Below are 72,089 nucleotides of genomic sequence, written 5' to 3'. Positions count from 1 at the left end.
ACCCCATTAACATATCTTTCTATTCCTTTCTCCCTCATGTACTTATCCAGCTTGCCCTTGAATGCTTTTCACCTCATCTACTCCATCTGATAGTGAGTTTCACATTCTCACCACTCTCTGGGTAAAGAAGTTTCTGCTGAATTCCTATTGGATTTATTAGTGACTATTTTATATCTATGTCCTTCAGTTTTGGTCTCACCCACAAATGGAAATATCTTCCCTGTTTCTACTTTATCATAAACCTTTTCATAGTCTTAAAGACCTCAATCAGGTCACCCCTCAGCCTTCCCTTCCCTAAAGCCTTCCCTAAAGAGCTGCAGCCTGTTCAATCTTTCCTGGCAGGTTTCTTTTATTCTTTCATGGGATATGAGCATCGCTGGCAAGACCAGCATTTATTGCCCATCCCTAATTGCTCTTGAAAAGGTATAACTGCTCAGTTCTGGTATTGCAGAATCTCATCACCCAGTGATCCACTTTTCAAGACCGAGGCAGATAGATTTTCGTTAGCTTAAAGGAATATGGTACAAGGGTGGGTAAGTGGAGGTGAGGTACAGATCAGCTGTAATCTAATTCAATAGCAAAATACGTTGTTGAATACGTCCCTCTGGTTATCTGTAGGTTTACCCATTAACAGTTCAGTTTACTGTGGTCATCCCTTCAAAGTTTCCTTACTTAAAAGCTGCTTTGTAACTCCTGCCTCTCCAGCCTAATATCAAATTCAACCCTATTATGCTTCTGAACTTGGAAACCCTGATATATATCTGCTTGTTGTCTTCATACCTTCACACTCCTCCCTTGGAGAGAACTGAGTGAAGTAATGGAAGGATTTACAGACTGTTTAACAGTCAGATAGGTTCCAGCCAGGCCAGTATCCCCACCCTCCTCAGTTTTTGAGCCACCATTTGTAATCAGACAGGTTGCAGCTTTAAAACCACCCACTCAGATCTGTTTTTTTATTTATACTGCGTACTGTTTCGATTTTATTTGTGTAGATGTAGGGGTTCCTATGTGTTTTATATATATTGCAATGTATGATGCAAGACAGTTTAAAGAGAGTAATGCTTGTCTAGACTCCTCAATCACGGTGATAATGGTGTTAAAGGTTGGCTCGTCTGGAGAAGTCATTAACACATTAACATTTTTAAAGCGGATGGACTCGCCAGTAAACCTGTGCCTTTAATGAGCATCATGCAAGTGGAATGAAGCATTGGACACATCAGCAGTAATGATTCTTGTTCCAAGGCATCGGGTGCTTGCACCAGTGAACATTTGAATTTAGATGACGGAGGAAATCCAGGGAGGGTGACGGAATAGAAAGTGTGAAAGACTTGCATTTTTATGCTCCCTTCACAACCTCAGGGAGTCCAAAAGTGCTTTACAGCCAATGAGATACTTTTGAAGTGTAATTACTATCATACTGGAGGAAAGGTGGCAGCCAATTTGTGCACAGCAAGCTCCCGCAAACAGCAATGTGATAATGACCAGATAATCTGTTTTTTAATGATGTTGGTTGAGGCATGAATATTGGCTAGGATACCAGGGGGAACTCTCCTCTTTTCTAAATAGTGGCTGTGGGATCCTTAACATTCATCTGAGAGGGCAGGCGAGCCTCGTGCAAACAGCTGATGGAAATATCAAGCAGTTTCATTCAGATGAAGGCGCCCACTACAGGTGTCAACCATGGCTCAGCAAACACCACTCGCGCATCTGAGGTCGTGGGCTCAAGTCCCATCCCAGAGCTCAAGCACAAAGTCTAGGCTGATACTCCCAGTGCAGTACTGAGGGAGTCTTTTGGACACTAAACTCAAGCCCCCAACTATCCTCTCAGGTGAACGTAAAGGATCCCATGACACTTGTCCAAACAAGAGCAGGGGAGTTCTCCTCGTGTCCTGGCCAATATTTATCCCTCAATTAAAATCAATAAAACAGACATATGGTCATTATTACATCAAAAACAAAATACTGCGGATGCTGTAAATCCGAATTCCGCCACCTCCAGCATGATGCCACCACCAAACCCATCTTCCCCACCCCGTTCAGCATTCCGAAGGAACCGTTCCCTCTGCGACACCCTGGCCCACTCCTCAGTCACCCCAACACCTCCCCACTACCACCTGCCCTTTTATCTCCTCCCTTCTCACCACCCAAAGCCCCAAACACTCCTTCCAAGCGAAATAGAGATTTACTTGTACTTCTTTACATTTAGTATACTGTATTCACTGCTCATGATGTGGGCACCTCTACACTGGGGAGGCCAAACGCAGACTGGGTGACTGTTTTGCGGAACACCTCTGTTCAGTTCACAAGTCATTTGGCGGAATGCCTCATCACCAGAACTTTCAAACAAGCATCAAGACGTAGCTTGGCTGGTGGTGAGAAGGGCCCTCCCCGTCAGATCCTTCCTGCACACCCGAAGTCTCACCCCCTCCGCACAATGCCACCGCGGTGGCTGTGGTGGGGAAGAGACGGTTGCCCACCTCCTTCTGGAAGGTGTGTTTGCAAAGCAGGTATGGAAAGAGATGCAGTGGTTTTTTTCGAGGTTCACCCCAAGCAGCTCTGTAACACAGGAGTCTGTGCTCTACGGGCTGTTCCCAGGGACGCACACCGAGACAAACATCAACTGCTGCTGGAGGACGATCAATTCGGTGAAAGACGCCCTTTGGTCTGCCCGAAACTTGCTGGTCTTCCAGCACAAAGAGTGGTCCACCACCGAATGTTGCAGACTGGCACATTCCAATGTCCAGGAATACGTGCTGAGGGATGCACTACAGCTTGGGGCAGCTGCAGCAAAGGCTCAATGGGGAAAGACCACAGTGTAAAGTCCCCCCACCAAGCTGAACTGAGGGGCTGGATCCATGGGAAACCCCTCGAACTGTATCGGGAAAATTTTCGTTTGCTGTAAAATGTAAAAATGTATATGGCATGACAAATGAAATGGAAGGGTTGTGAGGCAACTCATGATTGTATTGAAGGAAACTGATCACCCTTGCACTGTTAGTATTTTTTGACTCGGTGCTGTTTGAAACTGTTTGGTAATCTATTTTTTACAGATTTTTATGAATAAAGTATATTTTGGAAATAAAAAAAAAATGAAATATTTGGCAAATATATTTTAATTTAGCCAGGGCCCCTTTAGCAGCAATTGAGTAGTGAAGCTCTTTTTAAAAAATCAGAATGCGTCTAATCAAACATGGGCCCAAATCTATATTGAGTTATTTACATTTATAATCTGCATCCCAGATGGCAAAACACTGAGGTTAAAGAAGTGGTGAGTGTGATGGTAATGTTTGGTGTAGGGGTTTAGCTCCCTCTACTGTGTAAAGTGGGGATAACAGTTAGAGAAAGCAAGACTTGCATTTATATAGCGCCTTTCATGACAATCACATGTCTCAAAAGCACTTTACAGCTAATGTAGTACACTTGAAGCATAGTTACTGTTGTAATGTAGGAAATGCAGCATCCAATTTACACATAGCCAGTTCCCACAACAAGCAATATGATAATGACCAGATAATCTGTTATTTACAGGTGGCAGATCTCTCGGTGGGAGAGCATTTCGGTGATAGTGATCACAACTCCCTGACCTTTACTATAGTCATGGAGAGGGATAGGAGCAGACGGGATGGGAAAATATTTAATTGGGGGAGGGGGAATTACAATGCAGGAACTGGGGAGCTTAAATTGGGAACAGATGTTCTCAGGGAAATGCACGACAGAAATGTGGAGGTTGTTTAGGGAGCACTGGCTGCGATGGCTGGATAGGTTTGTCCCGATGATTCTCTAGCCAGCGGAAAAGCCCCTGGGAAGGACAGCATTACCCCTGAAATAGTCAAGAGTGCCAAGCCTGCTATACTCTCAGCACTACATGAACTGCTATGCCTGCGCTGGGACGAGGGAGCAGTACCTCAGGACATGCGCGATGCCAATATCATCACCCTCTATGGCGGCACAGTGGCGCAGTGGTTAGCACCGCAGCCTCACAGCTCCAGCAACCCAGGTTCAATTCTGGGTACTGCCTGTGTGGAGTTTGCAAGTTCTCCCTGTGTCTGCGTGGGTTTCCTCCGGGTGCTCCGGTTTCCTTCCACATGCCAAAGACTTGCAGGTTGATAGGTAAATTGGCCATTATAAATTGCCCCTAGTATAGGTAGGTGGTAGGGAAATATCGGGACAGGTGGGAATGTGGTAGGAATATGGAATTAGTGTAGGGTTAGTATAAATGGGTGGTTGATGGTCGGCACAGACTCGGTGGGCCGAAGAGCCTGTTTTAGTGCTGTATCTCGAAAACTAAAACTAAAAACATAAAAACAAAGGTGACCGCGGTGACTGCAACAACTACCGTGGAATCTCCCTGCTCAGCATAGTGGGGAAAGTCTTTGCTCGAGTCGCTCTAAACAGGCTCCAGAAGCTGGCCGAGCGCGTCTACCCTGAGGCACAGTGTGGCTTTCGTGCAGAGAGATCGACCGTTGACATGCTGTTCTCCCTTCGTCAGATACAGGAGAAATGCCGCGAACAACAGATGCCCCTCTACATTGCTTTCATTGATCTCACCAAAGCCTTTGACCTCGTCAGCAGACGTGGTCTCTTCAGACTACTAGAAAAGATTGGATGTCCACCAAAGCTACTAAGTATCATCACCTCATTCCATGACAATATGAAAGGCACAATTCAACATGGCGGCTCCTCATCAGACCCCTTTCCTATCCTGAGTGGCGTGAAACAGGGCTGTGTTCTCCCTGCTGCTTTCACATGCGTTCAAGTCTTCTGAAGAAGGAATTTTCCTCCACACAAGATCAGGGGGCAGGTTGTTCAACCTTGCCCGTCTAAGGGCGAAGTCCAAAGTACAGAAAGTCCTCATCAGGGAACTCCTCTTTGCTGACGATGCTGCTTTAACATCTCACACTGAAGAGTGCCTGCAGAGTCTCATCAACAGGTTTGGGGCTGCCTGCAATGAATTTGGCCTAACCATCAGCCTCAAGAAAACGAACATCATGGGGCAGGACGTAAGAAATGCTCCATCCATCAATATTGGCGACCACGCTCTGGAAGTGGTTCAAGAGTTCACCTACCTAGGCTCAACTATCGCCAGTAACCTGTCCCTAGATGCAGAAATCTAGAAAGTGCATGGGAAAGGCTTCCACTGCTATGTCCAGACTGGCCAAGAGGGTGTGGGAAAAGGGCACACTGACACGGAACACAAAAGTCCGAGTGTATCAAGCCTGTGTCCTCAGTACCTTACTCTATGGCAGTGACGCCTGGACAATGTATGTCAGCCAAGAGCGACGTCTCAATTCATTCCATCTTCGCTGCCTCCGGAGAATACTTGGCATCAGGTGGCAGGACCGTATCTCCAACACCGGTCCTCGAGGCGGCCAACATCCCCAGCTTATACACACTACTGAGTCAGCGGCGCTTGAGATGGCTTGGCCATCTGAGCCGCATGGAAGCTGGCAGGATCCCCAAAGACACATTGTACAGCGAGCTCGCCACTGGTATCAGACCCACTGGCCGTTCATGTCTCCGCTTTAAAGACGTCTGCAAACGCGACATGAAGTTCTGTGACATTGAACACAAGACGTGGGAGTCAGTTGCCGGCGTTCGCCAGAGTTGGCGGGCAGCCATAAAGGCGGGGCTAAAGTGTGGTGAGTCGAAGAGACTTGGCAGTTGGCAGGAAAAAAGACAAAAGCGCAAGGGGAGAGCCAACTGTGTAACAGCCCCGACAAACAAATTTTTCTGCAGCACCTGTGGAAGAGCCTGTCACTCTAGAATTGGCCTTTATAGCCACTCCAGGCGCTGCTCCACACACCACTGACCACCTCCAGACGCTTACCCATTGTCTCTCGAGATAAGGAGGCCAAAGAAGAGAGGCAGGAACTGGGGAGCTTAAATTGGGAACAGATGTTCTCAGGGAAATGCACGACAGAAATGTGGAGGTTGTTTAGGGAGCACTTGCTGCGACTGCTGGATAGGTTTGTCCCGATGAGGCAAGGAAGGGATGGTAGGGTGAAGGAACCTTGGATGACAAGAGATGTGGAACAGCTAGTCAAGAGGAAGAAGGAAGCTTCCTTAAGGTTGAGGAAGCAAGGATCAGACAGGGCTCTAGAGGGTTACAAGGTAGCCAGGAAGGAACTGAAGAATGGACCTAGGAGAGCTAGAAGGGGACATGAACAAGTCTTGGCGGGTAGGATTAAGGAAAATCCCAAGGCGTTCTACACTTATGTGAGGAACAAGAGGATGGCCAGAGTGAGGGTAGTGCCGATCAGGGATAGTGGAGGGAACTTGTGCCTGGAGTCAGAGGAGGTAGTGGGGGGGTCTTTAATGAATACTTTGCTTCAGTATTCACTAGTGAGAGGGACCTGGTCGTTTGTGAGGACAGCGTGAAACAGGCTGATATGCTCGAACAGGTTGATGTTAAGAAGGAGGATGTGCTGGAAATTTTGAAAGACATGAGGATAGATAAGTCTCCGGGGCCAGACGGGATATACCAAAAGTTATTACGGGAAGCGAGGGAAGAGATTGCTGTACCTTTGGCGATGATCTTTGCGTCCTCACTGTCCACTGGAGTAGTACCAGATGATTGGAGGGTGGCAAATGTTATTCCCTTGTTCAAGAAAGAGAATAGGGATAACCCTGGAAATTACAGACCAGTCAGTCTTACGTCGGTCTGGGCAAATTATTGGAGAGGATTCTGAGAGACAGGATTTATGATTATTTGGAAAAGCATAGTTTGATCAGAGATAGTCAGCATGGCTTTGTGAGGGGCAGGTCATGCCTCACAAGCCTTATTGAATTCTTTGAGGATGTCACAAAACACATTGATGAAGGAAGAGCAGTGGATGTGGTATATATGGATTTTAGCAAGGCGTTTGATAAGGTTCCCCATGGTAGGCTCATTCAGAAAGTAAGGAGGCATGGGATACAGGGAAATTTGGCTGTCTGGATACAGAATTGGCTGGCCCATAGAAGACAGAGGGTGGTAGTAGATGGAAAGTATTCAGCCTGGAGCTCGGTGACCAGTGGTGTTCCGCAGGGATCTGTTCTGGGACCTCTGCTCTTTGTGATTTTTATAAATTACTTGGATGAGGAAGTAAGTTTGCTGATGACACAAATGTTGCTGGAGTTGTGGATAGTGTGGATGGCTGCTGTAGGTTGCAACGGGACATTGACAGGATGCAGAGCTGGGCTGAGAAGTGGCAGATGCAGTTCAACCTGGAAAAGTGTGAAGTGATTCATTTTGGAAGGTCGAATTTGAATGCAGAATACAGGCTTAAAGACATGATTCTTGGTAGTGTAGAGGAACAGAGGGATCTTGGGATCCACATCCATAGATCCCTCAAAGTTGCCACCCAAGTTGATAGGGTTGTTAAGAAGGCGTATGGGGTGTTGGCTTTCATTAACAGGGGGATTGCGTTTAAGAGCTGCGAGGTTATGCTGCAGCTCTATAAAGCCCTGGTTAGACCACACTTGGAATATTGTGTTCAGTTCTGGTCGCCTCATTATAGGAAGGATGTGGAAGCTTTAGAGAGGGTGCAGAGGAGATTTACCAGGATGCTGCCTGGACTGGAGGGCATGTCTTATGAAGAAAGGTTGAGGGAGCTAGGGCTTTTCTCATTGGAGCGAAGAAGGATGAGAGGTGACTTGATAGAGGTGTACAAGATGATGAGAGGCATAGATAGAGTAGATAGCCAGAGACTTTTTCCCAGGGCGGAAAGGGCTATCACCAGGGGGCATAATTTTAAGGTGATTGGAGGAAGGTTTCGGGGAGATGTCAGCAGTAGGTTCTTTACACAGAGAGTAGTGGGTGCGTGGAATGCACTGCCAGCGGTGGTAGTAGAAGCAGATTCATTAGGGGCATTTATGCGACTCTTGGATAGGTACATGGATGATAGTAGAATGAAGGGTATGTAGGTAGTTTGATCTTAGAGTAGGTTAAAGGGTTGGCACAACATCGTGGGCCGAAGGGCCTGTACTGTGCTGTACTGTTCTATGTTCTATGTTCTATATGTTGACTGAGGAATAAATATTGGCTAGGACTCCCTTGCCTTTCTTCATGTCTCCTGTGACCTTTTACATGCACCTGAGAGGGTAAATAGGCCTCAATCTAACACTTGATCTGAAAGATGGTATCTCTAACAGTGCAGCACTCCCTCAATACTGCACTGGAATGCCAGTCTGGATTCTCTACTTTAAGTCCTAGTGTGAGACTACAACCTTCAAACTCAAAGGCAAGAGTGCTACCAAGCAAGCCACACCTGGTACACATAGGTAGCAATACAGATGAAAGTTACCATGTATGCAAATAAGAAGTTGAGATTGATGGATTAAAAAAAAAAATTCTCAGGATATGGCGTCTCTACCTGTTCTAGCATTTACTGCCCGTCCTTAGTTGCTCTTGAGAAGAAGGTGGTGGGTTGTCTTCTTGAACAGTCCATGTGGTGAAGATGCTCCCACAGCGCTGTTAGGGAGGAAGTACCAAGATTTTGGGTGATAAATGAATGGCGATATATATCCAAGTCAGGATAATGAGACATTTGGAGGGGAACTTGCAGGTGGTGGTGTTCCCAGGTTTCTGCTGCTCTTGTTATTTTAGGTAGTAGAAGTCACAGGTTTGGAAGGTGCTGTTGAAGAGGCCTTGGCAAGTTGCTGCAGTGTACCCACTGGGTAGTGTACAGCAGGTCCATCAATGCCTGATAGATTTACAGTCTGGGTTAAGAACTTTGAAGGATTTAAACCAAAATATTAACCTTTTTTTCTTTCTTGGTGTGAGAGGGGTATTGTGCCAACAATTGCTGTCTTTTAAAAATTTCAGATTGTTGGCATTTTCGAAGTTTTCCCTTCATATCATCGAGATTTAGGGGAAGTCTGACTCCAAGTCTGACTCCAAACCTATAACAAGGTTTAGACCTGTTCTTGTGCCTTACGGTTGTTACGACCGCGGTGGGAGCAATGCACTGTTAATTCAGTCCCATCGCTCCAAAGGTCACAGCATATTTCTTTAAGCTTTCCAAATCAGAAAAGCAGCCAAATTTAACACTTGAGTATCCCCCAAATGAAGCGGACCAAACCAGGTATCTTTAAACAACAACAAATTAATTATTTATTAAAAGAAACTAAAATCTTAAACACTACTAAGATAAAGCAATGTTTAAAGACCTTATAACTTCTTATTTAACAATTTAACTCCAACATTTGCATACATACACTCAAAACTAACAATGGTTCGGTTTTAGATCAGATGGCCATTGAGAATTTAAAAAAAAGTCTTTGCAAATTATGTTCCTGACGAATGGAGTCTTCCAATGTAGAAACAGTAAAAGGTCACTTGAAGTCTTCACAGTGGTCCGATGGGGGAAAAAAGGTCCTTCAAAGATAGAAATTCAGCAGTTTGGCTATTGTAGCATTAAACTGTCCCTTCAGTGATAAACACAGCAAATACCAATAACTTGTTAAGAAACAAAAGCTTTCAAAGTTACTCTGATCTGTCTTTCTTGGGTCAAAAGTGGATGACCTCATGCCTCCCCCATACTGACTGCCTTAATAAGGTAGATACAGTTAAAAAGTACTTCAGCAAAATGACTAACAGCATCTAAACTAACACTGGCACTGTCCAAAGACAAACTTAACAACCAGGATAGTCAAAAGGAAACAGTGCAGATGCTGGAAAACTGAAATAAAAACAGAACCATATTGGAAACTGGCAACAGCTCAGTCAGTATTGGCAGAGAGAAAAGACTGTGCCCCAATATTGACACAGGTGGGTGGGTTTTCCGAGAAGGACATTTGGTTGGGAAACCCGGAAGCTTAAGTTTCCCCACACGCTGCCAAGTTTTGACTCCGCAGCCTGCATTTTTTTTCCGACAGGATCCCTGTCCGGAAGTCAGCATAATTGACGGTCCCCTTGGCCACATGGTGAGTGAAACTAGTTCAGGAGATGACTCTGGCCCTGAGTAGTGCTGTGCAGTACTTGGCATTTATATCTCCCAGTGATCTCCCAGTTGGAAACAGGCCCAGCTCTCGCTGGAAGGATTTCAGCAAATTGGCATCCACTGTATAAACCGGCAGCCTGTTTCCGATGTAATACCACACCGCCATATTTATCACACTCCTATATATTATATTGCGGTAACTGATCTCTGTTGCTGTTGCTCATGCTGTGTCAGAGGTTCTGCTGCAGCAAGGCGGAGTGCCTGAGTGTGCAAGTGGGAGATGGGTGTCCATCTCTATTGATAGAATTTGGAAAGAAAAGTAATATATCCTCGTAGACATTGTGGTAAGTTTTGCTTTTCACTTGGCTCCTGGAAAATAAATAAATAGGACAAACTTTTCACTTTCACCCAATGGACAATAACCTGGAGGAATGGATTGGCCTGCTCGCTACAGAACCTGCTGGATTAACATTGCACTGAAATCAATGGACTGAAAATTTGGCAGGTTTTATAACAGGCGAACGATCGCTCCACTGACTATAGCTGTTGTATGATCGCTTTAAGAGTGATGTCCCTTTAAGAACTCAGTATGCTAATGAGCTAAATACTAGGATATAGTCATGTGACTAGAAGCCATAGTCTGTCTGCACTGTAACTCCCTAGACAAAGGTTCTGTGTATAGTTCGCTCTGTATTGTGTGTATTAGTTTAGCTGTAAATAGATCTTCAAGGAAATGGCTTCTAGAGATCTTCAAGGAAATGGAATCCACTTACCTCAATGTGCTGCTTAAGATAATGCAAAGCAACTCATGATATGGTAGCAGTGGTTGTGAAAAAACAAGATATAAGCTTGAAGACCAAGGGTAAAACAGCAAACAAAATTTAAAAGCAATACAAAAAACAAAAGAGAAGATTTGAAGCAACAAGTGAAGAACCTTTAACACAAGTTCCTGAAAAGAGTGGAAGAAAGCTAGATACCTTTGAAGGCTGGGAAAAGTTCCATAGAACAGAAGTGTGGCTGAAAAGCAAGTAATCGGGTGAGTCATTGTGCCGACAATCGAGAAATCCCAGTAAAAAAAAAGCCTTTGAAGAGTTAAAAAAAAATCATTTTCTAACGGCTCTGTGTGAGCGAGAGAAAAAAGGAGAAAAGCCTGAAAAGCACGCGAACTGTAAAATAAAAAGTCCGATAGTGGGAAAAAAGCACGGAAAACCCACGCGTCTCCATTCGCGCAGTCAAGCTGAAAAAAATCATTATACCAGTCAAGCTTGCAGAAGATAAATAAACTCCAGCAAAAAAAAACAAAGGAGAAAACCATTGAACTGCCAATTGAACAGCTGTGTAAACATGTAAGCCAAGTGCTGAAGAAGAAAAAAACAGAGAACACTGTCAAGCACCTGTTACACTCAGTCAAAGCAGCTAGCCTAATAAAAGAATTTTTGTAAGGGGGAACAATGCAGAATTAATAGAACAAGTTTTAAAATAGGCTTTAAGCCACAAATAGAAAGCACAGTGCTGAAGGCACACACAGAGCTGAACAAAGTTAAATATAGAGCAGAAAGCAAAAGAACAGCAGAAGGATGGATTTCACATTTCCCAGCATGAACTGGAAGGCCATTGATATCCTAGCCGAGTTCAAACTTTTTAAACAAAGAATGCAGATATGTGTCATAGACCAAGCGGTTTCAGAACTAGAGAAGCAGGCTGTGAAAATAATGATAGCAATTGGAAATGAAGGGTTATACAGAATCAATACCTCTGGCTTATCTGAAGAGGACCAGAAAGATCCTGCAAAGATATGGAAAGTGCTAGAAGATCAGCTTTGGGTAAGAGTGAATTATAGAATTCATCACCTGAAATTGATGTCCTACAGGCAACAGCAACAGGAATCAATAGATTAATTTGTCAGTAGATGCATAGTAAGGACAACAAATGTGATTTTCCAGAAACCAAGCTGTCGGAGCGTCTAATGGAGCTGGTGATTGTCTCAACACCCATTGAAGCATTTCAGAAAGACCTCTTGGGGAAAAAGAAAGGTCACAGCATTGATGCGCTGCTAGAAGATGGCAGGAAATACAAAGCCATTGTAGCTGGACAACCGCATCTGCAAGCACTAGGGGCAGCCAACAGTATCAGCATGGTAACTAGGTCACAAAAAGCAAGCAAGCTGTTTGGTAAGTGTGGTTTGTCCCACTCATAGAAAAGTTGTCCTGCATTTCAAGATCTGTGCAAGGCGTGCAGTGCAAAAAGACTCTAGGCCCGCCTATGCAGGAAATCTGGCTCCAAAGACACAGCCAGAAGTCACAATAGGACACAAACAAACAGAAGACAGGTGCAGCAACATGGCAATAGCAGCAAGGAGAGCACCGGAGACCTGCGTATACGCAGGCTGCTACATGAAGTCCACAGTGAAATAGACCCAAGAAAAAGCTTAGAATGGAGCGATTCTCAGCCAGAAGACGAGCAGGCGTTTCACATTGTGAACCTGACACATTGTGTTGATGAAGTCAAACAACTGGAAGCTTTTGCTTTTGCTACTATTACTATCGTGTGCCCAAAGAAATTTGGCCAGCACACACTCAGGACTAGAATTGAAACAGGAGCTATCCTACCAGTCCGAATCCTGAAGGACAAGTACAGGGCCATAGGAGATTTCAAAGGCGATGCTGTACTGCACCTCAGAGAGGATGCAATTTCATCAATCGACCCTCCCAGGATGTGCAGTGTGTACATACAAGAAAAGCTGAAGCGTGAGTTAGATCAAATGGAACGCAATGGCATCATCCATCGTGTGTATCGTCACACAGACTGGCGCAGCTCAATTACATGTGTAATAAAGAAGGATGGAGCAATCAGGGTATGTCTAGATCCGAGGCATCTAAACCTCTCCCTAAAGAGATGCCCCAAACGATTCCAATACTAGAGGAATTGAATCCTAAGTTCACAGGAGCCACATTCTTCTCCAAGTTGGATGCTAAACATGGATATTGGTCAGTACACCTTGCTAAGGAATCTTAGGAAATCAGCACCTTCAGAACACCATTTGGAAGATATTGCTTCCAGAGACGACCCTTCGGCTTATCTGTCAGTCAAGATCTGTTTCAGCAGCATATGGACAGAATTATAGAAAACATGCCTGGATGTATATACATTGCCAACAATATTGCAGTAATGGGAAAAACCAAAGATGAGCATGATCAAAATCTTCACTCACTGCTCATCGAGAAGGGTTCGTTTTTAAAGCAATAAGTGTCAGGTGAATGTAGGTCAGATCAATTTCTTTGGCTCCATCTATTCCAGCTACGGAATCCATCCTGACCTAGGCAAAGTCGAAGACGTAAGGCATATACCTACCCCACAAGATGTCCTAGATTTTTCAACTTCTTTGCACCATACGTTCCAAATTTTTCTGACAAAACATCTTCACTGAGAGCGCTCTTAAAGAAAGACGTACCATTTGTATGGCAGGAGGACCATCAGCATATGTTTGAGTCTCTCAAACAAGCATTGTCATCAGAAACCTGTACTCTGCAGTATTTTGAACACAATCCTGGAAGTCGACGCCTCACAGAAAGGGTTAGGAGTGTGCATCCTGCCGGATGACAAACCAATTGCGTTCGGATCCAAAAGTTTATCCCCAGCACAATCTAGTTACTCAAACATAGAGCGTGAAACATTTGCTCTGGTGTTTGGGATCACTAGGTTCTACACCTACCTGTTTGGCAAGCAGTGCACTGTGGAAACTAGCCACAAACCACTGGAGATGATCTGGCGCAAACCATTGACAAGCGCACCACCTCAACTACAGCGGCTCTTAGTGAAAGTACAGGGGTACGACTTCGACATCTGCTACAAACTGGGTACCAAAATGGTCACCTCGGATACACTGAGCAGATTGCCAAACCCGAGCAAGAATGAAGAAGTTCTACTGGATCTACAAATAGACAGCATGGACATCGAGGTAGAAGATGTGTTCAAAATCGATTTATTGCATTTTGGTCAGCACAAATGTGACCAACTACAATCAGAAACAGCCAATGACCCACAACTGAAGGACCTGTGGTAAGTCATCATAGAAGGATGGTTTGATATGATAAAAGAGGTACCAGAAACCCTCAGCTGCTTTTGGCTTTATAGAGATGAACTTGGTATCTAGAGAGGCGTAACCTTCAAAGGAAAACAAGCGATTGTGCCCAAAGCTATCCGACAGGACATCTTGTCACAACTTCACCAAGGCCATATGGGTATAGAGTGAATGAGATGACTGGCACGAGACACTGTTTATTGGCCAGGGATCAACAGTGATATTGACATGTTGGTGAGGGTGTACGAGGCATACCAGAGCCACCAGCCACAACAATGTAAAAAACATCTACACCCTCACGAGATTCCATCAGTCCCTTGATCCTAAATTGCCACTGATCTATTTTCTGTTAATGGAGATGGCTTTATCTTAGTCACTGATTGTCTCTCCAAATTTCCAATTGTCAGACAAGTAAAAGACACTTCAAGCGCGCTTGTTGCAGACACATTGAGTGCCATATTCAGTCTATTCGGTGCACCTGAAGAAATTATTTCTGACAATGGGCCATAGTACACGGGCAGATTTTTCAGGAATATGTGACGTCCACACCACGTTACCCTAGATCTAATGGTCTTGCCGAGCAAATGGGTCGCACAGTCAAATTGCTTACCCTTAAGTGTAGGACAATGAAAAAAGATTTTTGTGTTGCCATCGTACACCTCAGAGCTATACCTATAAATATGGGCTTACCATCATCAGCAGAGATCATGTTTGCCAGACGAGTGAGAACGATTCTGCCCAGCCATCATCTGTCCAAATTCTCTGAGATGCAGGCGACACTGCTCGAAAAACAAGGGAGAATGAAGATGGTGCATGACCGACATGCAGGGGCAGAACTACCTCAATTACACGTAGGACGAAAGGTCAGGGTCGTGCACCCCACAATGAGAACATGCTCACTCACAGAGTTATCCAAAGTATGCAGTGAGCCGAGGTCCTACGACGTTGCAACATCTAGCAGAGTGGTGTTGAGGAGGAACCGAAGCCAATTAAGAGACGTGTGCAGTACTCCTATTGCACACAGTGGACTCGAAAGAACACACTCGGACGATGAGGGTGTGATGCAACAAAATGAAAACAACCAACATATTAACAACACGTCTGCAAACCCAATGCAGCCAAGCGTGAAATCCGCATCCCCAGAAGGTTATACCGTAACAAAATCTGGAAGAGTTGTTAAACCATCGAAATGATATATGGACTCTTAAGCTTCTGCACTCGTAAATTTCACAATTCCTATCTTTATACTAGTAAGTTTTATAATCTCTATCCTTGTATAGCTAATTTTGATATTGTCCAATTTTGTGTGTTTTTACTTGTAGTGTACAAGACTTATCTTTGGAAAGAAAGGGAATGTTGTAGGATTGCTTTAAGAGTGATGTCTCTTTAACAACTCAGTGTGTTAATGAGCTAAATACCAGGATGTAGTCATGTGACTAGAAGCCATAGTCTCTCTGCACTGTAACTCCCTGGACAAAGGTTCTGTATATAGTTTGCTCTGTATTGTGTGTATTAGTTTAGCTGTAAATAAACCTTCTAGAGATCTTCAAGGAACTGGAATCCACATACCTCAGTGTGTCTTGAGATAACAATAGGGTGAAGAGGAAACTTTACCTCATAATGTTTTCATTTTCCACCACAGATGGTTTATGCTACTGACCGCTTAGACTTGATTCATTTAATTTCCTTAGTAGATCTTCACTTTTCCCTCATGTGATTCATATCTTTATAGTTGTGATTAGTAGCTGTTTCATGAATATAAAATTTGAGCCAATCAGCAGTAACAAATTTGCATACACACTTGCATTACACCAAAATGTTTTGCAAGAAGTGTTATGTGACAAATCAAAATACCACAAAACACATCTTCATATATTTATACAATATTTTACTGGTGTAACTGTTCCCTGTGTCAATTAGAAATCACAATTAATTTCACTATTAATTAGAGGGTAAGTAAGAGTGACAGATTTAAAAATAGTTAGATAATTCAATACTCAATGACTTATAAATGGGTGAGATGTCTATGTTGAGTTTTATGGTTTAAAGCAGGGTTCTCCAACATACGGCCAGTATCCAGCCCGTGGATGTATTTCAGAGATGAGAAATTTTCCACTGTCTTCTTCTTTCAGACTGGCTTTTTAAAACATCGCACTGTCAGTTTCACAGCTGACAGGTGCTGACATCAGTAGTTTCTGAACTTTGTACAGATTCGGGGTTTCCAACTTTTTTTAAAAGCCTGCTGGAAAATTCCTGAATCTGTCCGAAGTTGAGAAACCACTCTTCCCTCTTCCAGCATCTGTCAGCTGTGAAACTCACAGTGCAAATTTTTAAAACAAAATCTGACCAAACACAAAGCTGCTGTGCTGAATGCTCTCGCTCCCTGCAACTGTCAGACAGAGAGAGAGAGAGGGACAGAGAGAGAAAGAGGGAGGGGGGGACAGAATGGGGGAGGGCAGAGACAGAGAGAGAGAGGAGGGGCAGAGAGACTGAGAGAGATGGGGGACAGAGACAGAGGGGAAGGGGAAACAGAGACAGGGGCTGGAATTTTATGGCCCCCAAAACAAGAGGGCTGGTGGCTGGGGGGCCATAAAATTGAGTGGGAGGCGGGGTATCTATTCCCTGGTAAAACCAGGTAGCCTTCTTGCAGGCTGGGAGGGCTCTCCTAATCGGGCACTGTGCCCCATGGAAGGCCACTCCCAAAGCCCCAACCGCCCCCAATGCACAACACTTCCCCCGCAACCCAACCGACCCCTGCTTGCCTCACCGTGGCCTGACTGATTGTCCTCGGCAAGGCCCTAAAAACTTACCTTAATTCTGTGTTGTCCTTCCTCTTCCTCCGAAGGCTGGGTTTAGTGCTAGCAGTGGCCACTGCTCCCAGTGGCGCTGCTGGGACTAAGAGCTGCCAGCCCGCCGATTGGCTGGCAGCTCCATTAGGCGGGACTTCCTGCCTCAAGGGGGTGGAAGTCCTGCCCAAGACCAATTAAAGGGTTTAGTTTAGTTTAGAGATACAGCACTGAAACAGGCCCTTCGGCCCACCGAGTCTGTGCCGACCATCAACCACCCATTTATACTAATCCTACACTAATCCCATATTCCTATCACATCCCCACCTGTCCCTATATATTTCCCTACCACCTACCTATACTAGGGGCAATTTATAATGGCCAATTAACCTATCAACCTGCAAGTCTTTGGCATGTGGGAGGAAACCGGAGCACCCGGAGGAAACCCATGCAGACACAGGGAGAACTTGCAAACTCCACACAGGCAGTACCCAGAATCGAACCCAGGTCCCTGGAGCTGTGAGGCTGCGGTGCTAACCACTGCGCCACTGTGCCGCGGGTTGGGGAGTGTAAAATCCCAGTCTGGCTCCCCAGGCTCGGCAGAGGCGGGCTCGCCACCGACTTTTCAGCCGGTGGATGGCCCTCCCACCCAATTAAAAATTCCAGCCTGAGAGGTAGCAGAGAGAGGGAGGGGGCAGTGACAGAGAGAGGGGTGGGGGGACAGAGAGAGAGGGAGAGGGGGCAGTGACAGAGAGGGGGCCAGAGAGAGAGAGGGGTCCGAAAGAGGGGGCTCGGAGAGAGAGGGGCAGAGAGAGAGAGAAAGGGGGCAGAGAGAGAGAGGGGGCAGAGAGACAAAGAGAAAGGGAACGATCACTCCTGACAGATGGATATCTATTTGGAAAACTCTGCATCGCCACAAGTGTGCAGGCAAACATTGACTACTTGTGCAAGCAAAAAAATGCCAGGTATCTCAATAAATCAGTGTCCAACCTAGTGATGAGAAAGTAAGTCAATAAATTAATCTTCTCATTTAAAGCTTCTTCACAAAAATGTACATTTGTTATTGTTTTGATTAACAGTAAGATAAATTTTTAATGCCTTTATCTTTCCAAAATTGTCTCACTGGCCCCCTATGTAAGACAAAAATTGTAATGTGCCCCCCCCCCTCATGAAAAGGTTGGACACCCCTGGTTTAAAGTAAGGCTGAATTATGTTGCCAGTTAGATTTATGCCAATGTAACTGAGATACAAAAATGACATACTGCAGATGCTGGAAGTCTGAAATGCAAGCTGAAAACGCTGGAAATACTCAGCAGATGTGGCAGCATCTGTGGACAGAGAAACAGAGTTAACGTTTCAGGTCGATGATCCTTCATCAGAACTGGGAAAAATTAGAGATGTAACAAGTTTTAAGCAATTACAGAGGCAGGGAAAGGAGGGAGGGGAAGAACAAAAGGGAAAGGTATGTGATCGGGTGAAAGGTAGGAAAGTCAAAAGGGATGATCGTGCAAGGCAAAAAAGATGGTAATGAGATAAGTAAAGAAGCAAAAAATGGGTCTAGAGGAGCTGTAAATGACAAAAGCAAAATTGGTACCATTAGATACTTTCATAAAATGAAGGCAGCAATTTGATCTGAAATTGTTGAACTCAAGTGTTGAGTCCTGAAAACTATAAAATGCCTAATAGAAAGATGAAGTGCTGTTCCTTGAGCTTCCATTGAGCTTAACCGAGATGCAAGACAGTTATCCATCTCTGGAGGAGACTCAGAAGATCGATAGGAGAAGTGTTAGAGGACTGAGTTACAAAGAGAGGCAAGAGGAAGTGGGCTTTAGTAGGACGTGGATTTATTAGAGGTATATAAAATAATGAAGTGTTTTGTTAACAGTAAATTAGGAAAAACTGTTTCCACTGGCAGGTGTATCAGTAACCAGAGGGTACAGATTTAAGATAATTGGCAAAAGAAACAGGGAGGAGATGAAAAATGTTTTAAAAAGAGTACGAGTTGTTGTAATCTGGAATGCGTTGCCTGAAAGGGTGGTGGAAACTGATTCAATAGTAGCTTTCAAAAAGGAATTGGATATAGACTGTACTTAAAAAGGAAATATTTACAGGGCTATGGGGAAAGAGCAGGGGAGTGGGACTCATCGGATAGCTCTTTCAAAGAGCCAGCAGAGACACAATGGGCTGAATGGCCTCCTTTTTTACTCCGTGCTTCTATCAATAAAATAATACAGAACAGATAAATCTGGAACATATTAAACTGTGAAAGGAGGACAAGGGGAAACAGATGCAAACCAGGTAAAGAGGAATATTGGACTCGTATCAGAAGAGGAGTGATCAACATTCTCGCATTGGCAGGCTGTGACTAGTGGGGTACCGCAAGGATCGGTATTTGGGCCCCAGCTGTTCACAATATCTATCAATGATTTGGATGTGGGGACCAAATGTAATATTTCCAATTTCACAGATGACACACAAAACTAGGTGGGAATGTGTGATATGAGGAAGATGCAAAGCGGCTTCAAGGAGATTTGGACAGACAGTGAGTGGGCAAGAACATGGCAGCTGGAATATAATGTGGAAAAATGTGAAGTTATCCACTTTGGTAGGAGAACAGATGTGCAGAGTATTTCTTAAATGGTAAGAGATTAGAAAGTGTCGATGTACAAAGGGACCTGGGTGTCATCAATAAGTCACTGAAAGCTAACATGCAGGTGCAGCAAGCAATTAGGAAGACTAATAGTATGTTAGCCTTTATCACTAGAGGATATGAGTACAGGAGTAGTGAAATCTTGCTTCAATTGTATAGAACCTTGGTTAGATGGCACCTGGAGTACTGTGTGCAGTTTTGGTCCACTTACCTTAGGATGGATATTATTGCCATAGAGGGAGTGCAAGGAAGGTTCACCAGACTTGTTCCTGGGATGGCGGGACTGTCCTATAAAGAGAGATTCAAGAAACGGGGCCTGTATTCACTACAGAGTTTTGAAACTTACAAAATATTTAAAGGGATAGACAGGGTAGATGCAGCTAAGATGTTTCCCCTGGTTGGGGAGTCTAGAACCAGGGGACACAATTTCAAAATAAGGGGGAAGCCACTTAGGACCAAGATGAGAAGAAATTTCTTTATTCAGAGGGTTGCGATTCTTTGGAATTCTCTACCCCAGAGGACTGTGGAAGCTCAGTCATTGAGTATGTTTAAAGCAGAGATTGACAGATTTCTAAATACAAATGACATAAAGGGATATGAGGATAGTGTGGGAAAAAGTCATTGAAGTGGATGATCAGCCATGATCATAGTGAATGGTGGAGCAGGCTCAATGGGCTGAATGGCCTACTCCTGTTCCTAAGATCCTAACCGTGGAGGTGAGAAACTCAAGAATAATTTAAGAGACAGCTGGATGGTGTGTTTGGGACAAGGATTGCTGGGTTGTTCAGGATGGATGAGCTAGGATGTGGCAAATGGCCTTCCTCATCCATATTAATTTTGTGACCTTACACGTTAATTGTTGTTGCTAAGTTGATTTGGAAGTCTTGGACCAGGCGGTTAAAATTTATTTTTTACTCTGTGCTCCAGGGTGAACATTTCTGAAAGAGGCGGGAAAGATTCCGGAACTTCCTGAATGACCGGTACAGCATAATGACCCAATGACCATGAACTTTGACCCCTTGAGTTCGAGGTCACAAAGAAGAACTGGTTCATCCCAACGCACAAAACGGCATGAAAAAAAAACAAAGTACACACAAGGGCAGAGATATTTATATCCTTTATTCTCCATTTTGAAGTTTTGCAAAGAGGTTTGGTAACATTGTGCTTTCTACACTGACCCGAAACGTTAACTCTGCTTCTCTTTCCACAGATGCTGCCAGACCTGCTGAGTGGTTCCAGCATTTCTTGTTTTTATTTTATATTAGATGTGCTTTCTACAGTTGTGTGTTCAAATCCTGTTTTCTTTATAAGAATAAAATAGCATGGAAAATTCCGGAAATTGTGTACACCTTGTACACTATGGAGTGTACAATAAAAACTGAGTGCAAGTATAAATTGATGCAGCAGAATATACATTTTTGCTTTATATACAAAATTACTTTTTCTAAAACTAACTATAATGCCAGCTATGTGAGTTATATAAATAAAGAGAACAGGAAGGGAGAGAAGGGGATAGCAGCAAGTGAGAGAGAACAGGAGAGAGCAGGGATAACAACAACAGCAAGATAAAGAAGAGGAGAGAGGGAGGGATAGCAGAAAGAGAGCACGAATGGGGAGAGAGAATACCAGAGAGAGAGAATGGGGAATGGAGAGAGAAGAGCTGTAAGAGAGAGAGAAAATGGGGAATGGAGAGGGGAGATAGCAGGGAAACAGAGTGAGAGAACAGGGAATAGAGGAAAGGAATAGTAGAGAGAGAGAATGGGGAAGGAAAAGAGGAGAATAGCAGTGAGAGAGAGATTCAGATTCAGAAATCTAGACTGAATGCTTCTATTATTTTCGATCATATATTTTAAATAGTTTTTGAGTTTATATTCTATAAAATGATCCGTGGTCGTTACGTACAACGGGATATAGGACAATGTTCTTTAACGCAGGATCTGTGAGGGTTGCTGTTCGTACTTTCAGACATATTATGGATTAAGTTGCTACTTTTTGTGAATTCTTCATTGTAACAATTTACGAATACTAATTGCATGAGCGTTATTCTTGATCATGTTGCTGAGCCTTGTGTTTCAGGCATGTGTAGGAAAAAATTTGTTGTTTCCACATAGCCCTCCAGCCTTCTCATCACCGAGAGACTGTAGAACTCACCACCTTGGCCTGTGGGCCTCAATATACTGTAGGCGAGGTTTCCATGCCAAACCAAATCCTAGTCCAGGCCCCACTGTCAGTCAGACCTTTAAAACAGGAACTATTACTTGGTCATCATGGCGTCCATTAGTCCCATAGTGTTACATGGGCCCAAATAGGCTGCATGCAGTTGATTCTAACTCCCCTCCCATTCTGTCTTTCAGATGTTAAATCTGTCTGCCCTCTTAGGTGGACATAAAAGTTCCCATGGCACTATTTTGGAAAAAGAGCAGGGGAGTTGTTCACAGAATCCTGGACAATATTTATCCCTCAACCGACATCACAAAAAAACAGATTATCTGATCATTATTGGAGATTGGATGGGCATTTGAGGGAAATAAACATGCGGGGCTACGGGGATACAGCGGGGGAATAGGACTGGCCGGATTTTTTAACAGAGAGCCAGCATGGATTTGATGGGCTGAATGAACGCCTTCTGGCTGTACTCTATAAGTCTATTATCATGTTGCTGTTTGCAGGAGCTTGCTGTGAGTAAATTGACCGCATTTCCTATGTTACAACAGTGACTACACCTCAAAAAGTTCTTCATTGACCCGTGACATGCTTTGGGATATATGAGGTCATGAAAGGCGCTATATAAATGCAAGGTAATTATTTCCTTCTTCCACCTCCCCCCCACCACCCCAAGATCCCCCACCTAGGGTTGCCAACCCTACAGATTGCCCTAGAGTCTCCAGGAATTGAAGATTAATCTCCGGGAAACTGCTACGGGTAAAATCCAGGAGAAAAATCATAGGGCATTAAAAAAAGTGTTTTTTCTTTATCCTTTTCTTAATATACTTTCATTTATTAATTACAAAAATATTGGAGACAGTATTAAAGAATGGTTCTTTGACTGACAGGCAAGATTCATCCAATCAGGTAATGAAGAGCCTGTTTGCATTCTAATTGGTTTGGAAAGGTGCGGCATCGTGAGAACGGACAAGTTGGGCGACCAAAAGTGGGAGGTAGGAGGTCATGTGATGAAAGCTCCAGGAATGCATCCAACAGAGTTGGTAACCCTATCCTTACCTGGAGGAAACTAGTCTGGGTAAGGGGGGGAGGTGGGGGCAGTTACGATGGTGTGGGGGAATTACCCACACCTTTTCTGCCTGAACCTGGTGAGCTGCAATTTTAAATTGCAGGTGGCAAGGACACCAGCTAGGAAATTTAAAAAAATGTTTTTTTGTTTTTTGTGGGCCAGGAATAGCAGGAGTTCCTCCATTGGGCCCCACAAGGAAACCTCAGGTTTTCCTCACTCCGGTCTCTCCCTTGCCAGGTATCCCATCGTAGTGCACTTGTCTTGTGCCAGGGGCCATTTCCTTGGGATCCCAGCAGCAATTGATGGGGGAAGGCATTATGAGGGACACTATGTTGTGGTTGGTAGAGTACTATTATGGGATAGAGACTGTAATAATGCACAGGCAAAGCATTAAGGGGCACATATTACTAGGACTTTCCTAGACAGGCAGTGTGAGGTAAGCAATAATGAGACCAATAAGAAGTTGGAAAGAGGTTGGAATCCTTTGCATTCCAACAACAACAAGTTTATATAGCACCTTAAAACATCCTAAGGTGCTTCACAGGAGCATAATTAGACAGAAAATTGACACTGAGCTAACGAAGGAGACATTTGGACAGGTGACCAAACACTTGGTCAAAGAGGTAGGTTTTCAGGAGCATCTGAAAGGAGGACAGGTAGAGAGGCGGAGAAGTTTAAGGAGGGAATTCCAGAGCTTAGGGCTGAGACAGCTGAAGGCACGGCCGCCAATGGTGGAGCAAAGGGAATGGAGAATGCACAAGAGGCCAGATTGGAGGAGCACAGAGATCTTGGAGGGTCGTTGGGCTGGAGGAGGTTACAGAGTTAGGGAGGGGTGAGGCCATGGAGGGATTTGAACACAAGGATGCGAATTTTAAAATTGAGATGTGCCAATGTAGGTCAGGGAGCCCAAGTACAAATTATGTGTTTTTTAAAAAACTCAACCACATGTAACACACTGAACCTAATCAAATCAGTATGTATAAGCTCAGTTCAAAAAAAAAGGTTGGAAATAAAGGTTTGAAAGTAAATTTAAATGAAAAACTCTCAAAACTGGTTTTGCAGTGTGATCTACTGCATTACAAACCGATGGCACCAGCAGTTGAAATAGTGGTAATTTCCCACTAGAGGGCAGAGTAAACTGTAAAGTCAAAGAAGTTTCTGATGCAACTGAATTCATTTGGGATAATGAAGCGAAAGTGATTCCCACAGGGCAGGTACGCTCACCCACCGTCAGTGCTGGTTTAATGTACCCAGACAGTGTCAAGGATTCCACAGATGACCCTGCAACAGTAAAGGAGAAACTAAAATCAACCATGGTTCCTGTCCCAATTGCTAACCAGCAAATAGGTCCTGAGCTTGGCTGTGATGCTCCCTAAGGTCAAATAGCCTACCTTGGTTCACTGCACAGGTGCAGGCATGAAGAATGGACACCTGGGTGAGATTTTCTTTCATAAGGCAGCTGTCATACTCAAGTCAGTAACTTCAGGAAGTGTTTAAATTGATGAGGTTGGTAGTTTTCTTTTAGATAGCTGCAGCACCTGTGGAAGAGTCTGTCACTCTAGAATTGGCCTTTATAGCCACTCCAGGCGCTGCTCCACAAACCACTGACCACCTCCAGGCGCTTACCCATTGTCTCTCGAGACAAGGAGGCCAAAGAAGAAGAAGGGCATTATGGGCTTTAGAGACAAGGTGAATAGATGGCATTAAGATACAGAGCAGCCATAGAGTCATACATCACTGAAACAAGCCCTTTGGCCCACCGAGTCCATGCCAACCATCAACCACCCATTTATACTAATCCTACATCATAATCCCATTTCCCTCTCCCAGCCCCACCTTCCCTCAATTCTCCTACCACCTACCTACACTAGGGGTAATTTACAATGGCTAATTTACCTATCAACCTGCAAGTCTTTGGCATGTGGGAGGAAACCCACACGGTCACAGGGAGAACTTGCAAACTCCACACGGGCAGTGCCCAGAACTGAACCCGAGTTGCTGGAGCTGTGAGGCTATGATGCTAACCACTGCATCACTGTGCCACCATAATCTGATTAAATGGCAGCACAGGCTTGAGGGGCTGAATGGCCTCCTCCTGATCCTAAGAGGGAAGTAAATTGGAGGGAGGTGGAGAGGGCAAAAATTTAAATAGAACAAACCCACTAGTTTACACTGGAGAGATCAGCAAGAGGTTCGCAGTGTGAATGGATTCTTAATCCAGATTACCAAATGTACTGGTAATGCCTAGCTTTCGAAACGCAGAGAGAGTGAACAACTGTATATCCCCCGCTAAAACACCCGTGGACATGATGTGAGGCAAAAAGCACAACAGCAGCCTGACACAGATCCTGCGATCGAAGAAAAACTCCTTAACACTTTGTCCGTAGATGCTTGCTCCATCCCCTGCGAGGTCCCTGATTTCCATTGTTAAGTAATACTTCAGTCAATACCTGGATTCTCTTGTTAAAGATATAATAAACTAGAAGAGGGAGGAAAGCCATGCATCATTGAATTATTGCTGGAATACAGCGTAGTGCCTTATTTACAATATCGACATTCACTCAATTCCCCAAAATGTCTTTTCTCAAGTGACCCATGCACTGCAATAACAACAACAACAAAAAAAACCCCAATATGGTGCTTAAAAGAAAGTTCACAGCTGTCAGGAATTCAACACAAACTTCCGGCCCCTTTCACTGACATTCGCACCTCGTAAATATGTGGCATGAATAAATTAATAGTTAAATACATAAATAGTTAAATAAATAAATAATTGCCTAAACTTAAAAAAAAAGAATTTTTTTCTTCAAAGTGACAAGCGCTTTGGCAACACAAGGGTTAACAATCCATGGCTCAAAGATGATTGGCTTAATAAATGTAAAGGGGCACCATTTCATGGAAAGGGTATTTTGTTGGCACATTCACAGTGCAGTGTGGATGACACTAAAAAACACAGCAGTAAATCATTTCTGTGTGACATCAGCACCGGGGAAATTACACAAAGGTTTTCATCTTCAGAAATACTCTTCCATGAAAATAGCACCCCTTTATTATTAACAATAATAATAAATAATCATCGGAACAATACTTTACAATGTTTAGATACAGTAGAATCCAGTTATAGTGATTGATTTGGACAGTGAAGAAAGAAATTGCATTTCTGTAGCCCCTTTCACCTCCTCAGGCCATCCCAAAACACTTCACAGCCAATGAGTTACTTTCAAAGTGTAGTCAACGTTGGCATGTGAGTGAAGATGAACGCCAATTTGTAATGCTGAATGATATCCCCAAACCATCACTATAACCCATCAAGCAGATAGTCAAATCCATGTGGTTACTATAAGCTCAGCAGTTAGAATGCACCTGCGCAAGTTATATTCATCCTGACAATAAGAATTTTCCAGGTAGTTCAACAGAACTGATCAGAGAGACTGCTGCATAAATTGCAAGTTAATGCTGGGCAAACTGGAACCCTGAGCTGCTTCAGTATATTCCTTAAAAGATCTTCTCTTGTGACGTTAAGATAGGTACTGCAGAGTAGACTCATGACTTATCAGAGCATTTGGGGTCAGGAGACAAGTAACAGAACAGACAGCAAGCTGATTACAAAGCAGAAAACAAGAGAGTAAGGATTAAGGGTAGTTACTGGAAAAAGGTAGGAAGTGGTGTTCCACAGGGATCGGTGCTGGGACCTCTGCTTTTCATTTACGTAAATGATTGGGACTTGGGAATCAGAAATACAATTTCAAAATTCACCGATGATGCCAAATTTGGGGGGTATAGTTAACACTGAGGAAAACTGCAACAAAATACCAGAAGACATGGGTGGGCATTCAAATAACAAATGAATTTCAGTAGGTAAGTGGGAGGTGCTGCATTTTGGTAGAAAGGATAAAGGGACCACCTGTTCCTTGGATAAAGGTTCAAATGGAGCAAAGGAGTAAAGGGATTTAGGGGTAAAGGTACACATCACTAAAAGTAGCAATGCAAGTTAACAAGGCCAAAAAACAGAAAACAAAGCACTGGGGTTCATTTCTAGGGGAATAAAATTGAAAACAACAACTTATATTTATAAAGCGCCTTTAACATAATAAAACATCCCAAGGCACTTCCCAGGAGCATTATAAAACAAAATATGACACTGAGCTGCATAAGGAGATATTAGGTCAGATGACCAAAAGCTTGGTCAAAGAGGTAGGTTTTAAGGAGTATCTTAAATGAGGAAAGTGAGGGAGAGAGGTGGAGAGGTGTAGGGAGGCAATTCCAGAGCTTGGGGACTAGGCAGCTGAAAGCGCAGCTGCCAATGGTGGAGCAATTAAAATTGGGGACGCTCAAGAGGCCAGAATTAGGGGACCTCAAGTTTACAGAGGGTTGAATGTGGGAGACCAGCCAGGAGTGTATTGGAATAGTCAAGTCTAGAGGTAACAAAAAGCAAGGAAATTGTTAAATTTGTATAGAACCCTGGTTGGACCACATTTAAAGTATTGTTCACAGTTCTGGTCTCCATATTATGAAATGGATACAGAAGCACTGGATAAGGTGCAAAAAGGATTCATAGAGACAATACCAGAACTGAGAGGGTATAACTATCAGCAAAAGCTGGACAGACTGGGTCTTCCAAATTATGAAGAGATTTGATAGGTTTGTAGAGAAGATGTTTCTATTTGTGGAGGGGGCGGGGGGGGGGGGGGGGGGGGGAGGGGGGAGGTGTCCAAAACTAGGGGCCATAAATATAATAGTCACCAATAAATCTAAAAGGGAGTTCAGGAAAAAAAACTTCTTTATTCTGAAAGAGATTAGAATTAGAATTAAATTAGAATTGGAACATTACCACAAGGAGTAGTTGAGGCAAATGGCATAGATGCTTCGAGGGGAAGCTAGATACGTATATGAGAGAGAAAGGAATGAAAGGTTATACTGATATCATAATAATATTGAATTTTACATTCAGTTTGAGAGAGGGAAGAATGGGTCCAAGACTAGTATTTTATACTTAAATAAGGGGCATGAAAGCAGAGCTAGCTAAAGTGAACTGGCAAATTAGGTTAAGGGATAGGTCAATAGTGATGCAGTGGCAGACATTTAAGGGGATATTTCAGAATACACAGAATGGATACATTCCAATGAGTAAGAAAAGTTCCAAGGGGAGGACCTTGTGTAACCTTTAGTTGACCTGTGGTTAACTGAAAAAGTTAAAGATAGTATCAAACTTAAAGAAAAAGCATATAATTGTGCACAGATGGGAGGCAGGTCAGACAATTGGACAGAATATAAAGAACAGCAAAGAATGACTAAAATACCGATAAGGAGCAAAAGATTTGAGTATGAGAGAGGGCGAGCGAGAAATATAAAGACAGATAGTAGGAGTTTCTATAGATATTTAAAAAAGAGTTAACAAAGTGAGCATTGGTCCTATAGAAAGTGAGTCTGGGGAATTAATAAGGGAAAATAAGGAGATGGCAGATGAATTGAACAGGTATTTTGCATTGGTCTTCACCATAGAGGATACAAGTAACATCTCAGTATTAGCTGTAAATCAGAAAATGGAAGGGAGGAAGAAACTCAACAAAATTACAATCACCAGGGAAGTGGTACTAAGAAAATTGTTGGAGCTGCGGGCTGACAAGTCCCCGGGTCCTGACGGACTTCATCCTTGGGTCCTCAAAGAAGTGGCTCGTGAGATAGTTGATGCATTGGTTTTAATTTTCTAAAATTGCCTAGATTCGGAGAAGTTCCATTAGATTGGAAAATAGCGACTGTAACTCCTTTATTCAAAATGGGAGGGAGACATAAAGCAGGAAACTACAGGCCAGTTCACTTAACATATGTCTTAGGGAAAATGTTAGAAGCTTTTTTTTCATTCATTCATGGGATGTGGGCATCGCTGGCTAGGCCAGCATTTATTGCCCATCCCTAATTGCCCTTGAGAAGGTGGTGGTGAGCTGCCTTCTTGGACCGCTGCAGTCAATGTGAGGTAGGGAGTTCCAGGATTTTGACCCAGCGACAGTGAAGGAACGGAGATATGGTTCCAAGTCAGGATGGTGTGTGACTTGGAGGGGAACTTGCAGGTGGTGGTATTCCCATGCGTTTGCTGCCCTTGTCCTTCTAGTTGGTGGAGGTTGCGGGTTTGGAAGGTGCTGTCTAAGGAGCGTGATGCGTTGCTGCAGTGCATCTTGTAGATGATACACACTGCTGCCACTGTGCGTCGGTGGTGGAGGGAGTGAATGTTTATGGATGGGGTGCCAATCAAGTGTGCTGCTTTATCCTGGATGGTGTCGAGCTTTTTGAGTGTTGTTGGAGCTGCACCCATCCAGGCAAGTGGAGAGTATTCCATCACACTCCTGATTTGTGTCTTGTAGATGGTGGACAGGCTTTGGGGAGTTAGGAGATGAGTTACTCGTCACAGGATTCCTAGCCTCTGACCTGCTCTTGTAGCCACGGTATTTACATGGCTACTCCAGTTCAGTTTCTGGTCAATGGTAGCCCCTAGGATGTTGATAATGGGGGATTCAGCAATGGTAAGCTATTATTAAAGATGTTATAGCAGGGCATTTAAGAAAAATTCAAGGTAATCAGGCAGAGTCAACATGGTTTTGCGAAAGGGACATCATGTTTAACCAATTTATTGGAGTTCTTTGAGGGAGTTACATGTGGATAAAGGGGAACGGGTGGATGTACTGTACTTAGATTTCCAGAAGGCATTTGATAAGGTGCCACATCAAAGGTTATTGTGGAAAATAAAAGCTCATCATGTAGGGGGTAACATATTGGCATGGATAGAAGATTGGTTCGCTAACAGGAAAAAGAGAGAAGGCATAAGTGGGTCATTTTCTGGTTGGCAAGATGTAACGAGTGGTGTGCCACAGGCATCAGTGCTGGGGCCTCAACTTTTTACAAGTTATATAAATGACTTAGATGAAGGGACCAAAGGTATGGTTGCTAAATTTGCTGATGACACAAAAATAGGTAGGAAAGTAAGTTGTGAAGAGGACATAAAGAGGCTACAAAGGGATATAGATAGGATAAGTGAGTTGGCAAAGATCTGGCAAATGGAGTATAATGTGGGAAAATGTGAAATTGCCCATTTTGGCAGGAAGAATAAAAAAGAAGCATATTATCTAAATGGTGAGAAATTGCAGAGCTCTGAGATGCAGAGGGATCTGGGTGTCCTAGTGCATGAATCGCAAAAGGTCAGTATGCAGGTACAGTAATTAGGAAAGCTAATAGAATGTTATCATTTATTGCAAGGGGAATTAAATACAAAAGTAGGGATGTTATGCTTCAGTTATACAGGGCATTGGTGAGACCACATCTGGAGTACTGTGTACAGTATTGGTTTCCTTATTTAAGGATATAAATGGATTGGGTGGGTTACCTTATGAGGAAAGGTTGGACAGGCTAGTCTTGTATCTGCTGGAGTTTAAAAGAGTAAGAGGTGACTTGATTGAAACATATAAGATCCTGAGGGGTCTTGACAGGGTGGATGTGAAAAGGATGTTTCCTCTTGTGGGAGAATCTAGAACTAGGGGTCACTATTTAAAAATAAGGAGTTACCCATTTAAGACAGAGATGAGGAGAAATCTTTTCTCTCAGAGGGTCGTGAGTCTTTGGAACTCTCTTCCTCAAAAGGCAGTGGAAGCAGAGTCTTTGAATATTTTTAAGGCAGAGGTAGATAGATTCTTGATAAGCAAGGGGGTGAAAGGTTATCAGGGGTTAGATGGGAATGGGGAGTCGAGATTACAATCGGATCAGCCATGATCTTGTTGAATGGCGGAGCAGGCTTGAGGGGTCGAGTGGCCTACTCCTGCTCCTAGTTCGTATGTTTGTATGGACATATGTATGTTGATATGGTTGGGTGAAGTAGGGGTGGGAGGAAGCTCATGTGGAGCATAAACACTAGCATGGACCAGATAGGCCGAATGGCCTGTTTCCGTGCTGTAAATTCTATGTAATTCTATGTTCAGATGAATATATCTTGCAGAAATATGTCTTGTGTTTAGGAACTTGTATTCCATGCTGACCTGAAGGGCACTTTCACATCATGCCGCTGACTAACCAGCTGCTGGAAGTTGCTAGCTAGCTTTGAGCAGCACAGAATTCTAGCACAAACTGATCAGATTACATGGTCATAGGGGCTCAGATCAATTTTGGCAACCAATCCATGCAGTCACTGTAGGTGGATTCTACTGTAGATTAATTCAATAAAATGGCACAAATTGTATTTTCCTTTTGTTGAAAAGATGGTCAGCCTTAACACACAGACTGCTGACTGATGGGCCAGTCCTGGGAACACACTTGGAAACGTTGCATTGTCTTCAGATCAATGAAAAAAATTACCCTTTTTAAAAAGTCGAGTACAATTCAATCGCCTTGGAAGATGCAATAAATATATCCCGTCCAGTAGCAAAGAGCAGCATAAAAAATAGAGGTCATCTTTGCATGTGTATGCATGTGTGTGTGTGTGTGTGTGTGTGTGTGTGTGTATGCATGGCACATGTGTTGTTGGCATGTTCTGGGAGACTGACTAAACCTGTGCGTGCATATGTGTCCCTGTGCGTGTGTGCAGATGCATGTATGCGTACACACGTGCCTATTTGTAAATGTGCATGTATCTGCATGCACATGCATGTGTCTGCATGTTTGTGCACAGGTGCACAGTTGCACATGTGTTGTTGACATGATCTAGGAGATGGACTATACCTGTACGTGCATATCTGTCACTGGGCAGATGTGCACATATGCACACATGCCTATTTGCACACATACTGCGTGTTTATGCACATAGGCGTGCACCACAGTCACAATTATCCCAGTGCTTTTATTTTATTTCTTCTTTCTTCCATCCTTGGTCTAAGTACAGAAAGAGCAGTCCAAAAACAAAAATCCTGGAGCACGACAAAAGTAAAATCTTCATCTCATGCTACAACTTTGAAATGAGTTACTGTTTTTCTTTAAAAAAAAAATGAATCCAGCATATATTTTTTTTTTCTTAAAATGTTTGTAAGTAATCTCAGGAAGTATTGCTTTGAGGTGGAGAGAAGTTTTTTTCCCTTCGGAGGTTTGCATTTTTGCATTTTGTATGTCTCTCTCTCTCTTTCTTTCAGGACTCCCCCTCTTGGGGGCTCTTGAAGCAGGCCGACTCATAGTGCTTGTTCAAGTAGGACTTCAGGGCGAATGTCTTGTTGCACCGCTTACACCGGAAGTGCTTGAAGGCCGAGTGTGTCTGCATGTGGGCCCGAAGGTTGGAGCGGTCAGCAAAGGCCTTGCCGCAGTGGGCGCAGCCAAAGGGCTTCTCGCCCGTGTGCGAGCGCAGGTGGCCCTGCAGTAGCCAGGGCCGGCTGAAGGCCTTGCCACAGGTGCCGCACTTGTGCTTGAGGTCGTGGGTGAGGACGTGCATGGCCAGGGCCGGCATGGAGACGTAGACCTTGGCGCAGGTCGGGCACTTGCGGGCCAGCTGGCTGTCCAGGCTGCGGTGGGTCTGCTTGTGGCGGCTCAGGTTGGACGAGGTGGCATAAGTCTTGCCGCACTCCCCGCAGCGGTGGCGCTGGGCCGCCCGCCGGCTGCTCCCCCCGCTCCTCCTCGACCGGCCGTCCGTGATGAAGAAGGCGTCCATGCTGTAGCCCTCGCTGACCGCCGCCTCACCGCTGAAGTAGCCGCTGGCCAGCCCTGACTGCGGGCTGTCAGGCCCCAACACCTCTGGCTCCCCATATACCTCGCCGACTTTGGTATAGACAGGCTGGGGAGCTGTCAGACTCTCCCCTCCACTCTCATACACTGATGGGCTGATGTAACTGTGAATGTAACCTAGAGACAGATGGACAACAATATCAGTAATTCATGCCAAAGCAAAATACTGCAGCTGCTGGAAATCTGAAATTAAAACAGAAAATGCTAGAAAAACTCGGTTGGTCTGGCAGCATCTGTGGAGAGAGAAACAGAGTTAACGTTTCAGGTCTGTATAACCTTTTGTTAGAACTGCAGCACAGTGACACAGTGGTTAGCACTGCAGCCTCACAGCTCCAGCGACCCGGGTTCTATTCTGGGTACTGCCTGTACGGAGTTTGCAAGTTCTGCCTGTGTCTGCGTGGGTTTTTGCCGGGAGCTATGGTTTCCTCCCACAGACTTGCAGGTTGATAGGTATATTGGCCATTGTAAATTGCCCCTAGTGTAGGTAGGAGAATATAGGGACAGGTGGGGATGTGGTAGGGATATGGGATTAGTGTAGGATTAGTATAAATGGGTGGTTGATGGTCGGCACAGACTCGGTGGGCCGAAGGGCCTGTTTCAGTGCTGTATCTTAAAATAAAAAAATACTGGGAAAAGTTAGAAATGTTATAAGTTTTGAGCAAGTGAAAGGGGGGAGGGTGGGACGAAGAACAAAACGGAAAAGCTGTGATAGGGTGGAAGACAGGAGAGATTAAACAACAAAAGAGTTGATGGTGTAAGGCCAAAGGGAATGGTAATGGGACAAGTAAAGAAACAAAAGATGTGTCGAGGCATGAATACCAGAATAGCCAATGGCAGGATATTCCTTCCTTTTTGTTCTTCTTCACAACCTCCCCCCTTTCACTTGTTCAAAACATATTACATTTCTAACTTTTCTCAGTTCTGATGAAAGGTCACAGACCTGAAACGTTAACTCTGTTTCTCTCTCCACAGATACTGCCATACCTGCTGAGTATTTCCAGCATTTTCTGTTTTTATTTCAATAACTCATGCTAAGACATACATAAAGACTTGCATTTATACAGCAGCACTGGATCTTACAAAGTGCTTCACAACCAATGAAATACTTTTGAAGTGCAGTCACTGTAGGAATCACAGCAGCCGATTTGTGCACAGCAAGCTCCCAAAAACAGCAATGTGTTAATTACCAGATAATCTTTTTTGTGATGTTGGTTGAGGAATAAATATCAGCCGGGACACTGGGGAGAACTCTGCCCTTCATCGAAATAGTGCCATGGGATCTTTTACATCCAGCAGACAGGGCCTTGGTTTAATGCCTCATCCGACAAATAGCACCTCTGACAGTGCAGCACTCCCTCAGTACTGCACTGGGAGTGTCAGATTAGGTACTGAAGTCCTGGAGTGGAACTTGACCCCAGATGTTTTTGACTTAGAGGTAAGAGTGCTACCCATTAGGCAGACGCCATGACCCGGTTTCCTCCGGGGGCTCCGGTTTCCTCCCACATGCCAAAGACTTGCAGGTTGATAGGTAAATTGGCCATTATAAATTGCCCCTAGTATAGGTAGGTGGTAGGGAAATACAGGGACAGGTGGGGATGTGGTAGGAATATAGAATAAGTGTAGGATTAGTATAAATGGGTGGTTGATGGTCGGCACAGACTCGGTGGGCCGAAGGGCCTGTTTCAGTGCTGTATCTCTAAATAAATAAAATAAATAAATCCTAGCATGGTAGAACACAGAAGGAGGCCATTTGGTCCATCATGCCTGTGCTGGCTCTTTGAAAGAACTATCCAATAAGTCCCACTCCCCTGCTCTTTCCCTATATCTGTGCAAATTTTGCCTTTTCAAATATATATTCAATGCTGTATTAAACGTTACTATTGAATCTACTTCCACTACCCTTTCAGGCAGTGCGTTCCAGATTATAACAACTCGTTGTGTTAAAAAAAAGTCTAACCTCTTCCCTCTATATTTTTGCCCAATTATCTTAAATCTGTTTTTTCTGCTTACCAAACCTCCTGTCATTGGAAACAGTTTCTCCTTATACCCTCTCAACCCTTTATCATTTTGAACATACCTATCAAATCACCCCTTAACCTTTGCTGCTCTAAAGAGAACAATCCTAGTTTCTCTAGTCAGTAATGTCAACACGCCATTTGAGTATGGCGTATTGTAGTTTTTATTTTGTCACTTTTTCCCAATCTTTCCCAACTCTCCCTCTTCATGTTCACAGCAAGGTGCAGTTTCAATCGGCAGACTCATATCTTCTGTGATCCTAAACGTGCGGTCTAAAGTGCTGTGAATGGGATTTGTGTTATTCTTTTACTGCAGTATCCTGTACCTAGAATTGCATGGACTATCACTAATGAGCTCTTGCCTGTGCCAGAAGATGGAAAACAGCCAGATCACATCAATCAAGCTAAAACTATTCATCAAATTTATTTATACCTATTTAATCATAGAATCTTACAGCACAGAAGGAGGCCAATCAGCCCATCATGCCTGTGCCAGCTCTTTGAAAGAGCTATCCAATTAGGCCCACCCCCTTTTGCTCTTTCCTCATAGCCCTCAAACATTTCCTTTCAAGTATGTATCTAATTCCCACTGGAATCTGCTTACAGGCAGTGCATCATCATAACTCACTGCGTAAAAAGAATTCTCCTCAGCTCCCTCCTGGTTCTTTTGCTAATTATCTTAAATCTCCGTCTTCTAGTTGCAACAATAACCGCAAAATCTTGCAATTGTATAGCCCCCTTCATGTAGCAAAACATCCCAAGGTACTTCACAGAAGCATTATCAAACATATTGGACACTGAGCCATATTAGGACCCTATTAAGCCAGGTGACAAAAAGCTTGTTTAAAGAGGTTGGTTGTAAGGACTGTCTTGAAGAAGGAGAGAGGTAAAGAGGTTGAGGACATTTTCCGAGCTTAGGGCCCAGGCAGCTGAAGGTATGGCCAACAATGGTGGAGCGATTAAAATTAGGGATGTGCAAGAGGCCAGGATTGGAGAATTGTATAGACCGTGGAAGATTAGAGGAGGTGACAGATAGGGAGGGGTGAGGACATGCAGGGATTTAAAAACAAGGATGAGAATTTTAAAATCAAGGCAGGTCACACTGAGTCCTCTGGTTGTTTGATTCATCTGACACATGACTTGCACATGAAGTATATTGCCTTTAGATAAGTTCACATTAACATGAGATTGCTCCCTCACGTGCATTAATATGTCATTGATATGAAAGATTTCTGATGCGATTAGTTAGAGAAAAGAAAGACTTCCACTATATAGAGCCTTTCATGACCTCAGGATGTCCCAAAGCACTTCACAGACAATGAAGTACATTTTTGAAGTGCAGTCACTGTTGTAATGTAGGAAGCGTGGCAGCCAATTTGTGCACAGCAAGCTCCCACAAACAGCAAAGTGATAAACCTGTTTTTTTACTGATGTTGATTGAAGGATAAATATCAACTCGGGCACTGGGGATAACTCCCCCGCTCTTCTTCGAAATAGTGCCATGGTATTTTTTATGTCCACCTGAGAGGGTAGATGCAGCCTTGGTTCAACATCTCATCCGAAAGAAAGTAAGTTTCGACAATTGACTGCATAATTGGCCAGTGGGTGTTTATTTTCTTCCACAACCTCCTAATCAGCACAGGATAGATTTGTGAGTCATTTGCCCCAAGCAAAGACAAAAAAGTGTTCACTTTAAATTCACAATATTCTAAAATTTCATCCAGAAAGATATTTAATTTTTCAAGGTAAGACAAGATCTCTACGTTTCCGACATTACAACAGTAACTACACTTTAAAAGTAGCTTATTGGCTGTAAAGCGCTTTGAGATTTCTGGTGGTCATGGCAGGCGCTATAGAAATGCAAGCCTTTCTTCTTCTCCATCGCAGCAACTATTCTAATGTTATCACTTGGCATTTTGATACTGAAACACAATGTGAAAAATCACTTGAGCGCATAAGCTTTAGTGCTGGTCTTGAGTGATGTTTCTGATGCATCAGCTCCAATGGCTCCCACTGTTATCATCATCACCAACTGAGTACGATACAACTCCAAATGCTTTCTCCCCATGACCCAACCTTGGATGGACAGAATCAATCAATTGTCATCCACCACTTTATCAATAGGCGAATCAATCAATATTCTGGCACTGATAGAAACCTGGCTTACAGGCAACAACTATTACTCCCTCACAAAAGCCATCTTGCCTTGTTATAATTTCCAATGTTTGTCCTGAATAAACCACTACACCAGTGGCTTAGCTCTAATCACCAAATGCTAAAATGCCCAACTCCCTCCTACTCCACTGGCATCTTCATTTGCGCATCTCATCCTCTTCTGTTCCTTCTGCTCTCCCGTCTGACCAACATCACCAGAACAGATTATCTGGCCATTTATCTCAGGGTTGTTTATGGGAGCTTGCTGTGCGCAAATTGGCTGCCGCATTTCCTACAACAATGACTATACTTAATTCACTGTGAGTTGCTTTGGGATGTCCTGAGGTCATGAAAGGTGCTATATAAATGCAAGCCTTTCTTTGTTTCCTTCTTGAGTTTAACTTGTTACCATTGTCTGCCCTCCCACGATTTTTACCACGATCCTTCAGCCTCTGCACTGAATGACCCCGTATCCTTGGTAACTTCAACTTAAACCTAAAATCCCCCAGTCCTTTTTCCCCTGACCTTTCTGTTCTCTCACTGAATCTCACCCTCTACATAAGCTCTCCCACTCATACCCATGAACACCCTCACAACCTCAAAAACGTGCATAACTTCTTAACTTCCGAGGTCATGATCACTGAGTAGGCTACATCTGTCCAACTCCTTACCACACACACTATCCTCCCTTGAACCACCCTCATAATTTGCTTGAGAGAGAAAAAATATGTAATGCCTAGTTGCCTTTCTGAAATCACCATCAAACTCTCACTCCTTCTTCTCAGCCCTGGCACCTCTGCTACCGTTGACCTGCTAAATGGCTTCGTTGTCTCTGCTTTGGGCACTCTGGCTCCCTCTAATAGCTCACTGCCTCCCAACCCTGCTACTTGCTTCAGACGTTCCCATTCTCGCTCCCTTAATTCTGAGGACTGGCCCAGTTATGTATCGTCAGACTTGGCTTAAAAAAGAAAGACTTAGGCCAATCATGACCTCAGGAGCTCCATAAACTTGAGCTCATCCAAAACTCTGCTCTCCATACACTAACTCGGACCAAATCCTGTTCACCCATCACGACTGCTTGCTGACCTGCATCGGCTCCCAGTCCACCAATGCCTCAGGTTTAACATTCTCCATCAACTGTCTTACCCCCGCCCTACATCTGTAATCTCCTCCAGCCCTCCAGCCCTCCGAGAACTCTGCATTCTTCCAATTCTGACCTCTGAGGCATTCCCGATTATAATCACTTTACCATTGGCAGCCATACCTTCAGCTGCCTAGGCCATAAACTCTGGAATTCCCTTCATAAACTTCTCCACCTCTCTACCACACTCTTCTCCTTTAAGAGGCTCTTTAAAACTTACCTCTTTGACCAAGCTTTTGGTCATCTGCCCTAATAACTCCTTATATGGCTCGGTGTCAAATTTTGATTGATAATACTCCTGTCCTGTGAAGCATCTTGGGACATTTTACTACATTAAAGGAGCTACATAATTGCATGTTGCTGTTGCTATTATTGTACCAAAGTGCTTTACAGCCAATGCAGTGTGTTTGAAGTGTAGTCACTGTTGTAACCTAGGAAGCAAAGTATTTGATAGGATTAGATGAAGAAGGGTAAGAGGAGACTCGTGCAGAATAAACACCAGCATGGACCAGTTGGGCCGAATGGCCTGTTTCTGTGCTGTAAATTCTATATAATTCTATTTCGTACTTGTCTCTCTTTCTCCCTAACACCTTTCTTGTAACTCCATGTTATCAATACGACAGCCTGTGCTTCTCTGAACTTTGTCCTCCAGAGATTTAATCGAGATGTTTTAATAGAGTGACTAAGGAGAAACTGTTCCCAGTGACAGGAGGGTTGAAAACCAGAGGACACAGATTTAAGATAATTGGCCAATGAACCAGACGAGTTATGAGAATTATTTTTACACAGCGAGTTATTGCGATTTGGAATGCGTTGCCTCAAAGGGCAGTGGATGCAGATTCAATAGTAACTTGCAAAAAAGAATTGGATGAATACTTGAAAAGGAAAAAAGAAATTGCAGGATTGTGGGAAGGAGTGGAATCAATTGGATCAAAGAGCCAGCACGGGCATGATGGGATGAATGGCCTCCTTCTGTGTTTTATGATTCTATTCTATGTTTCTAAGCTTCAAGTATGTCATTCTCCGTGTTCTTCGTCTGCTCTATCCTCACTGTGTTCAAATCACTGCATTGCTTCCCGCTCGTAAATCGGAGCAGATTCAATATTACCAACAGTAACCAGGAAATAACCGAGGGTGAGCAGTCTTGTGTCTAAGCCACTGCTTAAGTTGTGAAACCAACTTTTTCTTCTGCCATTCCCAGGAAAGTCCCGTGTTACGCTGACATTGACACACGCCCACGGGCGGGACATATGGCTGCCTGCACCAGACAGTAGAGGCGGGCAGTTACCTCAACCAGTGGTGGCACGGTTTTAACTGGACGAGTGATGTGGACATGACCTCTTGCAGTGCTTCTCCACCCCCTTGGGTGGCGCCACTGCTTGGAACTTGTCACAAAATAGCAAAAGGCTTCGTCCGCACTGGACAGGTGTCATTTGGATGTGAGTTATACCAGCAGGGTTGCATTTATTGCCCATCTGTAGTCACTGTTGAATTTATAACTGAGCCCACTTCAGAAGGCATGAAGAGTAAACCAAGCCGCATGGGACCAATGTCACAGAGAGGTCAGACCAGGTAAGGGAGGTGTGACAAACTGCCCTCCCTGCAGGGGGATTAGTCAACCAGTTGGATTTTTATGACACTTTGATAGCTACAATGGTCATTTTTAAAATCATAATTGACCATTAGCTGCTGTGACAGGATTTGAATTTGTGATCATCTGCGTTGTCAGACACTACCAAGAGAATTGGTTTCTGCTTGGACCATGGAATGTGCTGATAGTGAATTGGCAGCAGAATTTTATCCAGTGCCTGATTGCCATTTACCTGGCAGTCACTGTGGCACAGAGTAAAGCGGGCTGTCAACCCACTAATGACCTGTTTCATGGCACTGGTGTAGACCATGTTCACCCCTTCTCTGGGATAAGCAGTCACACTGTGCAATGTCAGTAATGATTGGGTTTAATGCATCTGCATTATGTGCGGCCATGTGAGCCGCATGGAAGATGGCAGGATCCCCAAAGACACATTGTACAGCGAGCTCGCCACTGGTATCAGACCCACCGGCCGTCCATGTCTCCGTTATAAAGACGTCTGCAAACGCGACATGAAATCGTGTGACATTGATCACAAGTCGTGGGAGTCAGTTGCCAGCATTCGCCAGAGCTGGCGGGCAGCCATAAAGACAGGGCTAAATTGTGGCGAGTCGAAGAGACTTAGTAGTTGGCAGGAAAAAAGACAGAGGCGCAAGGGGAGAGCCAACTGTGCAACAGCCCCAACAAACAAATTTCTCTGCAGCACCTGTGGAAGAGCCTGTTACTCCAGAATTGGCCTTTATAGCCACTCCAGGCGCTGCTTCACAAACCACTGACCACCTCCAGGCGCGTATCCATTGTCTCTCGAGATAAGGAGGCCCAAAAGAAAAGAAAATGGTGATCCTGTGTTCGATATTTTTAAAAGGCATTAACCCATTTCATAAAAAGAGAGGCTTGTGTTTATATAGCACATTATCAAAGCATTTAATACACAGTGAATTGCTTTCAAGTGCAGTGACTGATGTTATGCAGGATTGTGTTATTCAGCTGTGAAAACAGCAAACGAATTTCATAAAAGCATAATAACGCACTTGTTACTAATATCATACAGTGTGATTTCAGCCCATTAGATAGCAAACTATCAACGTGGAAGCTGGAATACGTCTGACATTATGATTGATTATTTTTATTTTTAGCTCCTTATGACGCATGCTGTGACAAGCTGCAAGTTCCCTCCTGTTCTCTCCTGAAGCATTGCCTTTCAGTTATCTGCTGGAGAGTGGGTAGTCTAGTGCTTACAATACTAGTAACCCAGAGAATGTGAATTCCAATCCCATCGCACCAGTTCGGGAATTTGAATTCGGATTTAAAAAAGCTAGTGTCAGTAAAAGTGACCGTAAAGCTGTCAGATTGTTGTATAAAACCAACTGGCTTGCTAATGTTCTTTAGAGAGGGCAATGTTGTCCTTACCTGGTCTGGGCTTATATGTGAGTCCTGTCCCATGCCAAGGTGATTGACTCTTAACTGTCCTCTGACGTGACCTAGCAAGTCACTCAGTTCAGAGCAGATAGGGATCGGCAATGAATGCCAGCCTTACCAGTGATGTCTACATCCCAAGAATGACTTATTTTAAAACTATCAACTGTACTCTAATAGATAGGTAGACATACTGCAACAACAACACAACTTGCATTTATATAGCACCTTCAATGTAGAAAAACATCATATGGCATTTCACCGGTGCCTTATCAGACAAAATTTGACACTGAGCCACAGAAAGAGATTATAGGACAGGTGACTAAAAGCTTAGTCAAAGAGATAGGTTTTTAAGGGGCATCTTAAAGGAGATAGAGAAACAGAGAGGTTTAGGGAGGGAATTCCAGAGTTTAGGGACTAGGCAGTTGAAGACACAGCCATCAATGGTGCAGCAAAGAGATAGGAGGTGGGAGATGGGAGAATCACAAGAAGAGAGAATTTGCGGTGGGGCTTGTGCATTGGTTAAGACTGGTGGAGATTACGTTGATAGAGAGGGGCAAGGGTATGAAGGAATTTAAACATAAGGGGAAAAATGTTATATTTGAGGTGTTATTGGACGGGGAGACAATGTAGGTCAATGAGGACTGGGTAATGGGTGGGGAGGATAAGATACGGATCGAAGAATTTGGGGCTTTGTGATGCAAAGGAGAGTGTATGTGAAGTGACTATAACAATACAACTCTACAATCTTCCGAGATCTCTGCACTCCTGCAATTCTGGCCTCTCATGCATCCCTGATTTTCATCCCTCCACCACTGGTAGCCATGCCTTCAGCCATTTCCTAAGCTCCCCCACAACTCCCCCCTCCACCCCCCCCACCACCCCCCCACCACGCCCCCACCCCACTGTAAGCCTCTCTGCCTCCTTTCTTTCTTGTCAGCTGTGGCTCTGTTAGTACCACTCCTGCCTCTGAGTCAGAAGATTATAGGTTTAAGTCTGACATGAGCACAACAGTTAAGGTTGACATTCCAGTGTAGTACTAAGGGAATGTTGCACTGTTTGAGGTACTGTCGTTTGAGAGAGATGTTTAAACTGAGGCCTCAACTGCCCTCTGGTGGATAGAAAGGATCCTATGGCACTCAGAGTAGGGGAGTTATCCCTAGTGTCTTGACCAATATTTATTCCTCAAACAGCATTACTAAAAAATACATTATCTGGTCGTTATCACATTGCTGTTTGTGGGAGCTTGCTGTGCGCAAATTGGCTGCTACATTTCCTACATTACAAGTGCCAAGACTTCAAAAGTACTTCATTGGTTGTAAAGCACTCTGAGACACGCTGCAGTCATGAAAGGTGCTACATAACTACAAGTTTTTTTAAGACGGTCCTTAAAACCTACCTCCTTGACATAACTTTTGTTCATCTGTCTTTTATCTTCTTATGTGGCTCGGTGTTAAATTTTGTTTGATAATGCTTCTGTGAAGCGCCTTTGGGATGTTTCATTATGTGAAATGTGCTATATAAATGCAAACTGTTGTTGTGAAAACTAATTCTATGTTCCTAAAGATACAGGGAGGTGTTTAAATACATCTAGTACATCTAGTGATATGGCCGGAGGAATTTTTCAGTGAAAGGGGCTTCGATTGATTTTGCCCCCCCAGAAACTCACATTACTTGGGGTGGGGGGTGGAGGGGTGGGGAGGATGGTTCATGAGTTACATCATCTAATGGATACAGCTGATTATCATACTGCATCCTATTTTGTACGTATATAAGCATTTGGATGGGTTTGCGATCTCTCTCACTTCTTTTGTCCTATGTTGTTCAGTTTGCAAGTCCAGAGATTCTGACAAGGTCACTGGCAGAGCGCGAGAATCATTGGCTTTGATTCAAAATTAAGATCACATTTTTAATGTTTGCGCAGAAAAACATTTTGTAATCCACGAGCCGTGTATTTAAAAAGCTGATGCAGCAGCAGATCCAACTGGGAGTAAGAAATTCATCAGAGATCAACTTGAGGAACAAAAGACGTTTTGATTCTGTGAGGAATGATTGTGGAGTTCTGTGGAGTTATATTAAAATACTTAAAACAGAGGAGCAGAGCTTTTTTCTACACAAATATTATTCTTTTGTAATATCTTTAAAAAATTAGTGAAGGACCAGGTATGGGAAAGGAGAAGAGGAGAGGACAAGCAGCAGTGACGAGAGCTGGACAGAAGGCCAATGGTGGCCACCAGAGGAAAAAGGCCTGCATTTATATCGAGCCTTTCACGCCCTCAGCTAATGAAGTACTTTTGAATTGTTGTAATGTAGGAAACACAGCAGCCAATTTGTGCACAGCAAGCTCCCACAAAGCTGATGAACTGACCAGATGATCTTTTTTTTTTAGTGATGTTGATTGAGGGATAAATGCTGGTCTGCTTCACCCGGGGGAGGAGTTCCCTGCTCTGCAAAATTGTGCTTTTGGATCTTTTACGTCCACCTGAGAGGGCACATCGGATCTGGGTTGAATGTCTCATCCGAAAGACGGCACCTCCGATAATGCAGAACGCCCTCAGTACTGCATTAGGGGTGTAAGCCTGGGTTATGCGCTCAAGTCCCTGGAGTGGTTGGAGAAGACAGATGGCAGTCAGGTGGAGGCCCCTTAAATTAGGTCTTCGGTAGTGAATCAAGCTCTTATCAGCTGATAATGACAGTTCACTTTCTATTTCTTAGCAAACAATTTTAAAGAACTGCCTCATCTTTCACAATATAATCTTCGGAGGGTCAAATGGGTAGGCAGGAATAATTCAACATGGAGAGATCATTACGTCCACTATCATCTTTGTATAACACTGTTTCAGTACAATTTATGTAAATTACCTCTTAAAACTGAGTGAGGAAATTCACTGCAATTATTACAATGGGACATGGCTACTGTTGTCAGGTTGAATATTCCCAATTTGGTCTCTAATTTTTTTTTGCCTTGCAAGACGATATATCCTTGTCAAGTGCCAAACTCTAACTGCCAAAATGTCGCCGGTGTTCTGTGGCTGGGGATCTGCAGTGTATATTTAAAACATGTATATTTAAAACTGTAACATTCCGCAGTTTGGTGCAGTAGTGAATAAGTTTGCAAAAAAATTATTGTCACTAAAATGCTGGGCTGTCAGTATAAACTTGGGAACTACTGGAGTATCACTGGATGTTGATTTTCATGATGTAATTGCAGATAAAAGACAGAACTTGCATTTATATATCACCGTTCACCACCTCAGGACATCCTAAAGCGCTTTGCAGCCAATAAAGTATATTTTGAAGTATAGCACTGTTGTAATATTGTAATATAAGGTAGGCAAGAGCTGCACAATGATTGTTTCAATAAGGTTTAAAGTGGATTACAGAGACTACACACTAATTGCTTATGTCAAGGACCACAATCCTGAGCACTGATCTGATTTCTCTTTCAGACCCATCATCATGTGCTTACATTTTTAAAATATCCTTATTAAGTGACAACCACTAACTGCTAAAATGTCGCAGATGTTTCGCTGTTGGGGAGCAGCAGTGTATATTTAATACTGTACTGTACTGTACCGCAGTCTGGTGCAGCAGTAGATAAAAGGTTATAGTCACAAAAAATGCTGGGCTGCGAGATTAATTAACCTGTGAACTCAAATTTAGATTCTTTCTCAACAACTTTTTTTTTTATTAGTCTTTCTCACCATCATTCTCCCTCCCTACCCTGAATCATGGTTGTCCCGATGTCTCAGTGCTGGCATGCTGTCAGATGGAGTACAGAAATATGTGGAGCTGAGATCAGGGAGAGAGAGGAGGAGAGACAGAGAGAAAGAGAGAAAAATGGGCTTTTGACAATATTAGGCATATTACTGCACTGAAGATAGAACATTGGAACAAGGGGAGGATTGAGAGAGACCTGGAAGCATGTAGACATCCTTTGTGTTATTACTGCCTTAATGAAAGAGTTTTGGGGCATTTTTATATAGCATTACACAGAATTTACAGCACAGAAACAGGCCATTCAGCCCAATTGGTCCATGCTATTGTTTATGCTCCACATGAGCCTCCCTCCACTCCTCTTTATCCAACCATTCATCATACACTTCTATTCCTTTCTCTCTTGTGTTTATCTAATTCCTCTTATTGGCATCTATTCTATTCACCTCAACAACTCCCTGTGGTGGCAAGTTCCACGTTCAAACCATTCTCTGGGTAAAGAAGTTCCTACTGAATTCCTTGGATTTATGAGTAACTATTTAATATTTCTGGCCTCTAGCTCTGGCCTCGTGTGCAGATGGAAATATTTTCTATACGTAAATGCTATCAAACCCTTTGATAATCTTAATGATCTCTGTTAGGTGGCAATCACCACCCCACTCACCCCACATCCCACCTCCACTGCTCCCCCTCCCCACCACCGCTTTCTCTTTTCTAAGAAATTCCCCAGCTTGTTCAATCTTTGCTGACAGGTATAGCCTCTCAGTTCTGATATCACACTTCTAACTCTCTTTTGCACCTTCTCCAATGCCGCGATCTCCTGTTAATAATATGGAGACCAGAACTGTTCTTAGTCCTCTAAATGTCTGTCACTGTATCCCAAAAACTTAGTCAAAATGTTTTGATATTGGCCAGTAGGGAAATTTCCAACTGTTACTGTGCAGAGTGATTTTGCTATTAATGGGTTAGAACTTTTTAAAAACTGTACAATGCTCATGATCAGGAGTTCTGGCTATTTTATTTTTCTTCACTAGTCCAGGGCACTGAGACCAAATGTAGCATTTCTACTGCTGTGCCAGGTGCGAAAACAATATGCCCAATAATTAATGAGTAGGATTGACTTTGAACCTTTGTAAAGCATCGCTCACTGAGGCTGTAACTGAAGGCAGTGAACCCCTGAACAATGCACCCATGATGTAGGCGTTAACCTGGCCACCCAGAGAGTGGTGAACCTGCGGAATTCTCTATCACAGAAAGCAGTTGAGGTCAAATCATTAAATATATTCAAGAAAGAGTTAGATATAGTTCTTAGGGCTAAAGGAATCAAGGGATACAGGGAGAAAGCGGGAACAGGGTACTGAGTTTGGACGATCAGCCATGATCGTATTGAATGGTGGTGCAGGCTCGAAGGGCCGAGTGGCCTACCCCTGCTCCTATTTTCTATGTTTCTATGCACAGAGGTAAAGAGCGGCAACCGGTCATGAAGGATCAGATGTAGCAGAAAAGCTCCTCAATCGAGGAGCACAGATGGAGAGATAAATGTTCTGCAGCTCGGCCAAAGCTGTAAGTAAATCACCCCGGGGTGTGTGTGAAGTACAATCTGCCCTCGGATGACCTTTGCCCCCTTCCTGATAGGAGATTTTGTTTTACACAGATCTGTCAAAGCCAAGATGCTTCACTGGTTGTGCTGCACACTGCTGGATTTTTCTACAATAGTAAATAGGGAGAGTCAGTAACCAGAGGGCAGAAATTGTTGTGATCTGGAATGCACTGCCTGAAAGGGCAGTGGAAACAGATTCAGAAGTAACTTTCAAAAGGGATTTGGGTAAATACTTGAAGGGGAGAAAATTGCAGGGCTGTAGGGAAACACTAACTGGATAGTTCCTTCAAAAAACAGGCACAAGCACGATGGACCGAATGACCTCCTCCTGTGCTGTAAAATCCTATGGAGCATCCTAGTATTTGCAGGGCCAGTTATGTCTTTCTGTGAAGGGACAGATGGTCAAATGTAATCCAAGAAAAATATAACTGAATGAGATTCACTTATGTCCCTCTCATTCCTTTCTCCAACCTGTGTACTCTGGCACCTCTTTGTGGCTGTATCAAAAACAGCACTGCCAGTGGCTCAATCAGATCTAGCCTCTTGCGTCGTGAAAATATATTTTTTAAAGAGGATTTAAAAAAAATTAATTTAAGTTATTTTGTATCAAGTTACTAAGGTCTGCTCACAACTGTGCTAGTTCCACTACTGGAGACTATGCAACGTTATTCGATGTCTCAGATTAGGTTAATAAGGCATCAGAGAGTATTGGCCATCCTAATGTTGTGAAAGGTGCTATATAAATGCAAGTCTTTCTTTATCTTTAATGAAAAGTTCACCTCAAGGTTTCCTCATACTTAGAGCTTTCATAGAGTCATAGTCATTTATAGTATAAAGGGAGGCCATTTGGCCAATCGAGTCCATGCCAGCTCTCCGCAGCGCTATCCGGTCAGTCCCACTCCCCCGCTCGATCCCCGTCACCCTGCTAGTTTATTTCAAATGCCCATCCAATTTCCTTTTGAAATCATCAATTGTCTCCAATTCCACCACCCTCTTGGCAGCGAGTTCCAGCTCATTACCACTCGCTGTGCAAAAAATGTTCTTCCTCACATTCCCCCTGCATCTCTTGCCCAAAACCTTCAATCTGTGTCCCCTAGTCCTTGTACCATCAGTTAATGGGAACAGTTTTTTCCTTGTCTACCTTATCTAAGCCTGTCATAATCTTGCACACCTCCATCAAACCTCCCCTAAATCTCTTCCATTCCTGGATTAAAGATTAATTTTTAAATGTAGCCCTATTTAAATTGGAACTTCCTGGGAAAAGTCAGCTATTTTAAAAAATTGAAACACCCAGATGATGAGTCAAGGTCCAGAATGTAAGATACGACCAAGGTGGCAAATAGTAGATGAGAATGTGAAGTCAATCAAAATAAAAGAGATTAAGAACATGGGAATTTCTTGATAAGAGAAAAAAGCATGACCCATCTAGCTTTTTTATATTCATTTTTTGGGATGTGAGCACCACTGGCTAGGCCAGTATTTATTGTCCATCCCTAATTGCCCTTGAGAAGGTGCTGGCAAGCTGCCTTCTTGCACTGTTGCAGTCCATCTGGTGTAGGTACACCCACAAAGCTTCTTTTTTCCTGTAGCAACTCAATGGCCTGCTAGGCCATGTCAGAGGGCAGTTAAAAGCCAACCACATTGCTGTAGGTCGACACTCAGATGTAGGCCAGATCAGGTAAGGAAGGCGGATTTCCTCCCCTAAAGAAACTTAGTAAACCAGATGGGTTTTTAAAACAATCTTGTAGTTTCATAATCATTATTAATAAGATTAACATTTTATTTCAGATTTATTGATTAACTGAATTTAAATTCCACTAGCTGCTATGAGAGGATTTGAACTCACAGCTCCAGAGCATTAGTCTGGGTCTCTGGATTACTAACCCACTAACATTACCACTATGCTACCATTCTGGGAGTAGCACAGTTGACTAATCAGCAATCTCTATCAATTAGTCTACAACAGAATATGGGATGAGGACAACCCCAATGGTGGAGAACCTTGGGAACTACAGGTCCAAAGTCACCCGTCCTTCCCAAGCACACAACACGCATCAAAAGTCATGTCTCAAATTACTCATTCACCATATCCCAAAATATTATTTTCTTACAGAAATCTTCTAATTTTCATTTGTGTGGATCAACGCTGTCTGCTTCCACCATCTCCCTAGGGAACCTGTCGCATTGATTGATCACTCGCTCACTGAAATAAGGTAAATTGACACCAAGCTTGGGTTTTGAAAATTTTCCGGTCCAGGAGGAAGAAAAGACTAACGGAAGCGAATGGCTCGTTACATATGATAAGTGAGCTCAATTAAAGTATGCGCATGTTGTTTTGAGGGGGAGACGGGCAGAGCCAGGAGGGACTTTCCCTTTAAATGCAGAAAGAGGAGAGCTTTTCATCAGTTTCATGTCACAGAGTCAAATAAGAAACAAACATTCAGTGTCAATGACAACTGCTAAGTGCAGTGAGAAAATTGATAAAACATTGACTATTTGTTAATGCTGCTTCATTGTGGAATGATCAATAACCCACTGAAACATCATATGTTGTTTGAGGTGTGGATGGAACCTTTGCCACTGGATACTGTTAACTGAATCCAGTTTATGATTGCTGTGTCAACCTGGATGGAATTGCACTAATGCTGCATCTTGTATTCTTGCTGAGTCTGTGAGCAGTACCACAATTTTTGGTGTATAAGACTTGACTTGGCCTAATTTCTAACTTCACAATGATGCAGCTCCTTATACTGGATTTTATGGTAATCCAAGTCCAAATACAGCCAGGATAATTGATGGCTGGCAGTGAGTTACTTGGGAGTAATTAAAACACTAGAATGAAGCTCGAGCAATTTGTGATATCTAGAGAGCCTTGACATTGAATCACACTGCTCACTGCAGAGACTTGTCTTCATATTATGTATCTTGTAGTTCATTTTAAAGAAATACTGCCTATTCTGTCTTGCCAGTAGGAAGCGTGTGTAGTAGAGGCTGTTTAATATAGGTTAAAGGATTATGAAGAACAAATGAAACAACTTGTTTTCATGACTTCAAGATGTTCCAAAGTACTCTACAGCCAATGAAGTACTTTTGTAAAGTGTCCTCACTGCTGTAATGTAGGAAACATGGCAGCCAATGTGCACACAGACAACCTGTGTTTTTTGTGATTTTGGTTGAGGGATAAATATTGACCAGGTCACTGGGGAAAACTCCTTTGTTCCTCTCACTACTGCCATAGGATCTTTTACATCCACCTGAGAGGGCAGTCTGGGCCTTGGTTTAATACCTCATCTGAAAGATGGGATTTTGATAATTCAAAGAGAATACTACAGTAATATCAGAATAACAACTTGTACTTACATAGTGCTTTTAATGCAATGAGAGTAGACTGATAGGGCAGTAATTGGCTGGGTTGCATTTGTCCTGCTTTTTGTGTACAGGACATACTTGGGCAATTTTCCAAATTGCCAGGTAGATGCCAGTGTAGTAGTTGTACTGGAACAGCTTGGCTCTATCAGTCTACTCTCGATCATCAGCAAAGTAATGGAAGGGATCATCGACAGTGCTGTCAAGCGGCACTTGCTCAGCAATAACCTTCTCACTGACACTCAGTTTGGGTTCTGCCAGGGCCACTCAGCTCCTGACCTCATTACAGCCTAGGTCCAAACATGGACAAAAGAGCTGAACTCCAGAGGTGAGGTGAGAGTGACTGTCCTTGATATCAAGGCAGCATTTGACCGAGTATGGCATCAAGGAGCCCTAACAAAACTGGTCAATGGGAATCAGGGGAAAAACTCTCCACTGGTTGGAGTCATACCTAGCACAAAGGAAGATGGTTGTGGTTGTTGGAGGTCAATTATCTCAGTCCCAGGACATCGTTGCATGAGTTCCTCAGGGTAGTGTCCGAGACCCAACCATCTTCAGCTGTTTCATCAATGACCTTCTTTCCATCATAAGGTCAGAAGTGGGGATGCTCGCTGATGATTGCATAATGTTCAGTACCATCCACGCCTCCTCAGATACTGAAGCAGCCCATGTCCAGATGGAGCAAGACCTGGACAACATCCAGGCTTGGGATGATGAATGGCAAGTAACATTCATGCCACACAAGTGCCAGGTAATGACCATCTCCAACAAGAGAAAATCTAACAATCTACCCTTGATGTTCAATGGCATTACCATCACTGAATCCCCCACTATCAACATCCTGGGGTCACCATTGACCAGAAATTGAACTGGACCAGCCACATAAATACTGTGGCTACAAGAGCAGATCAGAGGCTGGGAATACTGCGTTGAGTAACTCACCTCCTGGCTCCCCAATACCTGTCCACCATCTACAAGGCACAAGTCAGGAGTGTGATGGAATACTCTCCACTTGCCTGGATGGGTGCAGCTCCAATAACACTCAAGAAGCTCAGCATCATCCAGGCAAAGCAGCCCGCTTGATTGGCACCCGATCTACCACCTTCACTCCCTTCACTACCATGCACAGCGGCAGCAGTGTGTACCATCTACAAGATGCACTGCAGCAACTCACCAAGGTTCCTTCGACAGCATCTTTTAAGACCACGGCCTCTACCACTAGAAGGACAAGGGCTGCAGATGAATGGGAACATCACCAACTGCATGTTCCCCACCAAGCCACACACCATCCTAACTTGGAACTATATCGCCGTTCCTTCACTGTCACTGGGTCAAAATCCTGGAACTCCCTTCCTAACAACACTGTGGGTGTACCTACACCACATGGACTGCAGTGGTTCAAGAAAGCAGCTTGCCACCACCTTCTCAAAAATTAGGAGAACCTCACGGAAATTCCAGGCACAAGTGCTTCCGGATGAAGTGAGATTTGGGGATGTTTGATTATTCGAGCAAGGCATGCAGACTGTAAACCGTGGCCCAATGGGTCACACTCTCATCTCTCAGTTAAAAAGTTGTGGGTTCAAGTCCCACTTCAAAGACTTGAGCATAACATCCGGGCTGACGCTCCAGTGCAGTACTGAGGGAAATGCTGCATTGTCAGAAGTGCCATCTTTCAGATGAGAGGGTAAATGGAGGCGCAATTTTCCATCTCAAGTGGGCATAAACGATCCAATGTCACTATTGCAGAGCAGGGAAGTTGGTCAATATTTATCCCTCAACCAACATCATTAAAAATCTGACTATCTGATCACTACCACAAAGCTGTGGGAGCTTGCTGTGCACAAATTGGCTGCCATGTTATCTATCTTACAACAGTGACTACACATCAAAAAGTACTTTGTTGGCTGTGAAAGGTATTAAATAAAATGCAAGACTATCTTTCTTAATAAATTGTACAATATATAATGCATTAAACACCATATATAGTCATTGTTCGATGAACTCTACATCATGTACAGTATGCAATATTTAATATATTGCAGACCACAAGATATATTCAATACTTAGCAAGTACTTTAAAGCATATTACATACTATACTATACACTGTGAGGGTCTTTTTCTGTACACATGTTGGTGACTGGCCAGCATACCATAAAATTCCAGATGGCTTTTTCGATATATGCTGGCATTGGCCAAATTTTTCTGCTGCTACTCCACACTTGCAAACTTCTCATTGTTATTTGATATAATATTGTGCTGGATGCAAATAATAAACAGCTCTCTTTCTTTTAACTGTAGAACCAATAATTCATTATTTCTATACAATCTGAGAGGAGCAAATCCCTTCAAAGGAATTCCCCCATATGATAAATACTTTATTACAAAAGCACATCAAGTTATGAAAATGCTATGTGTATCTTTAACAGAACAGCTTTAGGACATGCCAGCTCAAGTTGGATTGTTATATATTAGATAACAAGCTGGAAAATAAAAGGAACAATTTGCAGATTACTGTTTAAGAGGTGCAAACAAGGGAAGGGAGCATTGAAGGTGGGCGTGTGGGGGGAGAGGGAGTTTAATACTGCTCTCCTTATGCATGGTCTATGCAAATCCAAGGGTATGGTGGCACAGCGATTGTTATTGGACGATTGGTCTAGAGGCCTGGACTAATGATATGGTGGCAAGAGTTCAGATCGGACCATAGCAGCTGTGAATTTAAATTCAATTAATTAAATATAAAATCTGGAATTAAAAAGCTAGCATCACTAATTATGACCACGAAACTATTGAATTGATATTAAAACACAGCTGATCCATTCATGTCCTTTTGGAAAGGAAATCTGCTGTCCTTACTGGGTCTGGCCTGTGTGCGACTCCAGATCCATAACAATGTGGTTGGTTCTTGACTACCCTCTGAAATGGCCTAGCAAGCCACTCAATTGTATTCAAAAAGGTGGCTCACCAAAACGCAATTAGGGATGGCAATACATGATGGCCTTATCAGCAATGCCCACATCCTGTGAATGAATTTTAAAAAAAGACTGCTCTGTTTAATGAACTGAATAGGCAGGGGAAGGATGAAGTGATTTAAAAAAAAAATCCTGAGAGTTTAATGGAGTTTGTGTTGAACAGATATAAAGGTAAGTAGAACATCACAATGAAAAATAAGTGAAGGCAGCGAGCTGAATAAAAAGCACAACAGGTATGACAAACACCAGCTAAAACTGGAAAACACTGCACCCACCCGTGTTTTACAAACTTTATATTCCAAAGGAAAGAAACTCCCCCTTACAGTATAATTATATATTATCATCTAAAGCAACTATCTATAGCACACTCTTTTGTCACTATTCTTAGTCTCCTCTGGGCTACGGGTTACCTCAAGCAGTCTGTAAAGGACCATGCTTTTCTTTTTCAAATCAGCAGGAATGAATCAGAAGTTGAAAGCTCGGTATTTTTAGATCCAGTTCTCCTCTCTTTGTTCTCTGCTGAAAGCAGTGATTTATTTTTTCTTTGGATACGGTTCCACGGGTGCAGAAAACCCTCTGATACACCATGCTCACTTCTGAACCTGCCTAGTGAGAAGTGAAAGTGGTCTTCGCCAGTCGCTCAGAGTGAATTGTCAGCCCCGTTTTACAACGCGCCCAATTTTCTGTTCCATTGACTTTACTGCTGTGAAACCGGTCTGTCCATTCGCTATGAGCCCGTTTGGACCTATCGCCGAAAGCCAGTTTCACCCAGTGTACGGCGGTAACCACAGGGCACATCACAGTCAAGCTCACTGCATACCTCACCCAGATTGTCTACACATACATTTCCCATCAGGGGTCACTGGATAGTGATCAGCAGCAGGAACTCTGGATTGTTATTTTTTTCCACCTCCCTTCGCGGAGATGAACTGAAGCCAACTGTTGCAGCTGTACTGCCTGTCCAGCTAACTCAGCAGACTGGGGTTTAATTAACTCTGGGACCTTCTGCCTCTGTGTTACAACTTGCATTCATATAGCGTCTCAAGGCGCTTCACAGGAGCAATTCTCAAATGAAATTTGACACTGAGTTGACACTAAGGCGACATAAAGCTTGGTTCAAGCAATAGGTCTTAAGGAGCATCTTCAAGGAGGAGGCAGGACAACACCTTTGCTAACTTAGCTGGGGGGCTCTGGGCCGTATGTTCTCAAGCTGCCATTCCAGGGTGCCCCAGCCCCTACAATGTCTTGCTTCTTAGAGTAACAAGGTACACATAGTTTCTTCAAGGAGTAAGTACCAATCTCACCCAGACTGTTTAGACAAGCAAGATATCAGAGAACAGGACAGAGTTGCTTTGCAGGGGGAGGGGGGATTGAAGTGGGGAGGGGAGAAGGAGAAAGTTAGAGAAAAATCCAAAGATGTGTCGAATGCATACCAAATTTATTTAGCTTCCTATCAGTCAATGTTAGGGTCTTGGGGATAGTTACACTCCTATAGTATCGGTTAAGGAATGGAACAGACTGCAGAGGTTAGCCTAGGGGAAGCCAAGGGATTGGGAGAATATTGCAGTAAAAAAGAAATGATAAATAAATGAAAAGGATTATTGAGCTGTTTAAACCAAGAACTTGTTCTCAAAATCGGATTCGGGTAATCAAATGCGAGCTCGAATCGAAAGGCAAATTAGCACATGTCACAGGCACAGTGACAGGATACCAATGTTTGAAAGTAACTTGATTGTCAGATTAGGCAAACATGATGATAGTTATACTGAGAAAGGTGGGAGACGAGGGAAGATTGAACTGCCTTTACGTTTCAAATAAAACTTTTTAAAACGATTATTCATATCTAGAGACATTAGCAAGTTTGAAATTTAATCATTCAGCCTGAGCACTTTTAATATATATAGATATAATTAAATTTGTTTTCAGAACACAGGTGTTATTTCTGGATTGTCACTTCATTTTTGTTTTTAAAAAAGACGTATCAAATGCTGAGTCCGCAAACTCGATGTCCTGTTTGAAGGGATAGTCTCACCTAAATTTAAAGGAAAGCACTGCTCTTTGTCTAGCTGGCGTAATGAGACAACTCGTGGCGTTTTGTATGGGTCATTGTTGACAATCTCACACTGACAGATCAACAAGTCTTTTTTTCCCCCCAGCAACTGATAATCTCAATAAAACACAGTCCTCCCCCACAACCTTTATCCTGTGGCTACAAAACAACGGAAAAAAAAAATCCAGCACGGTGACCTCCCTCGTCCCTCGCCACCTAGAAATTCTTTGCTCCAGAAGTTTCACTGTATCTTTTTTTGGACAAGGGAGTGTTATTCTATATCTAAGCGGTGCTCTCGATAGGCGTGTAGATTGGCATTATGTAAGGTGCAGAGAGTACAACGAGAGCAGACTGGTGCACACGAGTGCATAAAGAGATTTTATTCACACAAGGCAGAAGCACAGGGGAATTAAGGAAACACCGTTTCTCTTTAAACATTTAGGGTAGGTTATTTACACTATATATATATCAAACAGATCTGTGAACTCACCGTTCTCAGTGACCCGGACCCCTAAGCTCCCAACGGTGTCTGTGTTAGACCTGGTTATTGCATACGAGTTATCTAGGTGCTGTTCAGAAGCTGAGACTGCAGCAGAGGAAGAGTGGAAAGCATCCAATTTCACCTTCTTAACGAGGAACGATCGAGGCATGTTTTTAAAACAAAACAAAAAGAAAACCAAAAACAAAATGATAAAAAAGCCACAGTGTTATTCCTTGATCTTTTTATTGTTCTGAATTTTCAGCACTAGGACAGCTCCAGAGTGATGTTGCACAGCCCTGTATGAAGGGGAGGAGGGAGGGAGGAGGAGGAGGGATTGGCAAGAGAAGCTGAGGTCAGCAAGCAAATAGCATTTATATGGAGCGCAGCCTCTGAGATCAGGTGGTGCGTGGAAATGGAACTGCTTAACTTCAATCCATCAAATGTCTCTGGAGACACACATCAAATTACAGCTGAACAGTCTGTGCATACGCGTACACACACATAAACACACACAATACAAGTGCGCCTGAGAAAAATAGTCCTTCTTGTTAAGAACACACAACACACGAGCTGCTGGGAAAATCCCATGTCCCAGAATTGTAAAATGTGCATCGCCAGCGTTGTGAATAGAAGATTTCCCCTCCCCCTGTGTGTGATCAACACTACCTGCTACACATATCAGTTGAACTTCCACGTCTATTTCTTCAGAGAGTAATAATTGAACATAGGATGCATGGGTTTTCCGGATAATGTTTAAGGATTTGCAAATTAAACATTTTGAAATGTCGCAGATAAAGAAGTCTCAACGTGCATTTTGAAAGCCCTAAACATAATTAATAATCACAATTAATTATTAATGTGTTGTCTGATATGGTAACAACAAACCCCCTTAGGATTTTAAACTGCCTTGTAGGAACATATTGGATATTGAAATATAAAGGGGAAAATAAATCATTATATCTGAATCTGTAAGATTTAGTAAAATCTGAGAAGATTTAAAGCTTGCTGGCTCTGAGCTTAAAAAAGTAATAATTTGGATCTCTGGGAGAAAAGCCCCTTGTCTTTTCTAAGTTAGAAGACTTCGCAACTGGGACAGCTGGGGTTCTGACAACTGCTCACAGTGCCTGCAGGTCAAGTAAAGGGGAAAATTAGCTCGTGTTTCCCTCTTCTGATTGCTATACATTGGCCTCTGCTGGAAGTCTGGGTCAATGGATGTTTGATGAGGATAGGTTTGGGGTCAGCTATGACGTCCTCTACAGTCACACAGCCTGCCAGCGTTCATTGTACAGGCTGACAACATCAATGAATAATAGCCTCCTGGGTTAGATATGAGAATGCCAAACCACCCATAGTACTGCACTCCAGTGAGGGAATCGACCCTTTCATGAAAGGACGAGAGAGGACAAAACAAAAGAAAATTGGAACTATCCTTACCAGATCCTATTATGTCATATATGATTCAGTGGTTTAAAAGATCACTTATCTCGCTGTCCATTTAATGACACTCCAAACAATTAGTCTTGAATCTGTATCAATAGACCACCTGTTTACAAAGGCCACCCCCTGGTCAGTCCCAGAGGGTTTATAGACATCAGCCATCCAGGGTTTGCAACTAGGTTATCTTGACTGGGGCGTTGAGGAGGGGGGGGGGGGGGGCGGTGGCGGGGAGGGCTGTGGAGGGGTGGGGGGGGGGGGGTTAGTTTTCAGCCTGCTGTTTATTCAACTGCATTCAGACTGTTTCTAGACACAAAACTGCTGAACATACTTTACAGTAAAGGTTACATCAAAACTGATCATAAAGTGGGGATTCAGCTGAATCTACATGCAAAGGACCAGCAGACACTGAGTCCCTGGCACAGATTATTGACATATAGGGGTAGATTGGTTGCGCCTATTTTTCAGACATAAGTTGTGAACCAGGCTTACCAACTTAGCTGTGGAATGTCCCACACAGACATTGGTCCCATTTCAAAGTCCTGTATGGCCCATTATTTTAGGGGCGGCACAGTGGCGCAGTGGTTAGCACCGCAGCCTCACAGCTCCAGCGACCTGGGTTCAATTCTGGCTACTGCCTGTGTGGATTTTGCAAGTTCTCCCTGTGTCTGCGTGGATTTTCTCCGGGTGCTCCGGTTTCCTCCCACATGCCAAAGACTTGCAGTTTGATAGGTAAATTGGCCATTATAAATTGCCCCTAGTATAGGTAGGTGGTAGGGAAATATAGGGACAGGTGGGGATGTGGTAGGAATATGGGATTAGTGTAGGATTAGTATAAATGGGTGGTTGATGGTCGGCACAGACTCGGTGGGCCAAAGGGCCTGTTTCAGTGCTGTATCTCTAAACAAAAACTAATCCTGTGTGGGCACCTAGAATGGGCATTAAGGCTCCTTAATTATGTAAATTAGGGGCCTAACACCTGTTAAAGGATCCCTTTGAGAAATAAGTGCCCAATCAGCAGCTCAAGACTCTTCAGTGATTGCCAATCAAAGGTGAGCACTTAAAAATGTATATTTTAAAGAACATCTTTGAATGACATTCTCCTGATTGTGTTATAATACTCATTGTCTACAACTCCCTGGGATAATAAAACAGTATATATACAAATTTCCACAACACAATCACCCCTTTTCTTCATGTCAATACTGTCCCTCCCATTCCCGTCTCATCCCTCCCCACCTGTACCCTCCCCAACCCTCTCTCCTCACTGCACCTCTTGCCTCCCATCCTTTCCCCTCCCTTTTCCTCCTCTCCTCTCCTCTCCCTTCTACTCATCCCCTCTTGTCCTGTCCCCTTCCCCTTCTCGCCTCTCCCTTTCACTCCCCGCCTCTCCTCTCCTCCCCTTCCCTCCCGTTCCCTTCCCTCTGCTCTCCACCTCCCTCCTCCCCACTTCTGGCCTGCATCCTAGGGTCTTAAAAGAAGTGGCTGTAGAGATGATGGATGCATTGATTGTAATCTTCCAAAATTCTCTAGATTCTGGAAAGATCCAAGCGGATTGGAAAACTGCAAATGTAACATCTCTGTTCAAGAAAGGGGAGTGTCAGAAAGTAGGAATCTATAGCCTGTTAGCCTAGCATCCGACATTGGGAAAATGCTAGATTCCATGATTAAGGAAATAGTAGCAGGACATTTAGAAAATCATAATGTAATCAGGCAGAGTCAACATGATGTTATGAAAGGGAAATTGTGTTTGACAACTTTATTAAGAGTTCTTTGAGGATGTAACAAGCAGGGCGGATAAAAGGGAACTGATAGATGTCGTGTATTTGGACTTCCAAAAGGGATTCGATTTGGTGCCACATAAAAGGTTACGACACAAAATAAGAGCTCACGGTGTTGGGGGTTATATATTAGTATGGATAGATGATTGGCTAACTAACAGGAAACGGATAAATGGGGCATTTTCATCTTGGCAAACTGTAACTACTGGGGTGCCACAGGGATCAGTGCTGGGGCCTAAACTATTTACAGTTAATGAGTGGGATGAAGGGACCACGTGTGTTTGTAGCCAAATTTGCAGACGACACAAAGATAGATAGAAAAGCAAGTAGTGAGAAGGACACAAAGGGTTGGATTTTAAAGCCCCTCCGGAACGGTGGTGGAGGGGCAATGAAGATCGGTGTGGCGGAGGCCCACCATCGACCCTGATGGCGACAGACCCTGTGCCGATCTCAGCAGCAGTGGCGAGGCCTCCTGACGGCCACTTCGCCACCGGGGGACGGGACCCCCATTTCAATATGTAAACTAATTTACATACCTGATTTAATGAAGGTCCCGCTGCCTCCTTAATCGCTGCACCAATCTTCATTTGGGCGGCCGACAATGCCGTGCCTTCGACTCCCCATTTGGGGAAACGTGGTGCGACACCTGTGGGGAGGGGGGAGGAGTATTTTTTCTCTGTGCGGGAGGGAGGGAGCCGGGTAACAACAATGCGGATTGGTTGGCGGTGGTGATGGGAAGGGGTAAAGGGCAAAGTTGCCGACTTTTGGAAGGGGGAAAGGTCAAATTGTCAATGTTTGAATTCCAGGGGGCAGGGAAGGGCATGAATGTCTGGCAATTACATTGGTGAGGGGTTGGGGGACAGTGGGAAAATGCAGTTAAAGGCCATTGAAAACTGTTTTGCAGAAATTCTACTTACCTGGTCCCTTTAATTTTTAAATGTCCACTGAGGGCAGTAAGCCCTTTAAAAATGGCACCGGCGCCTGCACATTGGTGCCGGACGACGTTGCCTACGGCAGCTTGTCCACACCCTCCACATCCTCACGCGGGTGCGCGCCGTGGCCATGCAAATCAGCGGCCGTATTTGAAATCGCGGCGGCTCTGTGGTGCAGTGCCCGTGCGGGCGGGCCGCATTTTTTTTACATCTGTCACCTACTTCAGTGGTGGACTCTTAACATGCAGCCCAAAGTGCCTGCAAAGAGATATAGATAGGGGAAGTGAGTGGGCAAAAATTTGGCAGATGGAGTATAATGTGGAAAAATGTGAGGTTGTCCACTTTGGCAAGAAGAATAGAAAAGTAGAATATTATTTCATGGATAGAGACTGCAGAATACTGCGGCACAGAGGGATCTGTCCTTGTACACGAATCACAAAAAGTTAGCATACAGGTACAGCAAGTACTTCAGAAGGCAAATGGAATGCTGGCATTTATTGTAAGGGGGTTGTAGAATAAAAATAGGGAAGTCTTGCTACAACTATACAGGGCATTGGTGATACTGCACCTAGAGCACTGTTTAAGTTTTGGTCTCCTTACTTAAGGAGGGATATACTTGCATTGGAAGCAGTTCAGAGAAGGTTCACTAGGCTGATGCCTGGAATGAGGGGATTGTCTTATAAGGAAAGGTTGAGCAGGTTGAGCCTATATTCATTGGAGTTTAGAAGAATGATACCAGCATACCTTGGGTTAATGAACAAAAAAAAATCTTCTTGAACAATTCCAGAGACACAGAACAATTCAGCAGATTGTTCATTTTCAAGTCTTTTTTCTGTCCCCACAAACAAAAGTGGATGTGAGATAGTGGCTGAACAGAGTCATCTGTGGCAAACAACAGTTTACATCTATATAGCGCCTTTGATGTGGCAAAATGTCCCAGGAATGTGCTTCACAGGAGTGTTGTCAAGTAGAATTTGACACTGAGTCACATAAAGAGATATTCGGACAGGTGAAAGAGATAGGTTTTGAAGTGTACCTTAAAGGAGAAGAGAGAGGTAGAGACATTTAAGGAGAGAATTCTAGAACTTAGGGGCTGGATGGCTGAAGGCACAGCAGAAAATAGTGGGGTGAAGGAAATCGGGGATGGAGAAGAGGCCAGAATTGGAAGAATGCAGAATTCCTGGAGGGTTGCATGGCTCAGTCAGTGTATGCGACATGATTACATAACACACTAGCTGTAGTTCCCACACTGCTCAAACTGAAATGGCTTAATGACGAAAGGGTTGAATCAGAATGTGGTGGTTTTTATTTCAATTTTATTAGTAGAGCTGTCATTACAATGAGGAGGACTTCTGAGACTTGCTGGTTGTTCAATATCTGGAGGCCCATTAATTAAGGAATGCCAGTGACACTATTACTTCGAAATTTGTTTCTTTTTTAAAGGCACACAGATTTTCAGCTCATTCCAGTTGTGACATCAATGTGCTCAGTTTCACAATAGTTGCTTTAAAAAAAAATCACATATTAGGGGCAGACTGAATAATTTGCTGATGAGAGAAAAACATAGTTAAGGAGTTGTAACAGAGACAAAATAAATAGGTTACAGGCTGATTCAGATATGTCGGCTGAATGGGTCCATGTGTGCCAGATGTAATTAATAATGCAGATAACTGCCACGTCATACAGATCAGGCTAGTAAAAACTGACCATATCTATACCATGCAGGGCGCCTGTTTAAAAAATGGATGAGGATCGAATCTTGTGATTAGTAGCTGGACCCTGTTTAATGGAGCAGGTGGGGTATAGGGAGAGCAAATAGGGTTTTATGTCATTGCTAGGACCATTGAATATGAGTGGAAGAATACAATACTAAGTTCATATAAGGCTTTGGTACATTAGCACTTGCAAAATTGGGTTCTGTCCTGGTCTGCACACATGGTGAATGATGTCGGCACAGATTGTGAAGCTGGGAGATTGGTGAGTGAGAGAATTTGGTGAAGGGGGAAGGAGGTACTCCTTTCTTTTTCTAAATATTTCACAGTCCAGTATTTGATTCTGACTTTTGTACAGGGGAAGAAGCTGATTGGTGAGTAACTGTAAGTATTATACTTATAATAAATAGTTTGTAAAGTTAAGGTATGACAGGACAGTTCGGCTGAGTGGAATGGCCCCGCGGCATGTGGGAAGTCATTGCTGCACCATTTGTCCTAGACAGACACATCTGCCTGCACCATCTGTCCTAGCCAGACACATCTTCAGGAAGTGTCACCAGCTGCAGAAACTTGAGTTCCGGGTTTCAGAACTCGAGTGGTGGCTAGAGTCACTGTGGTGTATCCGCAAGGCAGAGAACTATGTGGATAGCATGTTTAGGAAGGTGGTCACCTTTAGGAGCATGCAGGCAGTGAGGGAATGGGTGACTGCCAGGCAGTCAAAGAGAACCAGGCAGGTAGTGCAGGAGTCCCCTGAGACAATCTTGCTCACTAACCAGTTTTCCATTTTGGATACTGGTGAGGGTGATGGTTCCTTGGAGGAGTGCAGCCAGAGCCAAGTCTGTGGCACCATGAGTGGCTCAGCTGCACAGGAGGGGAGGAAGAAGAGTGGAAGAGCAATTGTGATAGGGGATTCATTATTTAGGGGAACAGGCAGATGTTTGGGCAGGCATAGATGTGGCTCCAGGATGGTATATTGGCTCCCTGGTTCCAGGGTTAAGGATGTCACAGAGCAGCTACAGGACATTCTTCTGGGGAAGAGTGAACAGCCAGAGGTCGTGGTCCACACTGGTACCAATGTCATAGATAGGAAGATGAAGAGGGATGAGGTCCTGAAGCAGATTTTAGGAGCTAGGAAAGAGGTTAAAAAACAGATCCTGAAAAGCAGTAATCTCAGGATTACTCCCAGTGCCATGTGCTAGTGAGCATAGAAATAGGAGGATTGAGCAAACGCATGGCTGGAGAATTGGTGTAGGAGGGGGGGGGGAATCAGATTTCTGAGGCATTGGGACCAGTTTGGGGAAGGTGGGACCTGTACAAGATGGACGGGTTGCATCTTCGCAGGACAGCATCCTCGCCGGGAAATTTGCTAGTGCTGTTGGGGAGGATTTAAACTAGATTGGCAAGGGAATGGGAACCTTAGAGGGAGCTTAGATTGGAGGGAAGTAGAAAAGTAGTAAACAAAATTAGAAGACAGACAAAACGAAGGCAAGCATCAAATAGGATCTGAATGCAGAATAACGTTAAAAAGACAAAGTTAAGGGCACTCTATCTGAATGCATGCAGCATTCGCAACAAGGTAGATGATTTGAAGGCACAAATTGAGGTAAATGGGTATGATTTAATTGCCATTGCAAAGATGTGGTTACATGGTGACCAAGACTAGGAACTGAATATTCAAGCATATTCTTCATTTAGGAAGGAAATGCAAAAAGGAAAAGGAGGTGGGGTAGTGCACTTAATAAGGGACGAGCTCAGTACATTAGAGAGAGAGGATCTTAGATCAAAGGTTCAAAATGTAGAATCAGTTTGCGTGGAGCTAAGAAACAGCAAGGGGCAGAAAACATTGGTGGAGGTTGTTAATAGGCCACCAAACAGTAGTGGTAATTTGGGGCACAGTATAAATCAGAAAATTAAAGGTGCATGTAATATGGGTAATACAGTAATAATGGGCAACTTCAACTTACATATAGACTGGGTAAAACTAATCAGCAGTGATGTTGTGGATGATGAATGCCTGGAGTGTGTACAAGATGGGTCTCTGGAGCAGTATGTTGAAGAACCAACTAGGGATTGGGCTATTTTAGATGTAGTATTATGTAATGAGAAAGGGATAATTAATAGCCTTGCTGTAAAGCAGCCTTTGGGAAATAGTGAGCATTATGTGATAGAATTTTACATTAAGTTTGGAAGTGATATAGTTCATTCTGAAACTAGGATCTTAAATCTGAACAAAGAAAACTATGAAGATATAAGGGGCAAGTTGGCTATGGTGGATTGGGAAAATACACTAAAAGATTTAGACAGGCAATGGCTGATATTTAAAGAAGTATTACATGGTCTACAACAAATATGCATTTCTCTAAGACACAAAAGCCCAACAGGAAAGAGGAATCAACAGCAGGTGACAAAAGAAATTAAGGATTGCATTTGATCAAAGGAAGTGGCTTATAAGGTTGCCAGAAAAAGTGGTAAGCCCAAGGATTGGGAGCAATTTAGAATCCAGCAAAGGATGACCAAGAAACTGATAAAGAAAGGGAAAAGAGAATATGAATGCAAGCTAGCGAGAAACATAAAATCAACTGTAAAAGCTTCTTTAGGTATGTGAAAAGGAACAGATTAGCAAAGGACAAAGGTGGGTCCATTACAGGCTCAGTGGAGATGGTGCAGACGAGATTCACCTGGAGCATTTCAGTTATGAAGCGAGACTGGATAGGCTAGAGTTGTTTTCCTTGGAGCAGAGAAGGCTGAGGGGGGACCTGATTGAGGAATACAAAATTATGAGGGGCATAGATAGGGTAGATAGGAAGAAATGTTTTCCCTTTAGCGAAGGTCTCAGTAACCAGGGGGCATAGATTTAAGGTCAGGGGCAGGAAATTTAGAGGGGATTTGAGGAAAAAATTTTCACCCAGATTCCAACCACCCTCTGGAACACACTGCCTGAAGGGTTGGTAGAGGCAGGAACCCTCACAACATTTAAGAAGTATTTAGATGAGCACTTGAAATGCCATAGCATACAAGGTTACGGGCCAAGTGCTGGAAAATGGGATAGGTGCTTGATGGCCAGCATGGACACGATGGGCCGAAGGGCCTGTTTCTATGCTGTATGACTCTATGACGGGAGAATTTATAATGGAGAAAAGGGAAACGGCAGAAAAACTAAACAATTACTTTTTGTCTGTCTTCACAGAGGAAGATACAGAAAATCTCCCAGAAATACTAGGGAACCAAGGGACTTGTGAAAATGACGAACTGAAGAAATTAGTATTAATAAAGAGGTAGTACTTGAAAAATTAACTGGATTGAAGGTCAATAAATCTCCTGGACCAGATGAGCTACATCCCAGAATATTGAAGGAGGTGGCTGTAGAGATAGTGGATGCATTGGTGGTTATCTTTCAAAATTCTATAGATTCTGGAAAGCATCCTGCAGACTGGAAAGTAGCAAATGTAACCCCACTATTTAAGAAAGGAAGGAGGGAGAAAATGGGGAACCACATACCTGTTAGTTTGATGTCAGTAGTAGGGAAAATGTTAGAATCTATTATAAAGGATGTGATAACTGGACACTTAGAAAATAATGTTATGATTGGGCAGAGTCAACATGGATTTAGGAAAAGGAAATCATGTTTGACAAATCTGTTGGAGTTTTTTTGAGGATGTTACTTGTAGCACAGATAAAGAGAATGAGTAGATGTAGTGTATTTGGATTTTCAGAAAGCTTTTGATAAGGTCCCACACAGGAGGTTAGTAAACAAAATTAGAGCACGTGGGATTGGAGGTAATTTACTGGTATGGCTTGAGAGTTGGTTGACACAAAAGAGAGAGAAGGAATAAACACGTCATTCTCAGGATGGTAGGCTATAACTAGTGGGGTACCACAAGGATCAGTGCTAGGGTCACAGCTGTTCACAATCTATATAATGATTTGGATGTGGGGACCAAATGGATTATTTCCATATTTGCTGCGGACACAAAACTAGGTGGGAATGTAAGTTGTGAGGAGGATCAATGAGGCTTCAAGGAGACTTGGACAAACTAAGTGAGTGAGCAAGAACATGGCAGATGGAATATAATGTGAATAAGTGCAAAGTTATCTACATATAAGTACTTCTTATACAGTGAGAGGTTGGAAAGTGTCGATGTCCAAAGGGACCTGGGTGTCCTTGTTCATGAGTCACTAAAAGTTAACATGCAGGTGCAGCAAGCAATTAGGAAGGCAAATGGCATGTTGGCTTTCATCACAAGGGGATTTGAGTACAGGAGTTAAAATGTCTTGCTGCAATTGTACAAAGCCTTGGTGAGACCGCACCTGGAGTACTGTGTACAGTTTTGGTCTCCTTATCTGAGGAAGGATATACTTGCTATAGAGGGAGTGCAGCAGAGGTTCACCAGACTAATCTCTGGGATAGCAGGATTGTCTTATGAGGAGAGATTGAGGAAACTGGGCCTGTATTCTCCTGTATGTCCTATGTTCCTATTTCAAGGCTCTGGGGAGAATACTAGTAAAAACAACCAAGATAATAACAAGGCGTGTTATTATCTTTTAGTTATTATCTCTGAGTTATGAGGATAGGCTCTGAAAGTTGGGGTTATTTACTTTGGAGAAGCTCAGGCTTAGAGGTGATATGATTGGGGATTTGAAAATGATGAAGGCATTGGATGCAGTTTGATTTGATAGATGAAATGAATAAGGCTGGTTGGGTTCGAGGTTATTCCCATAAAATCTGCTGGTGAAGCAGGACAGAAAAGAAAAAAAGGAAAGATTTGCATTTATATAGCACCTTTCATGACCACAGGATGTCCCAAAGCACTTTACTGCCAAAAAAGAAAAACTGTTGAAGTGTAATCGCTGTTGTAATGTAGGAAATACAGCAATCAATTTATGTACAGCAAGCTCCCACAAACAGCAATATTATAATGGCCATATAATCAGTTCCTGTGATGTTGGTTAAGGGACATATATTGGCAGGACATTTGGGAGAACGGCCCTGCTCTTCTTTGAAATAGTACTGTGGAATCTTTTATGTCTACCTGAGAGGGCAGACAGGGCCTCAGTCTAACATCTCATCTGAAAGACAGCACCTCGGACAGTGTAGCATTCCCTCAGTACTGCACTAGAGCATCAGCCTTGATTTTTGTGCTTAAGTGTTGAGGTGGAATTTGACCCCACAATCTTCTGACTTAGAGGTGAGAGTATTGCCAACTGAGCAATGCTGACACTTCAAGGTTAAAGGCCAGGAGTTTTTTTTTCACAGTGCCATCACTCTCTGGAACAAGCTGCCAAGACATGAGGTGTGTATGGGGAAGTTAAAGTCCTTTAAATGGGAACCTGATAAGTTCCTGAGAGAAGGGAAGATGGTCAGTGATAGAGGGTAGGTGATTAGCTAGTTTTGACTTGCTTCTTTGCCTTCGGGATTTGAAGAGGAATGCTGACAGTTTTTCTCAATTTGCCATCATGTCATGAACCCTGTTTCTTTTTTCCTTTCCTAAGGTACAATAGTACCAGACAGTGGGAGGATTGTAACCAAAGTTGCGCCATTTACAGGATGGAGCGAGCAAAACGGACCTGATGATCTTTTCTTTCCCTGCCAGGCTGACATTCCAGTGCAGTACTGAGGGAGTGCTGGACTGGTGGAGCTGCTGTCTTTCGGATGAGATGTTAAACTGAGGCCTTGTCTGCCCTCTTGGGTTCCCATGGCAATATTTTGCAGGAAAGCAGGGAGTCAGCCCTGGTGTCCTGGCCAACTTTTATCCCTCAAAAATAACAACAGATTATATTTATATATGACCTTTAACATAATAAGGCTTCTCAATCTGAGGCAGGGGCGAAGTCAGGTGATAATACAGAGGTGAAGAAAGGTAGTTTTACTGATGATGCAGATGTGTGGTTGGAAGCTCATCTCAGGGTCAAGGCTGTGAACAGTCTGGCTCAGTTTCAGACAGTTGCCAGGGAGATGGTTGGAGTCAGTAGCTAGGGAAAGGAGTTTGGAGCGGGGACCGAAGACAATGGTTTTAGTCTTTCCAATATTTAATTGGAGGAAATTTCTGATCGTCCAGTATTGGATGTTGGATAAGCAGACTAATAATTTAGCAGACCTGATGGCCTGGTGGCCTCCTTGTGGGCTGTGGTGGGGGGGGGGGGGGGGGGGTGGTAAGCCTCCTGATTGGGCACCCTGTGCCCCATGGAGAGTCACCCCCAAATCCCCAACTGCTTTGCCTTGCTAGGGCCCAGCTGATTGTCCCCTGCGAGGCCTCAAAAAATTACTTGTCTTCCGGGGCTGTCGTCCCTCTTGCTGCTGTGACTGGGTTGCAGTCCCAACAGTGGCCACCACTCCCAATGGCGCTGCTGGGACTGAGAGCCGCCGGCCCGCTGATTGTCTGGCAGCTCCATTAGGCGGGACGTCCTGTCTCAGAGAGGTGGAAGTCCCGCCCAAGGCTAATTCAGGACCTGGGGAACGTAAAATCCCGGCGTGGCTCTCCAGGTCCAGTGGAGGCAGGCTCGCCACCGACTTTTTGGCTGGTGTCCCGCCCACCATAAAATTCCGGCCATTGTTTTTTCCTATAGTTTGAGACATTAAAGTCAAGCAATAACTTACTAAGTTGCTGAAGGCAAATATTTAATAAAACCAACTGCACAGATAATGAGTAGGACACAACATGGCTTCTCTTTGAACTTATAAAAGGCCTCAGTTGACCTGCTGGTGGATTCATCGTGTTCCAATTATAAAATAAAGTTTGGTCATTTTGCTCCCAGTTGTCTATAGTAAAACTCAGTGACTGTGTTTATTGTATCTCTTAGCAATAGGCTGACAAGTTTCTATTTTTGTTTAGTTCTTGTTTATTACTTACTGTGTCAACATATTAATATGAGCGTAAATGGCATTCCATGGTACTACTGAAGAATTCCTTTCGAGTAATGTGTGTGTGTGACACTATATTGCTGGTTTGCTTCTCAAAGGCAAAAGGTGTCACATTCAACATAATCAGCTTCTTTGTGCATTGAGATTGTGAGGTTCGCCACCCCCACACTCCCTTCAGCTGTTGAAGGTGCTGTTGTTACACTACTAGACGTTAGCACGGGTCAGGGAGCAAAAACTGTGTCAACACCATATCAAATAAGACTTTAATGATGCACTGCTTCACTGCAGTGTTTTCTGATGCACAACAGGCAACTGGGAAGGTAAGGCATGGATAGTGGGAGGTGGGTGGTCACATCAGTTGGCTTGGGGAGCGCCCTTGACCATACAAGGCCTCTGTCATCTGTCACCACAATGTCTATCATATTCATATGCCCACACATTGTTCAGCTTTCATAAATCAAAAGCTCACCCACCCTAGCAAAGTGTTTCCAGACTGGATCTACACTGAGTACTTTTCCAGGATACCTGGGAAATGCAAATCCACTCGTCATCCTGATTCAAAAGTAGGAATCTTGACAGCAGAAGAAGTATTTATTTGTTGGTCTATTTATTTCCCAAAGAGTCGCAATGATATGGGCCGAAACTGACAGGATGACCTTCCATAAAGTAAGGACATCAGTAAGATAAACTTCCCACAGCATCTTGAACTACCGTACCTCTACCTCTAACACTTCCACCATGTATCCCTGCCTCTGCTTGTAACCCCTCCTCTGGCCTGTATCCCTGCCTCTGCTTGTAACCCCTCCTCTGGCCTGTATCCCTGCCTCTGCCTGTATCCCCTCCTCTGCCCTGTATCCCTGCCTCTGCCTGTATCCCCTCCTCTGCCTTGTATCCCTGCCTCTGCTTGTATCCCCTCCTCTGCCCTGTATCCCTGCCTCTGCCTGTATCCCCTCCTCTGCCCTGTATCCCTGCCTCTGCCTGTATCCCCTCCTCTGCCTTGTATCCCTGCCTCTGCCTGTATCCCCTCCTCTGCCCTGTATCCCCTCCTCTGCCTTGTATACCCTCCTCTGCCTTGTATCCCTGCTGCCGCCTGTATCCCCTCCTCTGCCCTGTATCCCTGCCTCTGCCCTGTATCCCCTCCTCTGCCCTGTATCTCTGCCTCTGCTTGTATCCCCTCCTCTGCCCTGTATCCCTGCCTCTGCCTGTATCCCCTCCTCTGCCTTGTATCCCTGCCTCTGCCTGTATCCCCTCCTCTGCCCTGTATCCCCTCCTCTGCCTTGTATCCCCTCCTCTGCCTTGTATCCCTGCCTCTGCCGGTGTCCCCTCCTCTGCCCTGTATCCCTGCCTCAGCTTGTATCCCCTCCTCTGCCCTGTATCCCTGCCTCTGCCTGTATCCCCTCCTTTGCCCTGTATCCCCTCCTCTGCCTGTATCCCCTCCTCTGCCCTGTATCTCTGCCTCTGCCTGTATCCCCTCCTCTGCCCTGTATCCCCTCCTCTGCCTTGTATCCCTGCCTCTGCCTGTATCCCCTCCTTTGCCCTGTATCCCCTCCTCTGCCTGTATCCCCTCCTCTGCCCTGTATCTCTGCCTCTGCCTGTATCCCCTCCTCTGTCCTGTATCCCTGCCTCTGCCTGTATCCCCTCCTCTGCCTGTATCCCTGCCGCCGCCGGTATCCCTATCTTTACCGTAACTATTATATTTCTATTTTTATTGGTCTATCTTCCTGCCTGTCTCTCTTTCTGGCCGTCTACCAGGAAATGTATGTAAGTTTATAACAGCTCACCAAACTAATTATTTGATTGACCAAAATTAAATTCAAGTTTAAACTAAAATATAACCAAATCACAGCAAACTATATGTCACTTATGTTGAGTATTGGCGATGTTATTTCATGAAAATTAAATCTTTGAGTTAAAAAGGAGTGTATAAAATCTGTTTCCATTGCATGTATTATGCACAATTGTACCCGAGAATAGCAGTGGACTAGACAACATCTCTATCAGGCACTTGTGATTTTTCTTTTAAATCTTTATACTAAACTTGTTTAATCTTGTGTTGTCTTGCAACTCACCACATGACTAGAGTCTTCCAGAGCCACATCTGAGCAGCCTTCATGTTGTTCATTAAAGAAAAATAATTAGATAGTTGTGTGAAGAGCCAACACAGGCTTGTTGGACCAAATGGCCTCCTTCTGTGTTCTGAGATTCTATGGCCCCTATATTTACAGGGACGCGGAGAGGGAGCAGGGTGTGAGGGATGGGTGGTGTTATTTTGGACTATCCTCAGGCCCTGCCAAATTTAACAGAGATGCATCTGGGGGCTAGAGACATTGGAGGGGAGGGGGTCAGAGACAACAACAAGTTGCATTTATATAGCACCTTTAATGTAGCAAAATATCTCAGGTGCTTAACAAGCATTATCAATAAAAAAAAATGTTTACACCAAGCCACAAAAGGCAGTATCAGGACAGCTTAGTCAACAAGGAGAGACATTGGTGGGGCAGAATGGAGGGTGTGGTTGGAGACGTGGGGGACCAGAGACACAATGGAGCGGCCAGAAGGAGGGAGGGATCAGAAAGGCCGGAGGGGATGGCCGGTGGGTGGGTCGGAGGGAAGGTTGAAAGGGTCAGGAGGGAAATTAGAAGGGTTGTGGCGGGATGGAGGCGACTGGAAGGGTCGGATTAGTGGGCGATGGTGACCCGGGTGGGTGTTTGATCGTAGGACGGATGGACGGGAAGCAGTTAATCTGGATGCAGCGGGTAAGTGGAAAGGCACTTACCTGCTGGATCCAGCTGACCGTGCCTCCCTTTTGCTGCCTAGTTTCATAAGCCCAGGAAACATGGCTGGCCAGGGTGAAATTTAAAATGGAGATTAAATTTGAGGCACACAGCCTCATTATAATATTTAAATGGGAGTGGGTTGGTCACTGTCCTCAGCCCGACTCCCAAAAATCCAGAAGTGGGGAGATTGAAGATATTTTTAACATTTTTATATCCTATTTGGCCCAAACCTGCCCCCAACCATGTGTGAGTCTAGACTGTGAATGGGGGTTGGGGTGGAGGAGGCAGGGAGAAGTATCACAGCTAAACACAACCCTTGTCCTTTGCCGTTGTTTACATTAGTGCACTTTCCAACTAGAATTAATGGATAACAATCACGAATGAGAGCCTTGGCTGATTTTACTAGGGACCCAGAGGTCCAATGCACCAACACTCCTGCCCAGCTGCAATCTCAGCTGCTAACTCAGCAACAAAACATACACAGTAGTATCTGGGACCATCCCAGATTTGTATGTATTGTAACCACACAAGAGGCACATGGGAGCATCTGCCTAAATAAATGTATGTTTAAGAAAAAAAAAATCTGAATGAAATTCTCAAAAACAAAAGTGCGTTCTTTAAACTTATAATTCCTCCCTTTGAAACACAGATTGTTTCCTGTGTTTTTCAACTGACACAAAGCAATGGCTGGCTGCCGGGTCTTGCCACATTGAATAGGGCAAAAGACAAGGGTTAAGATGGGAATGGTTCAAGTGGGGGAGGGGAAGGGAGGGAAAGGAGATCACTGGTTTACTTGCTTTTAACACACTCCTGATAACACTTATAGATGTTGAGATGCAATGAAGGTAACTGGAATTAGCGGCATCCCAGTAAAAACAGTGAAACATATTTTGTTCAACAATTTCAAATTGTAGATGAGGTATTTCCACTTGTGGTGAGGACAGAACTAAGAGCCAAAAACATAAGATAGTCACCTATAGGTCCAACAGAGAATTTGGGAGAAATTTCTCCGCCGAGAGATTGGTTAGAATGCAGAAGTCGCTACCATATGGAGTAGTTGACGCAAATTGCATGGATGCATTTAAGGTGAAGTCAGAGAAGTACGTGACTGAGAAAGTAATAGAAGGATGTGCTGATAGGCTGAGATGAAGAGGGGTAGGAGGAGGCTTGTGTGAATCATGAACACCACATGGACTGTTGGGCTGAAGGGCCTGCTCCTGTGCTATAAATGCTTCACAATACTTTGCAAATTGGAAACTGCATTATCCTACATTCAGGAATAATGGAAAGATGCGGAGCTTTAACATATTTGCATAGTTACAGCGAATCTACAGCAGTGAAACTGGCCATTCAGCCCAAGTGGTCTGTGCTGGTATTTGTGCTCCACACAAGCCTGCTCCCATGCCTCTTCATCTAACCCCATCAATATCTCCTTCTATTCCTTTCTCCCTCATGTGTTTATCCAGCTTCCCCTTAAGTGCATCGGTACTATTCGCCTCAACCACGCCATGTGGTAGTGAATTCCACATTCTCACCACTCTCTGGGGAATAAAGCTTTTCCTGAATTCTCTACTGGATTTATTGGTGACCAGCTTATATTGATGGCCCCTAGTTTTGGTCTCCCCCCCCCAGAAGTGCAAACATCTTCACTACCCTATCAAATACCTTCATAATGTTAGACCTGCAATTAGGTCACCCCTCAGCCTTCTCTTTTATAGAGAAGAGCTCCAGCCT

General features: G+C 43.8%; 1 protein-coding gene across 1 annotated transcript; it reads right to left on the bottom strand.

Moving 5' to 3' along the window:
- Window positions 1-31,772: 31,772 nt before the first annotated feature.
- On the bottom strand, window positions 31,773-55,029 carry LOC137378510 (transcriptional repressor scratch 1-like). Its single transcript, XM_068048850.1, has 2 exons — window positions 54,870-55,029; window positions 31,773-32,476 (listed from the first exon to the last, which is right to left on the bottom strand). The coding sequence occupies exons 1-2, from the start codon at window positions 55,027-55,029 to the stop codon at window positions 31,773-31,775; spliced, it is 864 nt and encodes a 287-aa protein (XP_067904951.1).
- Window positions 55,030-72,089: the final 17,060 nt, after the last annotated feature.

This window comes from Heterodontus francisci, chromosome 16, assembly GCF_036365525.1.
Source record: "Heterodontus francisci isolate sHetFra1 chromosome 16, sHetFra1.hap1, whole genome shotgun sequence".
NCBI classification, from domain to species: Eukaryota; Metazoa; Chordata; class Chondrichthyes; order Heterodontiformes; family Heterodontidae; genus Heterodontus; species Heterodontus francisci.
This window is presented reverse-complemented; position numbering and strand designations above follow the sequence as displayed.

Coding starts and splice junctions, on each gene's coding strand:
- LOC137378510 (XM_068048850.1), bottom strand. CDS start 55,029: ATGCCTCGATCGTTCCTCGTTAAGAAGGTGAAATTGGATGCTTTCCAC. Junction 32,477..54,869: donor GGTCCGGGTCACTGAGAACG/GTGAGTTCACAG, acceptor ATCTGTCTCTAG/GTTACATTCACAGTTACATC.